At 46.1% G+C, this 68,890-nt stretch overlaps 8 protein-coding genes and 1 pseudogene across 14 annotated transcripts; 3 read left to right on the top strand and 6 right to left on the bottom strand.

The window, feature by feature from the left end:
* Positions 1–8,489: 8,489 nt before the first annotated feature.
* On the bottom strand, positions 8,490–19,570 carry LOC120690253 (tRNA-specific 2-thiouridylase MnmA-like). Of its 2 annotated transcripts, none has more exons than XR_005681668.1 (11): positions 12,513–12,948; positions 12,342–12,416; positions 12,173–12,226; positions 11,992–12,070; positions 11,665–11,792; positions 11,406–11,489; positions 11,235–11,318; positions 10,994–11,145; positions 10,642–10,792; positions 9,269–9,981; positions 8,490–8,716 (listed from the first exon to the last, which is right to left on the bottom strand). XR_005681668.1 is itself a non-coding variant. In XM_039972847.1 (11 exons), exons 2-11 carry the CDS (start codon positions 12,849–12,851, stop codon positions 9,664–9,666), a joined length of 1,464 nt encoding a protein of 487 aa, XP_039828781.1. In that variant the 5' UTR covers positions 12,852–17,761; positions 19,090–19,570; the 3' UTR covers positions 9,266–9,663. The 2 variants fall into 2 exon arrangements, 1 of the variants encoding a protein (XP_039828781.1); XM_039972847.1 differs by lacking the exon at positions 8,490–8,716 and adding an exon at positions 19,090–19,570 and having other exon boundaries at positions 9,266–9,981; positions 12,513–17,761.
* A 771-nt stretch (positions 19,571–20,341) lies between these two features.
* Positions 20,342–20,802, top strand: LOC120689374 (protein ROH1-like; the record flags this gene model as incomplete). Its single annotated transcript, XM_039971663.1, has 2 exons — positions 20,342–20,653; positions 20,701–20,802. Coding segments are annotated over 2 exons (414 nt in total), but the record flags the coding sequence as incomplete, so codon positions are not given.
* A 197-nt stretch (positions 20,803–20,999) lies between these two features.
* LOC120689375 lies at positions 21,000–25,434 on the top strand (annotated as a pseudogene).
* Positions 25,435–25,611: 177 nt separating this feature from the next.
* On the bottom strand, positions 25,612–26,846 carry LOC120691861 (dehydration-responsive element-binding protein 2E-like). The gene has a single exon (XM_039975060.1). The coding sequence runs from the start codon at positions 26,686–26,688 to the stop codon at positions 25,765–25,767; it is 924 nt and encodes a 307-aa protein (XP_039830994.1). The 5' UTR covers positions 26,689–26,846; the 3' UTR covers positions 25,612–25,764.
* An 864-nt stretch (positions 26,847–27,710) lies between these two features.
* Positions 27,711–32,919, bottom strand: LOC120691637. Of its 2 annotated transcripts, XR_005682336.1 has the most exons (15): positions 32,113–32,919; positions 31,937–32,030; positions 31,003–31,189; positions 30,660–30,918; positions 30,330–30,542; positions 30,163–30,249; positions 29,906–30,040; positions 29,717–29,830; positions 29,370–29,617; positions 29,216–29,296; positions 28,906–29,137; positions 28,669–28,767; positions 28,401–28,589; positions 27,996–28,148; positions 27,711–27,828 (listed from the first exon to the last, which is right to left on the bottom strand). XR_005682336.1 is itself a non-coding variant. In XM_039974779.1 (14 exons), the coding sequence occupies exons 1-14, from the start codon at positions 32,428–32,430 to the stop codon at positions 28,053–28,055; spliced, it is 2,352 nt and encodes a 783-aa protein (XP_039830713.1). In that variant the 5' UTR covers positions 32,431–32,919; the 3' UTR covers positions 27,754–28,052. The 2 variants fall into 2 exon arrangements, 1 of the variants encoding a protein (XP_039830713.1); XM_039974779.1 differs by having other exon boundaries at positions 27,754–28,148.
* A 1,163-nt stretch (positions 32,920–34,082) lies between these two features.
* LOC120692627 lies at positions 34,083–37,031 on the bottom strand. The gene is made up of 7 exons (XM_039976009.1): positions 36,650–37,031; positions 36,358–36,413; positions 36,217–36,287; positions 35,685–36,125; positions 35,483–35,602; positions 35,209–35,392; positions 34,083–34,510 (listed from the first exon to the last, which is right to left on the bottom strand). The coding sequence occupies exons 1-7, from the start codon at positions 36,810–36,812 to the stop codon at positions 34,352–34,354; spliced, it is 1,194 nt and encodes a 397-aa protein (XP_039831943.1). The 5' UTR covers positions 36,813–37,031; the 3' UTR covers positions 34,083–34,351.
* Positions 37,032–37,449: 418 nt separating this feature from the next.
* Positions 37,450–42,262, bottom strand: LOC120688251 (polyadenylate-binding protein RBP47B'-like). Of its 2 annotated transcripts, none has more exons than XM_039970489.1 (8): positions 42,023–42,262; positions 40,436–40,919; positions 40,229–40,305; positions 40,026–40,156; positions 39,241–39,337; positions 38,667–38,813; positions 37,994–38,094; positions 37,450–37,906 (listed from the first exon to the last, which is right to left on the bottom strand). In XM_039970489.1, the coding sequence occupies exons 1-8, from the start codon at positions 42,140–42,142 to the stop codon at positions 37,816–37,818; spliced, it is 1,248 nt and encodes a 415-aa protein (XP_039826423.1). In that variant the 5' UTR covers positions 42,143–42,262; the 3' UTR covers positions 37,450–37,815. The 2 variants fall into 2 exon arrangements, with proteins under 2 accessions (XP_039826423.1, XP_039826424.1); XM_039970490.1 differs by lacking the exon at positions 42,023–42,262 and adding an exon at positions 41,020–41,078.
* Positions 42,263–42,795: 533 nt separating this feature from the next.
* Positions 42,796–46,767, bottom strand: LOC120688252 (E3 ubiquitin-protein ligase BIG BROTHER-like). Of its 4 annotated transcripts, none has more exons than XM_039970492.1 (9): positions 46,486–46,766; positions 46,067–46,228; positions 45,652–45,886; positions 44,649–44,686; positions 44,126–44,170; positions 43,832–43,900; positions 43,587–43,714; positions 43,288–43,396; positions 42,796–43,203 (listed from the first exon to the last, which is right to left on the bottom strand). In XM_039970492.1, exons 2-9 carry the CDS (start codon positions 46,205–46,207, stop codon positions 43,150–43,152), a joined length of 819 nt encoding a protein of 272 aa, XP_039826426.1. In that variant the 5' UTR covers positions 46,208–46,228; positions 46,486–46,766; the 3' UTR covers positions 42,796–43,149. The 4 variants fall into 4 exon arrangements, with proteins under 4 accessions (XP_039826426.1, XP_039826425.1, XP_039826427.1 ...); XM_039970491.1 differs by having other exon boundaries at positions 46,392–46,766; XM_039970493.1 differs by lacking the exon at positions 43,832–43,900 and having other exon boundaries at positions 46,392–46,767.
* Positions 46,768–66,269: 19,502 nt separating this feature from the next.
* Positions 66,270–66,650, top strand: LOC120689376. The gene has a single exon (XM_039971664.1). It carries the CDS (start codon positions 66,270–66,272, stop codon positions 66,648–66,650), a length of 381 nt encoding a protein of 126 aa, XP_039827598.1.
* Positions 66,651–68,890: the final 2,240 nt, after the last annotated feature.

Raw genomic sequence — 68,890 nt, forward strand, 5'->3', positions numbered from 1 at the left:
TTTGATAACATAATGTACGTGCTAAAATGCATGTTAAAAAAGTTTAGGAGGTACCATAAAAAACACATGTATGATCAAATAAACCATGCTAGCTTCAGAAGTTAGTCTAATTCCCTAAACCAAAAGCACATTATTGTCACAAATAACCATAGTATTGCCTAACATAGATCATATTGCTGACTACTATAGTACCAACAAGATTCAACAGAAAAACAAAGAAAAAATAAAAAATTGCCTACTGAATGTAACTAAGTTATCTAACTTAGCATCTAATGATATTGTTGCAGCTGTGGCGCAAGCACAACAATCTATGCTGATACAGCTGCCCCTACGCGTGCATCAACAATCCATACTGCGTTACTTTATGCTACAACTGTTGCCACATGATGATTCATTAACTTCTGCAGCTGAGCATGCAAAATCTGCATGTAACCTTCTGTAGAAAATACCTATTCTAACCCATATTATTGCCTATGAAGAACAATATTATTGACCAAATCCTACCAATATTATTGCGTTCTGAAAATACTTCTATTATTTGATGTATTTGTCTACTGGAAAGTACTGAAATGCTTCTTGTATTTGATATATTTGACTTCTTGAAAGTAATGAAATGCTTCTACTAATTGATATAATTCTCTAAAAAAACTACTAAAAATGCTTCTACTATTTAACAAAAATGCCTATTGCAAAAGTACTCAAATGCTTATGATGATGTGAAAAAGAATGAGATAACCATTTCACATTTAGGAACCGAACTGAAGCTCCATTCATAAAAACCAAATTAACAGCAACATGAGTACACCACCCACCCACTCTAGATTAAATCGTGGACAAAGGAAGAGCAACTGAATCGAAAAGCCCAAAATTGCATACTTGATGAAGATAACGTCGGGATGCAGTTGAAACAACCCGCCAAGATCAAAAGTTAAATGGCAAAAAAGGGAAAATATGCTAGCTAAGAGGATGAACACTCAGGCAAAGAGGAAGAGGCGCATGATTTTTCATCAGTCAACAGCGCTACTCTACAATAAATTTCAATAACTTTGCAAAAAAAAATGATACGCTGATAGCATGTGCCAAGTGATAGCAAAAAAATGATAGCCAATTTTTCTTCCATCCAAATGAAAGTATACACCCAACTAATAGCAACAAAAAAGGTACTATCTCAAAAAATGTCTGAGCATGCATGAGGATTAACCGAAAAACATTTCCTAAAATCTAGTGCATCAGCACATCAGGAGGAGGGGAAGGGAAGGCACTCACAAATTTGACAGCGAAAAGCTGAAGTCGTGCCTGCTAGTTGCTGCTGGTTCCGGACAAAAGGAGAGTCCATCAGCTGTCACATGAGCCGTGTGAAATGTTAAAAAAAATTGCTTGAACTGAATATTTAAAATGCTATCTGAATAGTATTTAAATGTCTACTTAAATTTATTAAATGCTTCTAATAATGTGCGTCGTAGGCATCCAACAAAGCGCGTACTGAAAACATGTGAAACACACATATGCATCATAAAAACATTATGCAGAGGGTTGGACTAGTCTTTATACACTTATTTCTACTAGTAGGAAGCCTTCCACTAGCAGCAAAAAACCACTTCCTTGCTGGCTGCAAAGAACAGTGTTCCACCAGAAGCCTCGAGTTCAGCCCAAAAGAACCTGAAAAATAATTCGAATCTTGTGATGAGTCGAAAAGTGAGGAGCCTCGAGTTTTGTCCAAAAGAACATGACAAAAATCCAAATCACATGATGAGATGAAAAGGGAGGATTTCCGCTGATGGGGAAGCAATGAACACATATTCTTTGAGTATGTAATATCTTCAAAGTGAATATATATTAGCACTGAATAAAAAGTAACATATGCATGGTCCAACTTATCTGAGAATAATCACTTGCTTAAATGGTAAGTGGTTTGTTAATGGACAAAAAACAATATAGCAATGCAGGTGAGTAATTCACTGAAGACTATACCTCGCTAATTAGTGTCATTAGATCATGACTCTATAGTTAGATTTTTCTCATAGAGTAGTGTAAGTACTAGATTGTTCCTAGTAATATGGGATTTTGCTTTATCACTGAATATATCAACACTGAAGTTTTAAGTAATGAATATATTAGAAGCGTTGCATAAACTGAATAAGTATTGATTACTACAACATTAGGATAATAAAACTGAAGGAAAAGATATAAATGATGCAAAATCTACTTCCCCTCTTGTTTAAACAAGAGAACCGCACTCCACCCAATCAGAAATTCTCCTATGATTTGTCTATGCAGATGAAACAAATCTACCCCAAAAGCAAGTTCAAATAATCCCTCTCCGTTGCCTCATGAGACTACAACACAAAAAAAGTGATGAGGATAGCTCACATGGGATTCCAGCCAACAATACCCCCAACTGATCTCTGCGCATGTGCTTCTGATGGCTGAGAAAATCATCTGATGGTGAGCGCTAGATGCCCAAATCTCCAAAAGCAAAAGCCACACAAAGAAGACCCAAATCAACACCTCTATTTGAAACAGAGGAGATAGATTTTGGATCTGTGCGGAAATAGATGAGAGGCAGAGAACACACCTCGTTCCTGATCTGCATTTCCATGCCCCTCCCCACGTAGATGCCCCCATGGAATCCCAGCACGCCAATGGAATTGATCTACAAAAGCCGGAACGGATCAGAAATCAAGGCAAAAAAAAACAAGGACGAGGAATTTTGGGCGCGCCGCGACGGAGGAAATCACTCACCTTCTTGAGGACGCCATAGATTACCACCGGATCCAACTGAACATGCATCAGTATGGGGGGGGTGCGAGAGGTTGGGTATGAATCGCCATTCGATGCGAACACAAATAGACGAGAGAGAGACTAACCCTAGAGAGAGAGTGTGTGGGGGTGAAATGAACCAGCGTGCCGAGTGCGATCTGATGTGTAAAATAAAAATCTCCACCACTGTCTCTCCCCTCATTGGAACGTGGGACCATCTGGTCAGCTGAACATGGTGCACGTGGGAGCATTATATCACAGTGAAAGAAAGCGCCCGTACGATTAAACAAATGTACGGCCGGCCGTAATAGAGTCTTTACCCTAATTTTATACTACTAACATGCCTTTCGCTTACACAATCATTCGGCAACTATTCTCTCGGAGGGCAGTAGAAAACCAGTTTCTCCGAGGAAACTGTCGGGCACGCCGCCACGCGGGTCGCCGCTGCGTGCATCGGCACACTGAATTCCGCCGCCCCGGGAAGAGAAGCCTTCCAAGTCCTCTCGCTCCCCTCCAGAAGACGCTGGCGTTCCCGTGCACCGTGCTTATCCTCCCCTCCCCTTTGGCACGCGCACGCTATAAAAGGCCAAATCCAACACGGCCCGGCCACCTCATTCACTCGCGCAGCCAAGCCAAAGCAAGCCGCCGGAAGCCGCGAGACGAGCCCCTCCTCCCTCTACCCCTGCACCGCGTCACGCGTGTCCACCACTAGAAAAAACACGGGCGCATCCCCCGCCACCAGACGCGCTCGCTCGCCGTGCCACTGCCGCCCCCACCACACCAGCCGCTACTACTAGCTACCTCACCTTACCCGCCGACGGGCCCCCCCGTCTCGACAACGCGCCACACCTCCTGTACGCCTTTCGCCGGAGATGCTGCAGCTGCTCATGGCGCTGGCCTTCTCGGCGGCGCCGCTCACGCTCTACGTGCCGCCGGTGCGGAGCCTCAGCCTCTTCGTCGAGGCCATGGAGGCCGTCTGCCGCGACTGCGCGCCCTACTCCCACGGCGCCGTCGCGCGCTTCCGCCTCGGCCTCTCGCGCATCCTCGCCGGGCTCGCGCGCGCCCTCCGCTAGGCCGGCGCGTCCCCCCCCGATCGGTCGTCGTCTCGGATCGGAGTCCCCTCATCCTGCCTAGTGCCTACCCACACACGCCGACACGCGTATGGTACCTGCAAGCAAGACCTTGTGCTCTTCTTCCGCTTCTTCTTCCTCCCCTTCTTTGCCCTTTCTAGTACTAGCTTCTAATGCAATCCACATGGAGTAGCAGTTAGCTTTGCAATCTTTCTTCTGTTTCCTCCGTTTTTCCCCTTTCTTTTTTTTTTCCTTTTGATGAGGGATTGGATTGGGTGTAGCATGTAGAGCTGGGACATTGAGGTTGACAATAATAATCTGTCCAAAGCGGAGATTTTGTGAGCGGTGATGAGAGGGAATGAATATGAATTAATGTGTTCTGCGTGGCTGGTGAGGAATCTGATGCCCTTTATACAGCATTTGTGACTTGAGGATGATGCATCGGTTCAGAATTTTCAGTTTAATTCGTCTTGCCAGTGCTTCAGTTTGAGAACTTTGAGATGGAAACGGAACTCCTTTTGACTTTGATTTTGATCCAAGTGTTCCATTTCTGACCTCAAAAGCTCCTCCACTTTCCGGCTCGGAGACGGCAGGCACGACGAAGGGATTGGGGAAAAACTCGCAGAACAGTTGTTGCGACTGATTGGTCACGGCATTAAGCTCGACGAGGCTCCGGTTTCTCTAATGCGAAGCGATGGCGACCTCTCGCCGACGCGGTGCGGAATACCAGTTTCTGTAGCCATCGTGCTACGCCCAGCATCCATCCTAGCGTAGCCCCTTGCACGTTCCCTCCCAAAGTGTCAGTCAGTCAGTCAGGCGACCATTTCCCAATTCCCACACAGCGCAATGGCAGTGCGCCAGCACAATAGGCCCCAAATGGTCACTGGTCAGTCAGGGAGATTAGTTTTCTGTCGGAGGAAATGGACCGTACGAATGAATATAAAAATAAGGGCTGTGTTTAGTTGTAAAATCTTTCTCAGCAAACTATACTATTCACTTATCACATTAATTCTTTTGCCTCATACATGGAGTACTAAATATAGATAAATAAAAAAACTAACTGTATAGTTTTGATGTATGTTGCGAGACGAATCTTTTGAGCCTAGTTAGCTTATGATAGGACAATATTTACCACAAACGAAAAGTACTACAATGTGCTACAGAATCCGATGTGATTTTTTTACCACTTTTTTGCGGATCTAAACACAGCCAAGCTAGCCGTCAAGCGCCAGCGAAAGTTTGTACTTGCTCTTCTAGAACGCTCGCATCACACAGGGACAGCAGGGTTTACGGGATCCAAATCCATTCGATCGATCCGTTGACTTGCCAGGGTGCGCGGGAGCAGCATCTCCTCGTCCGGGATGGGGGGCAAACATGGTTTTTTTAAAAAATAAAGGCAGGAGCTCTGCCCGTTGAATTAAGACGAAAGAAATTATGTAAAAAAAAACTAGCCAAACAAGATGCCAACTAGGGCAACCCACGAGGATAATCAACACGCGACGCGGCTAAGCACAAACGACACACTGTCATGGGTCATCGTTGCCGAGCATGGAAGTTAAGCTGCCAGCAGCTCCGACTTCCCATGGCAGGCCACCCACCAGCCATCCACCAACTGCCCCGAACTAAACGCCCGCGACTGGCCATCGTTGCCAAGCTCAAGCACCCCGCGAAGAGCAGCTCCGACTTCCAACCACGAGCCCACGCCTCGCCCCCAGCTGTTGCAGCCCCCCGCAGAGCCCCAGCTTTCGATGGATAGAGGTCTCGCCGCGTGTCATCGTTGCCAAGCCACGTCCACGACGCAGTAGCTCTGACTTCACGTTGCATGACCCATCTCCACAAGTTAACCAGGTGCCGAGAAGAAAAGTGCAACCGCCGAAACAAACCTCAAGGCCACAACGGAATCCAAATGGCGACGCCAATGACGCCACCGTCGCAAGGTTTTCACCCTTGGATGAAGAGCTAGAGGGGAATATGATGCCCCCTGTCGGGTACCATAATTAGGGGCACCTTAATCCAAGGACTAAACCACCCTAAAAAACGCAAACACAGTTAAGCAATCGGGCCCACAGTGCTAATCACCTTGTCAGACTCTATAGTCACACCGAACCAGGGCCAACAGTCTTCCTCCGATCCGAAAGAGAAGAAGGACTACTCGACGGCGATCCTGGAGAGAAAGAAGCCACCAATGATGATAACTCTGTCGTTGCTCTGCACCCGGATATCATGGAGCATCTACAGCTCTCCTACAGCACCCGGATCCTCCCCAGACTCCCAAGAGGCCAAATCCACACTTGGCTCGCGGCCCAGCTTCACGGTATGGCCCATCCGAGGCCCCCTCGAACCCGTGGAACGATCTCCGCCTCGCTCGAGGCCTCCCCGCCGAGGCCTCCAGCGGTGCGCTGCATCTCCGCCTCGCTCGAGGGTAGCGGACCTACCCTCGGAGAGCAGGCCAACTCTGCCTCGGCCGAGCCCTCCGCAGGGCCTCGGCTCAGGGGGGAAACTCCGCCTCGCTCGAGGCCACCCCTCGGCAGTTGGAACTAGTAACCCATCTGCTTACCCACCCGTCTGACAGAAGCATTAAATACCGACCACTCCACCGCAGAACACGGGTCAGGTGGCGTCAGGCCACCATGCCGCACAGCATGCTATGACCGGAGTCCCGTCCGCCAACTCCGGTCACTGTACTACCATCCCCAGCACTATTCCGACCCTGTGGGAACCTGCAGTGCTCTGTGCAAACGTGCCTGACGATGCTCCCGCCACCGTGCTGCCTACTCCTTGTACTTCTTCAGCTGCAGAACCCTCGACTAGCATGGGCGCGACCCTCGAATGAGGCGCGGACCTTGACCAGAGTGAGACCCCCGCCTGAAGAACCCTCGGCGCTCCGCCAGCTCAAGCATGGAGGACGGTACCTTCCACAGCAACCACCACGACACTCACAGGGGTCATCAGGACGCCGGCGCGATCCCCGCAAGGCTAAAGGACTTCCCAGGACGGCTGCCACGCCCAGCGCCATACCCCATAGTATACTTCTAACAGTGGCCGACCACTGCACACCCCCGATTCGGGGAAAGACGACGACTCCTGAGATTTTCCGTACATGTACTCCGCCCTTCCTTGTGTCTATAAAAGGAGGAGGCGGGCTCCTTCCCAAGTGATCTCTCATCTCATCTCGCCTTCCACCTGCAGAACACACACTCGCTCACTCTCCCGATATTGTCACTAGCCTCAATCATCTCCTCCTCTAGTAGAGACTCGGGAGTTTCCCTCCCTCTCTCGCCTCGCTTGTACCCCCTACTACAGACACTTCGGTGCAAGATAATACAGTGCACTCGCACACCCATGCTGGACGTACGGCCCCGTGTCCGGAACCAGGATAAACCCTTGCGTTACTATGTTACCTCTTGCATCAACCATCTAGGATTAGGAACACACATCATCGATTACTAGTTGGTGCTAGGCCGCCGGGTCCGGACATCGACACCCCCAACAGGGAAAGTGGCGCCAACCGGCGTCACCATCGCCAAGGCTTTCGCCCAAAGCAGCCCTCTAGCAAGGTCGTCCGCCAAGAAGCAGGCCCCTACCCAGCCAACACCACCATCGCCATTGTCCCGCCACCCTACCAGAGCTTTTCAGAGGGCATCAACGCGCCGGCTGCATGTAGCAACCGCACAGTTGCGTCGGCCGCCACCCCTTCCGATCGGACAGCGTGTAGAGCCGGACCTGACTCCCCTGCATGCGTAACACCGCCGAACCTCGAGGCTGTCAAAAACCAACAGCACCGGCATAGGCACCCACTGTCGTGCACCGGGAGGAGTCCCCACCGCCACCACAGCGCCCGAGCACACCCGGTGGGGGGCTCGACTTGCGCCGGCCAGATCCGCCCCCGCACACGTCGGATCCGGCCACCGAGGACGCGAGATGCACGCCGACGCCGCCACGGCGTCCGGTGCCCCGGATCTGCGCGTCGGGCGCCGGGAGAAGCCCCCACCGTCGCGCCCGAGCTCACCCCGAGGGGGCCCGACGCGCAGCCGCCGGATCCGCCCCCGTCGAAGCCGGATCTGGCTGCCGAGGCCGCGAAATGCGCGCTGACGCCGGGGACGAGCGCGCCTCCGCTGGGAGAAGGTGGCCGCTGTGCGCAGCTCCCACCCGGAGCACGTGACCACCACGATGAGAGGAGACCCCGCCGTCGCCATCCCAGGGAGCCGCACGGGCTTTCGACGAGTCCCTCTGGCGACGGCGAGGAAGTTGGGTGAGGGGAGGTGGCTAGCGGTGGCGAGTGAAGGCGCCGCCGGAGTCGCCCAAGCGGGGGGCGACGCGGGGGCCATCTGAGCTTGGGTATGGGGGTTGCCAGGCCCCAAAAATGGCTTTCCCCGCGCTCTCGCCAGGGAAGCAAATCGGATGCGAGCGGCGTGGCGTGAACCTGACGCTGGTTGCGCCTGCGTTCTAGTACATCTCATCTCAGGACGTCGTCCCGGCCGGGGCCTCAATATTGGCAACTGCCCTGAGAATTGGTGCGCGTTCTGCGAAGGTACATGCCTCAAAAGTCCCAAGCAAGATGGCAGTGTTGAGATGCCTTACAACTTACAAGCTCCTCTGATCAGACATGAAAATTGAGCGCTTCTCTGTATCAGCTGTCACAACTCACAAGCACGCCCGAACCAAAGTAGTTAGTACCAGACAGTCCTAAAAAAACAGAGTACCAGACGTATGGTAGGTACGGTACACCTGGCTGTACTGACAGGTACACGTCGCACCGACGCCAAGTACAGGAACACTGATCGTCCACTTTGATCCACGTATGATTTCTCTAATGGCCAGTACCGTTCAATCACGCGCCGACGTTATCCTCGGAATTTATACAAGTTACAAAGTCGTATCAGTACCAGGGTTTCATTTACCGACCGGACCGGCCAAACCGCCGGGGTCCGGTAACGGTATACCGGTCTGGTTTGGCCGGAAACCTGTCGGTACCGGTCGAATTCAAATTTAAATTCAAAAAACTCAGTTCAACCGGTTCGTACCGGTATACCGGCCGGTTTGACCGGTTTTTTCGGCCGGTTTGAATTCAAATCCAAATTTAAAATCGCATGTGTAACCGGTTTGGAACGGTATACTGGCCGGTTTGACCGGTTTACCAAGTGGGCCTTAATGGGCCGTCTTATTTTTTTCTTTTTTTTTTGGTTTAACTTTAAATGCCTGAAAAGTATGTTAAACGAACGAATTTTTGAAAAAATTTGACACCATTAGATTCGTCGCACCTTGAAGTATTTTTAGTAATTTTTTTTGGAAATTTTTCATTTTTTTGAATTCAAATTTGAATTTTGAATTTGAGCCGGTTTGGTACCAGCCCAAACCGGAATCGGACCGGACCGGTTTGACCAGTAACCGGTCAAACCGGACCGGTTGCCACCGGTTTTGTAAACCCTGATCAGTACAACGCAACGATCTCCCTCCCTGTATTAGTTTACCGCACCACTGCTGGCTACTGAATTCAGATCGGGAAATAACTGTCAACGATCTATATCAGGTCAACCAATCAACCTTTCATCCTTGCATGGACAAGGAGTCAAGGACGCCAGAACGCCGGTTCTATCCGGAAGCAAAGTTTTTCTCTTCTGAAACGCAAGCTCCCCAACAGCATGTCACTGTCATCTTTCCAAGAAAGACCTGGAGTTCCCCGCTTGGAGGCAACACAGCGATAGTTTCTGGAACACCCCGGATTTCCTCTTTCCTGAATTGACACTTTGACAGGGCTCGCGAAACTGCCAGTGTATATAGCTTTGCAGGACCCTTGGTGCAGTAAGGAAAAGGTCACATCAGCTGGGTTCCGTCAGGCTACTTTGATTGCCTCCTGTTCTGGTTTAACTATGTGTTCCAAGTTGATGATTCTTACTGGCTTCCCTAGGCTCGACTTGTCCTCCAATCTAGCGATTTCAAGTGCCCTTGAGCAGATGGGAAAGCTCGTCTCATCCCAGGAATCCAAAATTATGCCTGAACCCAGGCATAAATCTTCACGGTAGAATGCTGCAAACTGACCAGCTGCTAATCCCTGGTCATCTTCAGATAGTCGCACCATCAAAACATCTCCATTTTCTTCGGTATGCTCTTTTGTCACAGTGCAATCATGGAATTCAGGGCTATGCCGCACCTGAGGAGCAAGAATTTTCATGTTAGCAGTTTAGCATAGACACCAGTAAATTCACACAGGAACATACTAGGCACTATGAATATTGACATAAAACAAAGAGAAACTTGATTAAGAGAAGGATGGGGATAGATCAGGCATTAGTTTGAAGCAGTATAGCCACTTTGTTGTTGATTTTCTAAATCAATCTTGAGGTAATCAGTTTCAAACTACTTTAGCCATACTCGAGCATCAGGGATCAGCAAGATCAATTAACTCCATGTATCGCCCCCACACTACAAAATGCAAAGACCCTTTCTATTCTGCGCATTCAGATTTTCAAGTCATCAACTGTTAAAATAAGGGATAAAAAACACATGGCACATGCTGATGACTACATTAGGGAGATTAATCATTTAACCACTTATGTTTGATGCAAAAAGATAATGCGGCCTATTTGATGCGAAAATGTAAAACAAGGATATTAATGCCAGATCACTCAAAATTGATCAGTCAGCTGAAGCTTTTTATCAGCATATAGGAGTCATATTTATGCAAATTCACCATTGTAACTTGTGTGCAGCAGATGGTTATGACATCCAAACAATTCAAGACAGACAAAGGCCAATGAACATGTACCATACATTCATACTGCTCTTAAGCTACCGTATGGAACCATGTTACCTTGCACTTAAGTCGTTCACTGTTTCCAGGTCCAGAATCATCAAACCAGTTTAGTGATCCAACACGAAATGTGCGCCTCCGCTTATCCAGTGAATAGTAATTCCTTGATACGAAAACTACATTGTTTTGAACATCTTTCTCAACTACATACCTGCACAAGATATGAAGGCATTCATTTAAAGAGCTTTAGGATAAACCAAAGCATAAACATTTTACACGATCATGGAAAAATTTTGCGATACTGTAACTACATAGGGAAGAGCAGTAACTTTTACTAGACAAATTGTTGCCTAACAAGCTGATAATATGAAAGCATACTGAGATTGAGTATGCATCAAAAGGCTGTACATACCAAGGTCCTCCAGCAAGCCGCAATCCTTGCCGTTGACCAATTGTATAGAACCAAAACCCCCGGTGGTTCCCTAGGTAATCTCCAGATTCAGCTTCCAATATGATTCCCTCCATCTCGCCTATATGTCTTTCAACAAACTCACTAAACTTGACCTAGAAACAGAAACTTGTTTAGCTCCGTGATGGTATCATATACCAAGAACATTGATTACTAAGGGCAGGTACAATACTACAATGTTTACCTTTCCAAGAAAGCATATCCCTTGTGAGTCCTTTCTACCTTGATTAGGAAGACCCATTTGAGCAGCCAGCCTGCGCACCTCATCCTGCATAATACAAGACAAAAAAAAAAGTAATAAAGAAAATTGTGCCATCTGCCCCATGACAAATAGGTTTTTGAAAATCCACGAAACCTTTTTGATACATCCTAGCGGGAAAAGAAGCCTTCTTAGCTGAGACTGAGATAGATGAGAGAGAAAATAGGTCTGATCTTTGATCTGTAATAAAAGAGTTAGAGAATCAAAAGGTGGTTCATATGACAGTATCAAACAAAATTAACAATCAAACTACATTATTACAAATTCCAGTCCCCCTAATTGTTTAAACAAAGAATTAGCAAACTGGGTCCACAGAAATCAAATGACCTGTTTGAGCGGGCGATGTGTGAAGTACCTTATCCTTTGATAATAGTAGTAGCGACGGTGCATCAGTATTTTCAACAGAAGGATGGACTACATATGCATAATGTCCTGAAGCTATGTAGTCAAATCCCAGATTTTCAATAGCTTCTAAGAAAGCCCCTGCACAAACAAAAATAAGAAAAAGCATCATAGTTTGAAAAATGAACATCAACATGAAGTTTAAAATTCGATAGTAGAGTAACATACAACAACAACAACATAGCCTTTTTTCCCAGGCAAGTTGGGGTAGGCTAGAGATGAAACCCGAAAGAAATAAGATAGTAGAGTAACATAGTGACATAAAAAGTGCTGTCCATACCAAACTTTATTCTTGTATTGCAAAGAACATCAGGATTTGGTGTGCGGCCGCAGCGATACTCATTGATGATGTGAGATACCTAGGTATCAAATTGGTGATATTTTTTCTCAGAGTAAATACCATAGCAAGTGCATTGACAAAGCTCGGGTAAGAAAAGAGATAAAAAAAGAAGCTTACTCACCACATGGTTCCAGTACTCATCGGACAGATGGACCACCTCCAATTGTACATCAATCTACAAAACCAGACAACAGTCCGTCAGTCAGTGTAAGCCAAAATTAGTCGTGTACATATACTGAAGACTAGCTATTCAATGGAACACCATGTTCCATCTGGAATTTGAACGATACCTTGTCACAAACAGCTTGTGCATACTTTAAATCCTCGTCCCACGGGCACTCGGACCAAAAGTTCCTGAAATCTTCCTACAAATTATAGAACCAAGTTCACAAGGCATCCTGCAGCTTAGCATTTCCAGTACTAGCTCGAATGGTAAACAATGATTTTGCTTACGCGCATACCTGGAACCAAATCTTAAGGTAGAACGCGGTGCAGCGGTGGCCGGCGGCGTGGAGGAGGCGGAGCGCGACGCTGCTGTCCACCCCACCGCTCACCAGCACCGCCACCCGCAGCGGCGCCCGGCCCGCCGCCGCGCACAGCGTCAGGTGCTCCTCCACTCGAACCGCCTCTCCCGCCCCCGCGGCGCTGGGCGCGGGGGTGGCGGGAGGCGCGGAGGACGATAGCGCGCAGAACGGCCACTGCGGCAGGCGAGCGCGGATGAGGGGTTTAGGGTTTAGCAGAGGCTGGCGCCGGAGGAGCGGGCAGAGGGCGGGGAGGGTAGAGACGACGACGCGCAGCATGGGTGGCGCTCGCCGCGATCTCTCGGCGGCCGCGGAGCGCTTCGTACGATGGTGGATTGGGTCAGGCTTTGGTTCAGGGAAGGAGAAGACAGAAAGCGTATTAAGCGGTGACTCTCAAAGTTCGTCTTCTAATCTGGAAGATGACTTTACGTTTTTTTTTCACGCTAACACGCATAGAAATTAGGGATGAAAACGGTCGAAAACGATCGACGAAAGACTCCACCATTTTCGTTTTCACATTTTTTTCATCGGAAACGAAAGCGGTACGGTATTTTCTGAAACGAAAACGGCGCCGGTATTCTGGTAATTTCAAAAACGGAAATATACGGTCGAGAACACATCGATAACGGTCGAAACCCATCAAACCAGTATTTAAAAAATGATAAATACATCAAACAATAGAGCATAACATTAATTATATGACTTGACACATCTCATATGCAAATAGTGAAGATTCGATTAAGATATTAATCCAAATATCGAACCAAACCGTGATAACTGACACATAGTAGCATGCACGATAGTATGACACAAAGTTGCATACAGCATACATGACATAGTCATACATGATCATTAACCAAATTCAAATAGAGATTTAAACATAGACTAGCATGCCATTAAGAATAGTGCTAGTGTAGGGCCGCATGCTGCTTATGCCTACAGCTGAACCTCAGGCATGTGTTGGGCTGAGCTTCAAATACGGTAATACATATGGTAAATTACCGAATAAATACAGTAATTTTTGAAAATTGTCAGTAGAGGCTGAAATCATTTCGCTTTCAGTTTTGGATAAAAATATTATTTTTGTTTTCATATTTTCGGTAGTCGTTTTCATTTTCATTTACACCAGAATCTTGGTAAAATTTCGAAAACGTTCCCGGTAATCGAAAATTTTCGTTTTCGTTTTCAACCCTAGAAATTATGATCACTTTGCCAAAAAAAATGTGGTTTAATGGTCGTAGCATATCTCGTATTAAGATAGGAGCCGTAATTATATTTTTGCACTGCTGGTAACTATTTTGCATGATCATGGTCGAATCCTGGTAGGATGATTATTGTAGGATTAGAAAAACTTCTGGTTCTTACTGTTTTTCTAAGAAAACATCTCATTTATTCCTTCCTATATACGCCTCAATCCAAGTTCTAAGGTATATGCAAGGCAAGATGTATTTTAGATATCAAAATGTTAGAAAATTAAAAAGAATTTTGATATTTTTTAAAAAAATCTAGGTTTGTTAAAACTTTTATTCTAGATGTTTCCTATATTTATTAATGAGATTTTGTTTTAAAATACACAAATAAACGTGTGCACCACTACTAAAATGAAATAATTGGAGAAAAATATGTTAGGATCATGTAGAATCTTGTATTATACCGTCCGATTCTAAAATGCTATCGTACCATACTGTCCTCACAAAATTAGGATCCTGTTTTCAGCAACCACAATGAGTGATATCTTTTTCTTTCTTAATAATATAATGGTAATAACTTTATTACGGCTGACCGTCCATTTGGTAATGCACCGCAAGCTAAATTTATCTCCACATCCACGTGCATGGCATGTGCAAGCAATTTTAAAACTTAAAAATGTTATAGCTCTTAAATAATTCATCAAATTTAATTTTCAATTGCACAATTATCTCTTTCGAAAAGACCTTCGAAATAAGACCCTACTTGTATATGTCTGACAACATTTCAAAACACATAAATTTCTTTATGTATAATAGAAAAATAATAAAATAAATTAGTTAACTTGGTTAACCGATCTGCTAAAGTTGACTATTATTGACCATGCAATAAACATTCACCTATCTAACAAAGTTATTACCTTTATCTACTAATGACACCAAACAATGAATCTTCACAACATGAAGCACCAATATCCACTTAATTGAATTCTGCCAAGCAAAGCAATATTGTGTAAACCCATAAGCAATTTTTGCAAACATCAAAAGCAAATTAGAATACACTAAAAAATATATCATCAAAATATAGTGGTATGAGATCTTGTTTTAAAGCTTTTATTGAAACAAACACAACGGTGTAATCGGATTTTGATTTTGATGCTCGATTTTGAAACTATAATCTTTTTTTATTTTTGAATTAAATGTATGCATGGGCGTCATCATTTTTTCTCTCCTCTCTTTTCCTCACATACAGGCATGCATCCAAAATGGAGCGGCCGTGTGATTATTGTAATTTACGGTTAGCTGTAAATTAGCCATGTCCTTTTATGTATATTGAAGAAAATTTAGCGTACCATATTTTGAATCAGATTTTGTAGGATTATTTCAATTGTTGATTGTTTGAATTGTTATTTCTGAGCAATAAAAAGCTCGTTTTCTATAGGGAAAAAAATCTTGCTGCAAGTGTGCTCACTGCAAGTGGCCTTTTTCTAATGCCCCTTGCAGTGCAGCCGGGTACATAAGGGCGTGTTTGGATGCCAGTTTGTCCTGTGACCAGGCTGACGTCGTGCAGCTGCGCCATGTTTGCTTGCCTGCACGGACGGCTGAGTCAGGCTACGCTCATGCGACCATACCACTCGAGCCAGGTTCCCACGATGGATTCGGTCGTTTCCTCCGGGCCTGGCTCCTGCGGTGCAGGAATGAGCTGCTTGGGGAAGCCTGCATAGGAGAAAAGATTGTTGAGCGCTAGTCGTGCAGGCAAGGCAACCAAACGATTTCTATGCATGGCTACGGTAACCAATCAAGAGGCTACTGCACCTGGCAAGCCTGGCCGAAGGGAGCGTGCATCGCTGCAGCTAGCCAGGTTGAGGTGGGAAGTAAACCAAACATGCCCTAAACAAAAGGGAAAGCCCAGCAGCAAGCTACCCGAGAGGCCGAGACCATCCTAAATCCTTCGAAGGCTGGGACCATGATGTCACTCTCCACACACAGCCACCGGGCTGCCACTACTAAAAAAACAGCCATAGGCACCGGTTGAAAGGAGACATAGGTACTGGTTTTTGAACCGGTACCCCGAAACCGCGACCTTTGGCCTCCCTCTTCGTCACCGGGTAAATCAACCGGTGCCTAAAGTATTCTTTGGCACCAGTTGAAAATAACAACCGGTACCAAAGGCGGTCACCCCGTTCCAACGCATCCTCTCCCGTTCCCTCGTATCCTCTTCCGTTCTCTTCCCACCTTCCACCAATCATTCAAGAATCAACCACAAAATATTGGATCGACATATACAAAATCCATATATAGATTTATCATTCAAAGAATCGATCACAGGATAGATACAATCAACACCCATCTCTATTTCAGAAAAGTAAGAAAAAAAAGAAAAAAAATCACCAACGGCTGGGTGGAGCCGCTCGCCGCCGCGGAGACCCTCGCTGGCCGGGAGTTGCTCGCCTGCCACGGATGTGGCAGAACCGCCCAAATTAAACCGGGTTAAGTGCGCTAACTACCATTTTAAGTATTAATCAAGCCACCGCGCACTTAAAATGGTGTAATCTGGCAGCCTGCTGGGTTAAGGATCGAAAACACCGGAAGTCTCACCCGAAGGTGAGCACAGATGATTACGTGCAAACAGAAGTTTCTCAAATTTAAATTACAAAACAGAACTTCACAAAATGAGTTTTAAACAAATTATCAGAATTAAAAGTGCAACGGAATTTAAATAGAAGTTTAGTTTAAAAATCACGATAACTACGAAGTCGGGAGGACGTCACATCGAGCCCACCAATGTGCATCCTGGTTAGCTTCCACCAATAATAAATACCTGAAAACAGGGTGACAACAAACCCTGAGTATACTAATACTCAGCAAGACTTACCCGACACGGGTATACTTAGCCCACTATCTAGACATGCAAAGCTTTTTGGCTCTGGAGTTTGTTTTGCTGAAAGACTACTAATACTGGATCCTTACTTTCAATATTTTAGCTCAATTTAAGTTTATCAAGTACCAACTAAATTTGCCTGACATCTAAGCAAGCATGGTTGATCACATTAAACCTATATTTAAACCATTCAACGTCTTCAACTCATTCTCATTCCATCCTTTACTACGATGTGACAAAGAGATCAAGGCTCTCATAACCGCGAGTCACGGCGAATCGATCCGATTTAACCTTGCAAGGTGGACCTAACTCACACGACGCATGTAAACCCCGTCGGGTCACGCGCGTCAACTGTTTCCATCATTACCACGGCATCTGAACTACGCCTGCTAAAACCCAGGTGATGGGCCCCTCGCGGTGAACTCCCGGAGAACCCGGAGGCGGCATCCTATCCAACACCCGCCAACTCCCACGCCCAGCGTAGCATGACGGAAATTCAAATCACCGCTGTAAAGTGGTACATAGCTCACCGGTTTCGACTACCTCCTACTTCCGGTATGTGGTTAGTACTGTTCAATCCTCGATCAACACTGCCAACAACGGAACGGTCCTCAATCGACACAGGCGGAGATTTCTTTTCATCCATTCTATACCATTAAACCAACTCATTTCCGCCCGGTCTCCATTTCTCTTTACTCAACAACTCATTCAAAGCCATAGCTAAAGAATCAAGATCCTAAACTCGCGAGTGATAGTAATCACTCGACTTCTACCGAAATCCTATTTAGCAGAGCATTGCTAACGATACCTGCACACTAGTATGGACTCACAGGTACCTAGGGAGAGCATGCATACTAGGGTTTCATACAACTCCTAATACTTAAATGCACAAATACTTAAATAAACATTGAATACTCAAATTAGGAGTTATGCTCCGGGGCTTGCCTGGGATTTGACACAAGGTCAGTGTTAGTTAGATGATACTCGTTTGACGAGCACCTGCCTTCGGTCGGGCACATCGGGATCCATCCATCCATCTTCTGGATATGTCAACCAAACATCATCTTCGGGTTCGGCTCCGACTTTATCCTTTAGCTCCACACGTCGTGCATCTAGCGTACCTATATGATATGCAACGATGCAAATGCAAATCAGTATGAATACTTGCATAATATTTTCCATACATGCACAAAAATAACTGGGTGCAAGCTGATGATGATCCAATTTTATTTGTTTCGTGTCTGAAGTATTTACTTCCTAAACTCCTCCTTCATACAAGTTAATGGCATTCATATGTTTCACAAAAACATCTCATTAAAGAAGCAAGCTAGCTAGCTATCAGTTTATGCTAATGGCACCGGTAAGAAGTTTGATTATTTTACTGCACATATGCACACATGCCATGCTAGCACTGTTTTGAACTGAACCAAATATGATGCATACTGAGAAGGATTGAATGCATAAACGCAAGGTGCTAACAGTGAAACAACAGGTGTGGCCGGGTTATGGTGACCTTGCTCAGATTTCCTATTTCACAACACTCTAGCAACCCAGCTGTCGTGAGTACTAATGCTTCTACTGATAGCAGTGGCTTCCTATTCATTTATTATCTGCACGAAAAGACTACCTAGTTATACTCTTTTACTCAAGAACTCTCGTCAGTAATCTGCACATGAGAAAAGGATTGCAAGAGCTGCTGCCGAAGCTACATTCATGGTTATTGGGAGACAGCACAAGAGCCGCGGCGACCACGAGTCAAGGACTGAATGGACTATGCATAAATGATTTATACACAAACAATTTCAAATGGCTCTCATTCTATTTCCTCAGTAGAAAATTAGCTGTACAGGAGGAGCACGAAACAGCCAAAGCTGACTGCTTGCTCTTTGGAGTTTCGTACAATCACATTCCTATTTGACTAGCTTAGGACACTTGAACTAATTGGAGTACAGAAAAAGAACTCTGACCACATTTTAACATGGTTCATTACAATAGGTAATTGTTCTGGATGGATCATGTTTCTAGGAGGCTAACGAGTCTGCTCTTTTAATTTCTTTTGTTCAAGGAACAATGGATTAGCCATGCATCTAACAAGTGAGATATTTACAAGAGAGAAAAAAAAATGTCTGATGAGGCCAACAACATTTCAGAAGCACTCTTATTTGAATGTGAAGCACAAAACTGATGAATTAGATTACTTCCAAGAATGCTAAATCATAGTGACTTCAGTCTGAAACAACAAATCAACAAACACGCACTTATCAGTGAAGTCACAAGTAGGCCAACAGAAAAGAGTTCATAATTTTGGGAGCTATGATTATGTTAATATGGAGGTCACTAGATCTAAAATATACAAGTACTAACATGCGTCCCTAATTAACTAGCTTGTACTGTTCCTCTCTTTCACTAGTCGCAGGAACAGGAACAGAGAGAGAGGAAGGAAATAGACCTGTTGCCTACTGAAGTGCTGGGAAGGAGCACCAGCACATGGAGGAGCCACCGTGTAGGAGCATCTTGTGCTGCAGGGACCGGAGTGCTAGATACACAGGCATAGGTAGTGGTACCCCTGGTGGCCGGGAAGATAGAGTTCACCAGCAAGGTGACTGGCAGGCTGCCATGAGGTGCCCAGCGGCCACGAGATGTGGAACTCCAGCCGCATCGGTGGCCGGAGCTGCCTTCATAGGCGAGCAAGGAGGAGAGGAAGGGGTGGGGAAGGCTTGGGCGCGCGGAATCGGAGAGGGAGGAGGTGTGGCCGACGGATTTGGCCGGCTGACATTGAGCTGCTCGAGCTCGGTCAGTGGGAGCTATAGGAAGAAGAAAAGGGGCCGAGCCAGGGAGACGAGGAAGAGAGCAGGCTGCCGGCTTGGGATAAGGATGAGGACGACGCAAGGACGAGCGAGCAGACGACGGCATGGGCAGGCAGCCGGGTGGCGAGTTGCAAGAGGACCGACGGCGAACGGAGTGAGGGAGAGGGAAAAAGAGAGAGTAGAGAAAAATGATTCAACAAAACTTAGCTCGATTTTGACCGCCCAAAACTTAAAATTTCATATAGAAACTCGAAAAATTCCAAGAATGAAAGTTGTTCAAAATTTGATTTCCTCCAACTATTGTTTTAGGCAAAACTTCATTTGAAGCTCAAATCATGGTTTAAAACTTGAAATTTTGAAACCAAAGCATTAATGAACTATTCAAAGCAAAACTAAAGATTTTCTTCAAATTTTGTGCTGAAACTTGAAAAACCATAAACACGAAAGTTTTTCACCATTCCAAACTCTACAACTTTGTTTTAAGACAAAAGTTTATTTGAGCAAGAATTAAAAAGTTATTTTTAAAGTATGTTTCATTGGATTTGAAAACTAGTCATAATTTCATGTGTTAACAACTAGCAAAAATGCAATTAAATGATTTTATGCATACAAGGTTAGTGTTAATTACGATCTCAAATACACGATTAACCATAACTACAGGTGATTAACACCTGGGTGTTACAACGGAGCTCCTCACCGGCCGCGCGGAGCCGCTCACCCGCCGCGGAGCTCCTCGCCAGCCGCGCCCCGGTCGATTCCTCCTCCTCCCCGGCCGCGCCGCTCGCCTCCATCGGTCGCTCCATCCGCTCCCTCCGCCGCGACCACAACCAGATCCACTCCTTCCACGCCGCCGGAGATTCCGACCTCGACGCCGCCGCCGCCTTCCAGTGACGTGCCGCCGACCTCCTCACCGACCTCCTCGCCGACGGCCCGCCCGACCTCCTCTCCCTCGCCTGGACCACCCGCCTCCTCGACGCCTTCCTTCTCTGCCTCGAGGACTTCCGCGCCCTCCTCTTCGGCCCTGGGGCCGCCGCCGCCGCGCGCCCCCCGCTCGACCGCCTCGTCGCCGACTTCTTCGACCGCGCCGTCAAGGCGCTCGACCTCTGCAACGCCGTCCGTGACGGCCTCGACCTCGTCCGCCAGTGGCGAAACCATCTCGCCATCGCCGCCGCCGTCCTCTTCGCCCCCGTCGCGCTGCTCGGGGAGGCCCAGATCCGCCGCCCCTAGGTCCAGGGGCACCACCGCCGGAGCAGCAGCGGTCCTTGTCGGGGAGCGTCTCCCGGGCCTGGTCCGCGGTGCGCCAGCTGCAGGCCATCGCCGGAGGCCTACCGGTGCCCCGCCCGCACGAGAGATAGGGGTAGAGTAGATGAGAGCTAGAGAAATGAGAGGGGTAGGGAGACGAGAGAGAGGACGGCCAGCACTTACAAATATCTAGACGCGAGAGGCATTGGTACCGGGTGGTTTCTTCCACCGGTGCTAATGTCTGCTCCATAAGCACCGGGTCGTGGCACCACCCGGTTCCATTGATGCATGGCCAATTTGGTACCGGCTCATGGAGTTACCGGTGCCTTTGTCAGTGCATTGGCACCGGTTTATGCCGTGGCACGCCTTGCCAGTGCTCGACGCAGGCCAAGAGTACCGGTTATTGATGCAGCCGGTGCTGATGTCTCACATTAGTACCGGTTCAAGCAACAAGTGGTTTTTTTTTGGCCTGGATCTTTGGCCTGTTTTCTAGTAGTGTGCCGCCGGGAGCGAGAAATCCTTTTCCCCTGCTGCTCCGGCGGTGCACTCGGCGCGTCTGCCTAAGACATGCCCCCGAGCCCCCGCTGCCGTGTCCGCCGCGACCGTGGCTGTTCACGCGGATTTCACTGAGGATAGGGTTTCGGCGCTGAGCCAAGTCTCCGGCGTGCTAGGGTCGCAGTGGGGAGACGAGGGTAAGGGCAAGCTCGTCGACGTGCTCGCCCCTCGCTTCGACATTGTCGCGCGTTGCCAGGTGAGGAGATGCGAATCGTTTTCGTTTCCATGCCTGAGACAGTTGTTCAGTGTTAGTAGTGCGCTCTTTGAAAATTTAGTAGATGTTAAAAAAATGATTAATTGGATATGTACTATTACAATTATTATAGTTCGGAGATATATTATTATTTTTCGTCATATTGTAGATGTACCATTATAATTTCAATTTTTTAAAAAATATGTCATTACTTGCTGTTTTAGTGTGTTTATAAAAAATATTTGGACTAAAATAGCTCCAACCTTCTTCCTCTCATCCCCTCTTCCTCTTCTCCTTCTCTCTCTCCATGATGTTCGGCTCTCCGATGGCCGATCGATTGCTAGCTCTCGCGAAGGGGAGGTCCCCCTCTCGCCGCGCCGGTCACTATCCCCGCCGTACTCCTCCTCGTTGCCGGGTAGCTCCAGGCCGCCGACCAGCTGTAGCGCCGCTCGCGAGCGGCGGCGGGATGGACGCGAAGGAGATGTAACGGGATATGCAGGCGAGGGCGGACGGGATGACGCTCGTGCTGAAAGATGGCAGATGCGCTGCAGCTAGAGACGATGCGCGGAGGTGGTGGTGTTGCTCCGCCCCACGCAGGCCGTGCACTTCCTCGCCGCAGCCGAGCTCCACCTTGCTGTGCATGATTTCGGGTGCCACAAGGATGGGCGCGCCGGCGACGCCGCAGCTGTAGCGACGCGTGGCAGCTGGCCTGGCCGCTCCTCCACGGCCCAAGCGGTGCATGGCTGCCGATCTGGTCAGCATGAGCTGCCCAAGAGATTTGCTTGCAGAGGGACAGGAGTGTGTGGCGCACGGTGGAATCAAGGATCGGTGGAGTGGAGCACACAGATTTTTGTGCCGTGGAGCTCGGCAATTTTGGGGGAGGAGCAAACCAACGTGAGAAGGAGAGGGCATTTTGGTCTAAATATTTTTATAAGCACACTGAAAGGGTAAGTAATGGCATATCTTCAAGAAATTTGAAATTGTAATGGTACGTTTACAATATGACAAATAGTAATAGTATATCTCCGAACTAACTATGATAATTGTAATGGCACATATCTAATTAACCCTAAAAAAATGGTAGTTCGCAGCGCGAATGGATGGAATTCGGGGGTTCTTTTCCTAGATTGGCGTTTGATGGTGGAAGAGTGATATGCGTAGAATTCATCTTCGTCTGGTGTTATTATTGCATCCCTCCCATTGGCATCTAGAATGTGATATGACCACGATTTAGTAAAGTTCGGATACACGCACCTTTTGTCCAATTACAGGTGTCTTAGGATGTTTGATTCTGATAGATAAACACTTTACCTCAACTGAAACATGCACTCGTTTCATTTAACTGAAACATGCACCAGTGAAAATTTTCATTTCTAGCATGCTCGAATGTTTTGTCTTAAATCAGACAGAGAAATTGTGGATGGTATGATCCAACTGTACAGATTATACATATAGTTTTAATCCAAGCAAAAGAGTACACATTTTTACTGGATTGCATAATAATCTTGCCTGTGTGGTTATATCATGGAGAAACTAATAAGCTGCAAGCTTTTATGTTCTGTTGGGTAAAGTACTGTTGTGCTAGTTGCCTTGTATTCCTAAAGCAAATCATTGTGAATTACTTAACTTGCTCAATCTTGACATTTCACTGTGTTTTTGCATATTCTAATAATATATGTACATGTAGTTTTTCAGCAACATGTATGTACTATTACTACTGCTCCTGGGGGGGCATTACATAGCCACTCTCTTATTTATTTTCTTTTCGCTTGATTTCTATGATGATTTTTTCCTGAACTCTCAGGAGTTCCCTGTGTTTGTGCTATTGGATTTTCTGTTATAGATATTTATACATGTCACATGAAGTTCTTGGAACACAGCCCAAGCAATCAGTATCAGCAGCCTTATCTTAGTTTCCACCATACTGTTACAGGGGGGAGCAAATGCTGGACACACCATCTATAACGCTGAAGGCAATAAATTTGCTCTTCATCTTGTCCCATCTGGAATTATCCATGAAGGGACACAGTGTGTTGTTGGCAATGGAGTTGTTATCCATGTCTCAGGGTTCTTTGGAGAAATTGATGGCCTTGAGTCTAATAGAGTCCGCTGTGATGGAAGAATACTGGTCTCTGACCGGGCACATCTGTTGTTTGATCTGCACCAAGTTGTAGATGGACTTCGGGAAGCTGAGCTGGAAGATTCCTTTATAGGGACGACTAAGAGAGGCATTGGACCTTGCTACTCCAGCAAGGTAACTCGAAATGGACTGTGAGTTTGGGATCTAAGGCACATGGACAATTTTGGGGATAAGCTTGATGTCTTATTTAAAGATGCTGCTTCGAGATTTCAAGGCTTCAAGTACAGTAAAAGCATGCTCAAGGAAGAGGTTGAGAGGTACAAGAGGTTTGCAGACCGCTTGGAGCCCTTCATTGCTGATACCGTGCATGTGTTAAATGAATCTATCCAACAGAACAAGAAAATTCTGGTTGAAGGGGGTCAAGCAACTATGCTGGATATTGATTTTGGTACTTATCCATTTGTGACTTCCTCAAGCCCTTCAGCTGGCGGGATATGCACTGGCCTTGGCATCACCCCAAGGATAATTGGTGACCTGATTGGAGTGGTAAGCTAAAACTACTATAATTCTACTGTAACTATACAGTCCTCTTTCATGATGCAGTGCTTATATATTATGTACACTTTACGTGCAGGTCAAGGCTTACACATCAAGTGTTGGCTCTGGTCCTTTCCCAACTGAACTATTTGGAGAGGAAGGTGATCGCCTTAGGAAAGCTGGAATGGAATTTGGCACAACAACGGGTCGCCCAAGGCGATGTGGCTGGCTTGACATTCACTCCGTTCGCTTCGCTTCTTTCGACTTCTTTCAGCTTCTTCCCTCTCACATAAACCAGCCGAAACCAGCTGAAATCAGCACAGCTTGCACTCAAGTACTGCTGCCAAATCAATGGCTTCTCATCCTTCACCAAACTTGATGTTCTGTCTGGGCTGTCAGAAATTAAGGTGGGTGTTTCTTATAACCAAGCTGATGAACAGACGCTACAATCCTTCCCTGGGGATCTTGACACCCTGGAGCAAGTACAGGTAAACCTTTCAAATGCACTTCTGTTCGCCCTGTCAGTTGAATCATAGCATATGTTTGGAGAATTTATGTTATTTTTGGAATACAATATAATAAGCTTGTCTCCAAAGCTTTTGGTAATTTGGTGGTAACAGTAACCAGCTTGGTAGTACTCACTCCGTCCCAAATTATTGGTTGTTTTAGGTTTTCTAGGTGCATAATATTTGCTATGCATCTAGATATATATTATTTCTAGGTGCATAGTAAAATCTATGTATCTAGAAAAGTCAAAACGACTAATAATTTGGGACGGAGGGAGTAACAATTTAGACAGGTAAGAATTAAGAAACACTAAGAATACATATCTTTCATCTCATGTATGCCTTGTCTTGTGTTTTAGGTCAACTATATGAGGTGCTGCCAGGTTGGCAAAGTGACAATTCTTCCATTCGAAGTTACAGTGAACTTCCCCAAGCTGCTCGCCGCTATGTAGAGAGGATAGAAGAGCTTGTTGGTGTTCCAGTGTTGGACCCGGGAGAGATGCTCTCATATACAAGTAAAAGCCACTGCATTTGGTCCTCCGTTGGGCGTAATAAAAATCGAGCCCTATCTAGCCTTGAGCATTTTTCTCTTGCTATTCATCTTCATTGCCGTGGTAGCTGTGATACCGCAAAGTTACTGACTGGTGGAGGGATGATCAGATGCGCACAGTAATAAAGCATGTGCCGAAACATCAGCTAAGCAGAATAAGGATGAGTGTTTTGCACTATGTTCGACTCCACCAATTGTTCGGTGGCCGATCATATATTTTGCACTAATTGTGAATGTCCATGCCTGATGGTGTAATGTGATATGAATCTGGATTGGATACTCGTTGATGCCTGTCTTTCGGTTTCTGGATGAAAACGAGATACCTGATCCATATATACACATATTTGTCTTATTTTTCCTGTCTGCCTATGTTTTTCGTTTAAGTTTGTCAATGCACTAGAGTTACTGAAAAATCATTTTGGAGAACTAATCATAGCCATTCGAAGATGCATAGTTTTTTTTTAAAAAAAATTGTAAGCTTGAGAAAGTAGACCCAGTTCATAACAAATTGATGAAAGTTCATCATGCCAAACTCATCACCCAGAATCAGATTCGTACATGAGCTAGCTAGCTTGAAAGGTAAAAGTAACGAGAGAGGTCCCATGTGCATGCATGCAAATAGAGATAGGCAGGACATTGCATCATGGGCTCAGATTACACGTCCCAGACAGGGATGGGAAGGCAGCTTCCGAACTGGTCGACCTCATGCAGATCGTCCATCTGGAACCCTCCGTTCACGCCGACGGCGCCGCCCGCGATGTCGTTGAGGTCCGCGGCCAGCGCGTTCCAGTCGAACTCGCCGTTGCCGCCGAAGCCAACCTCGCCATCACCGTGAAAGCTGCCTTTGGTGGCTGCGGCGTCCTCGTCGTCCTTGAGCACGCCGATCTGCTGCAAGAACTCCCTGAGGTCGAGCTGGGGCTTGTCCGCGCCGGGGCAGGCGCCCTCGCACGGCTCGGTGTCGTCGTCGGCCGCCGTCGTGGCCGTGGCCACCGCCTGCTCCAGGGCCTGGAAGCAGGACATGGGCGGCGGCAGAGCCGCGTGGGCAGCGACGCCGCCGTTGGTGTCGGTGGAGACCGGGAGAGGAGGGACGAGCTGCTGGTGGGGAGTAATAATTCTGGCGCCGCCCTGGCCCTGCGGGGGCTTGGTGGGCGACGCGCCGTTCTTGAGCTCCTGCAGCCTCTGGTGGATGACGTGCACGTTGTGCTGCGCGTTGAGGTTGAGGAGGCCGTATGCCGGGACGGCGGCGCCCCGGGCGGAGGCCGGGAGCCACCTGAGGCGCTGGTGCGCGGCGGCGGCGGCGGCGGTGACGGAGGCGCGGAGGTGGGGGAGGTTGAGGAAGGCGCCGGGCCCGTAGAGCCTGCGCGCGGCCTCGTCGTAGGCGAGCGCGGCCTCCTCGGCGGTGGCGAAGGAGCCGAGCCAGAGGCGGGTGCGCTTGTTGGGCTCGCGGATCTCGGCCACCCACTTGCCCCACGTCCGCTGGCGCACGCCGCGGTACTCGCACGCCGCGTTCTGCGGGCCGCCCTTCCCCCGCGTCGGGCCCTTCTTCCACGCGCGCTTCCGGCCGCCGTAGCTCTCCATCGGCAAGGCAACGAGCGAGTGAGGCGTGAGCGAACCTTGGTGGAGGGCGGAGGGATTTAATTTGAAGTGGAGGGGAGGAGGGTTTTGAACTTTGAGCGCCGGCCGCCGGGAGGGAGCGGGAGCGTAGTGAAGTGGGTGAGGAGAGTGTGACGAGGGGCGCGGGGGTTTAGTAGAGTGGCGCGCGGGTGTGATCGGCCAGGCTTGGCTCGCCTCGCATCGCATCGCATGCCGTGGGTGGGTTTAAATGTTGTCACGGCCGGGAATGCAGGCATGCTCGGCGCATACAGTGTCGCGCCTTTTCCAGACCTGTGAGCGTGAGCTTTCGTCGGAGGCCGCATGTGACCGTTGGGCATCTCTAGGAATATAGGTACTGTGCGATTCTAAAACAAAAAAAAATCATTTAATTTTGTTGATTTTATTCATGCATGTCTAATTCTGAGGTATCCATGAACATTTTTTATTTAATCATGAATTAATTCAAGTTTCGTTTTTTTTGGGGACTTTGTAGTGTCATGTAATTGCATGCAGATTGTGCTTGGCCTGCCTGGGTTTCAATTCCCTGGACTACTAAACCTTGAGCATGCCGAGCAAGGAAAGGAATAATCGGTCGAGACGAGAATGTACGGTTGGCAAGGCGATCGAGCACGTTGATTCGTCGTCATGGTAATAAGAGCGGCATGAATGCTAGGTATAAAGATCCACCTCACAGCATTCTTGGCCCTCACGAGCGCGCTCTTCACATGCTCCTCGTCCACGTCATGAGCCCTCCGGCCTTGTCAAGTGGAGATCGATCCATCTCTCCTTGTTGTTTGACCGGCTTGCTCTACCATGCAGACTAGGGCAGATGCGGATAAGCATGTCCATTTTGGCCACATTTGCTCCTTGTAAAGCAAATATTTTGGCCACATTTTTTCTTTGAAATACACTCACCTCCAAAAAAAAACACGCACGCAACTCTGCCCCTATTAGCACCTTTTATAATATGATGTGTATGCAACATGGCCATCGCCACCCCAGAAAGCTATGCAATTACATTCCCAATTATGTTAATTTCCTCAGCAAACAAATGCAAAACTGAACGACAAAATCCGGTTCATTCTCAGTGAGAGCCAACGTGGCTTGTCATTGCAAGCACGAGACCTGGAGAAGAAATGTAGTCTATCAATGTTTTAACAGGCAGAGACTGTGCGCTATCGCAATTCCCTTCAGGAGATGATCTAACTTGGGCTATCAGTAAAAAGAACAACATCTAAAATACAAAGGAGAGATGTACAGAATGTACGAGAATAAAATCTATAGATCCCTACCTAATATGTATGTCAATCCTGTTCTTTACAGTTGCAATGCTGCCTCACTAAACACTGTCAGGAAGCTCTTGAGCAGATGTTTGGCAACCCAGTTTCCTTTGTTTGCAGGAGACCTTGCCGCCAAGGGTCATTGTACAGTTTATAATGCAATACCTGTCAAAAGTAGTCTTTCTCAGCAAATATCGACACAGCAGAACAATAGTTCTAGGGTGCAATGGGATACTTGAGAAGCATGGACATGTGGTCAGGCAAAATTCTGGTAATACTGAAGTTTTATGATTCACCAGTGTTTCTACTGAAAATGCAAATATGTTTTCAGTTCTATATCACATAGCAGATGGCAAGCATGATAAAATCCACACCAAAGGTTGAAGAGCATGTTTACTTTGAATATTTTGAAGTTACCTGTATAAAGGTCGCAAAGACATCATCATCGTCAGGTAGTTTTGATACCTCAACAGACCAGGGTGCCTCTTCAGAGAACAGCCTTTTCTGTCTCTGTGCCTCTAGCAATATAGAGTCTCGATAGAAAAACCTCTGCCACATCTGGCGCACATTTCCAAGCATAAACTCTACTTGTGTTTCGTTTATTCCCTGGTAATATGGAAACAGTAAGCATTCCACAAGCGGTATGTCCAAAAGAAAAAAAAGAAGAAATATAGTAAAAACATACTCGAAGTGTACTTATGAGGTTTGGAATGTCATTTTCTTGTACACGGACTGCAAAACTGTTGTAGTTGAGCACATTTTCATATGGCAGAAAAATTCCATCCTACAATGCAAGCCAAGAGAGTAGATAGGTCTGTGTAAGAGATCACATGATGAGATGTTCCGTCATGTCACAAAGTCTATCCATAGATTCATTATACGGTCCCTTGATATGTGACACAAGGAAAGTGATGGTGTATACCTGAATTATGACAGGAATACATCCTTGAAGCATGCTGTCTTCCATACGCCCACTCCAGCCATCCCCTGGCAGGACACCACAGAAAACAGAGCTTGCTAGTTCCTCGTAATATTTCTCAGTTCGTAAATAGGTAACCGTCACATCGGCTGCATGCTGCCTTCCAAGGTTTCCCTGCTTGTTTGGTGTGGAACCAAATTCAGCTGCTAGCTTCTGACGAATGCCCATGCTATACCTGCATTATGATATCAAAGCAGACTGATGAACAAATTCTGTCACAAATTCAGACGCACAAACATAGATAGAAACGTACGTGTCTTCTGGGCGACCACCTTCATATGCTGGACCTAGATTACCGTTGAAATAAAAGAGTGTTGTACGGTTAATCCTTGGCCTGCAAGAGTTGTATTATAAGGTTCCAAGGAACATAAATAGTTCATAGGATATTTTGCTAAATTTCCAGATACCTTGCCCATAGTTTTAACCATATAGCCCCTGGGTCAGGTCCCTTCCATGCCGGAAGCACTAGATCCTTTCTTGGATCAAAGCATGGATGGTTGCCTCTTCTATCTAAAGGAATAGGATCCCAGTTATCTGCCCAATAAGCAGTCGTTGAATTCCTATGTTTTGTATTAGTGTTTCCCCAGTGGACAAGCATCATGCTGTTCCAGATTTCTCTTGGAGCAAAGCAGGCACCTTCATCCCATGAAAAGAACTGCCTTCATGTAAGTTGAAATGCAATCAATTAGAACAACTATTGAATAAGAACTAAAGAATCATTATACAGTTAATTTCATCCAAACATGAAACCCACCCAGATATGGTCTCTTCCCGAAGTACGGTTCCAGTAAGGATACTGCTGAGCTATGTGATCATACGCCATTCTATAGTACTCCAGAGCATGGTAGCTCCTGAGGCGCAGGTCCCTCTAAAGTTAAAACTCAAATTAACAGAGGAGAACACCATGACCACTGAAATACAGCATTTGCATCACGATTCTCACCGGCATTAGCAGATGTGGAGCATCATCAGATCTAGTTATTAGACATGAATCAAGCACTGGCACATAGAAATAATCAGCTTCCTCCCCATTAAGAGTGCGGTGAGGGCTAGCAAGAATGCTCTCATAGAGTGCCATCTGCATGGAAAATGAAACGAAACGTAGGTCAGATCTGCTTGTGCTGGTAAACTCATTACTGTGAACATGGAACATAAAACATTAAGTATATCTGCTAGCAGTCAAGGTTAACAAACCCAAACCTGGGCACCATACAATTGCTGAGTCCACAAAGTTCTGTTCCTATCATCGTAAATCCTATTCACACACTGGAACTTGAAATGTCGTCCCTGCGGGAAAGTATATCTCAATTCTGCAACAAAGCTTTAAGAACATACACATACAAAAAAGAAACTTATGACATACTTACTTCAAGAAGATGACTGTCAAACTCAGCTGGCAAATCATATACATATATAAGTGGCCTTTTTTTCTGAACGATGGCCTTAACATTGATGGGGGTACTGCTTAAAATTTTCATGTCTGGTAAATTCACTCGTGGCTGGAGCCACGAGGGCCAGTCATATGCAAGTGAATATGCTGATGGGATACTGCAATCAATCCCAAAATATCCACTGTCACACTGAAAAATACTCAATGAGATTATAGCTGACAAAAGTAAATACGAAACAGTGCACCAAGTTAAATTTAACAAAAGCAATTTCATTTTTTTAGCTAAATAGTTTTCTCTGAGACATACCTGACAGAAACCACCACGGCAATGTCCATGTCCAGAGCACTGGTTGATGCAGCTGCATTCAACATGTGTCTCACAGAACCGCCCCCAGAGACCATCATATTTGCAATCACATTCTTCTTTATATTTCACTTTGGACGAATATGCATCCTCAGGTACCACATTACACCATCCTGACTTACTTCTGTTTGTTGTGAATACATTTTCCAGGTCGGGTGTTTTCCAATCGGTAAGCTTTGGGTCATCAGGTCTTGCAGGCAAACTAGAAAGATGGGCTAGAGAAGCTTAATAATACTAAAGCGTCTCAAAAACACATAATCAAAATAAGTATAAACGATAGTCTTACATTGTTTTAAAACCACAAGCTTCTGCCACAGGCCGATCTGGGTATTTTGTTTCTGGACCACAAAAGCACATTGCCCTGGTTGTGTCGCAGTGAGCTGCACACATGGAAACTATCCATCGTCCTGCAGGCCATTCTGGGGAACTCGGGAGGTTACATTCCAATTTCAAAACCTCCTCACATCCTTTCCCTGCATCATTGAAGCCACATTGTGACTTGAGTCTCGATTTGGAATACAGCACCAAATCAAAATGCTATGGGAATCTTTAGGAGCAAGAGGAAATATTAATATTAGCAAGGAAATGATTCATATATGTCTCCATCTTCCTACAGTGAGTAGCACCCATGTTCTTCCAGTTTTACATAAAAGAGTGTAAATCCATAAATATGGAAAGAGGAATCCGTTCACTAGCAGAAATATGTAAGTAGATAAACTAGGGTATAGTCAGATAACTGAACAATAATCGGTAGCTGTTTATTGCATATTTCAGTTCCCATTTCGTCTTGGTCAGATACTTGCAGAGATCAAATCAAAATTTTGCTTGGCAGGTCATTGGAGTATTGCATATGAGGCTTCACTACTGCCTTTGTTGAAGTCATGAATCTATGCACATGCAAACTGAATGGTCTATATTCCTTCAGACATGCAATGTTCTTGCTCTCGCAGAAGTGCAGAGTAATTTGAACCGAGTATGCTACAGATCAAGATACAGGCTTTGGTCCTGAGCATACTCCCAGATAATACGCAATTGGCATTTCATGTTTTCTAACTCTATGAATGTTCTATTTACCACTTTTTTCTCACTCAATTCCTATCTTAAGTTCTTGAAAGGCAGTCCTTACGAGTACTAAGAACCATTAAACTTTAAGCGCTACAAATTACTGATGGAAATGCATTCTGATTAATAGAAAGTGAAAACTGAAAATTAAGACCAACCAGAATATCCATGAAAGCATCTGCACTCTCCCAGATCATAGTTGCACACACCACGGCCACTGCAGTCTTTCTCACAGCGCTTTGCACCTATACCCTGTCGTGAAAGAGAAACCCAAATTTAACTCAAAAGATGCTAAATCGAAGCCCAATGAACAGGGATAACGATAAGTGCACACCTCAGTGATATTGACAGACGAAGAGTTAGCATGGCACCCAGCAAGCCACCTCCCAATTTCAGCCTTCCATGGTGCGCCACGGAACACCACAGCGCCATGGGAATCAGAAGGGAAATGCTCCCTGAGACGCGAGTCCACCACCTCAACGCCCAGGGACGCATTCCTTGGGTCGCTTACACTGCTGCGAGCACGGAAATAATCCAAGGAGGAAGGAAGGATAGGCACCATGAACACATGGACAGCTGTCACAAGCACCACCAGGGCGCTGGCAGCGCCCACAAATGCCACAGGGCATTTCGTCGAACGGATTGCGAGCATGGTCAAATTACCATCCGAGCATCACATTCGGCAAATGCATTGGAAAAATTATGCGTGCTGGATCACAGCCCGCATAGTTTGATCCAAATTAGTGGAGGCGACATCAAGGAACGGACCAAACAGATGCTACTGGCTCAAAAAACTGTTACCAAGAGGGGACACACAGGACGATGCGATTTAAACACAAGGATTCGAGGAATGGCAACGGGATGCGGGGAAACAGGAACGAGGAGGCACCTTGCGCCTATTGGGATGGAGAGCTAGAAGACCTGGACAGAATTGACTCTCCCTTGGAGAATTTAGGAGGCGCGAGCCGTCAAAGGAGAGAGAGAGAGAGGAAAACCTTGAATAGCTGAATTAAATCACGAAGGAGCACGATCGGAGTGGAAGCGATGTTCGGGTCCGACAGGAACCCGATAAATTGAAGGGATTCCGAGCGTTGCCATCTCCAGGGTGGCAGGGTGTGCGCCGCACCAAAGAGCGAATACTCCAGCATTTCCAATTTTTGCACCTTTTTTTCTCGAAACAAAAAAGCTGAAAGGACGATACTACCCCTCTCGATAGTGGTGGTGGGGGCCTTTGGTAGTTTTTTTTGTCCGTGGGATCGGAACTTGGAAGGACAAAGCAGAGGACATCCAGTGCGATTGACAGAATGGGCCCGCTCGTCGAGGGGCAATTTGGTCTTGTGCAGTAACGATTTTAGAAGAAGTGCGAGTCGTAGGAATTCCGCTACATATGGAACTTTTTATATTGTATTTCAAAAATTCCGCAAGTTGTGGTATTCTCTTGTGAAATTTCGTACTATAAATGAAAATGCGTGTTAAAATGGAAAATTTGTGTATAAGCCACTGCAAGACTTCGATTTTAATTTACTTCGTGAGGTATATATCCATTCGAATCTCACATAAACTATTGCTCTCGGTCTGGATTTTGTTAGTGTACAAATTGTTAGGAAGCAAATAGATTAATGATCAATTCTTTAATTACTTTATTTATTAGATTAATGACATCATTTGGATGTCACTAAGCACATGAAAGGGTCACTCCCGAAGGGGCATGTCCCTTCAAGAGTAGATCAAGGAACGTGTTGCACTTAAAAGTGAGTGCCCAAGCATCAATCTTAGTTTCCTAATCGCACCAACTGTTGATGAAAAAACAACTTCTAAGTCTTCTTGAGTGGAAGATCAAAGAACAGCTCAATGCAACCAAATTCAAGTGCTTTCGATGTGCGTCAACTTCTGGTTAGTAATATTAAGTAACTAAACACTATAGAGTCTAGATATAAAGTTGCAAGTTCTGGAAGATTTCCGAACAAACCTATGAATCATTGCTATAAGTTATGACTAGACAGTATCCTTATGCCAAATTTGTGAAATTACAAGTGAGGAAATACAAACATTATCACCAATTCAGAGTACAAAACCAGTACGAACAGGGGTAGTAAACCTTCATTAATTAAGAAATTAGACATTCGAGTTATATTAACTCAAGGAAAGGACGCATTGGGCTTCAAGTATTTTTGATCTGTTTGTAGTCTTCAACTGCCAAGTAGCAGAGGGGCAACAGCATTCAAACAAATCATAGAATTGCATCACAACTATCTTGTCAGGAACAAAAAGAAATACCATGTTTCAAATTTACATCAGTATCACTTCAAGAGGCAAAAAAAAATGCAGTTTCATTGTCAAAACAACCAAGCAGAAGAAGAATGCCGATATTTTGCTATATCTCGAATTATACATATGGAAAAGACTCTCTCAACCTGTATGACTATACATATGTTTTTTGTTTATTTCCCGGACAGGATGTCAGGTGACCTCAAATGAATCAATCAAAAAGGAACTCATATTTGGGAATGAATGAAGTAATGGATTCTAACTACACCAAGTGTTGCTTGCTAAGATTTCGTACAATTATGCTGCTACTCCACAAGGAAAGTGCAGGGCTTCAAAAACCAAAACATGCTACTGGAGCTGCCTTCTGCATCACAAGTTCTAGTATTGTTCATATCCTTAACCCCAAAGGGTTGCCTCACATCATCTTTTTTGTTCTCCGGATCCTTACTAGGCGTCCCCTTATCCTAAAGAAAAGCATATTACAATTATTAGATGACTGCACAATCAAATACAGATGAATAGCTTCATTGGTAATGCCTTCTGTACTGTACAAAAAGCCGAGTTCAGCTATGAGATGCACAGAAATGTATGATATGCTCACACACAATGAGTCTTACAGTGAATACCAGGTTATAAACAAGCATCATTATTAGAAACCAATACTGCACAGGTACAGGCATACTACAAAACCCATATAACAATATTAGAATCCATGCCTTTACCATACCATTAATACATCAGGTAACTCTTGTGCTAAACAATGTTAGACGCTACTTCTTTACCAAACCATTTCGGCTGCATAATCAGACATGCTGAGTTGGTACACAATATCAGAAGCCTAAGAAAACCCATAGCCTTTATTAATCTATGAGCTCTAGAAGCTTAAATTGTGAAGTATGGTGAATTGCTGATGCCAATTCCTCACTGTAAGATCCATCAAATGATCAGGGGAAAAACTAGTAATAGGCGGTCATTTATTTTAGGGCAGAAGTCATAGGCAGCCATTTATTGTGAACATTAGATGCTCTTGATAATTCGAAGATCGTAGCCAATCATAGGTTAGTCCCAAGCAATGAAGATGTTGAAATTTCACCAAGTAAAGACCATGATCTAAAAGCCACAGACACTGAATAAGCAAATACTATAGCTATGCTGGATTCACCTTTGGTGGTTTCTTGAGTGGTGAGCCTGCCGCTGCCATCCCTCCAGCTTTAACATTCTTAATACGGTTTGGTGATGGGGATGGAAACCGCTGTGGAGTTGGTGGTGTTGCCTTCACCTCCTTCAGCACAGAGGGTGACCTTTGCTTTCCGGCTTCCACCTTCAACCCCACCTTCTTTCCCTTCCTGCAGAAACCAACATTCAGCAACTCAACCAACAATCACTAAAATCGTCTACACACAAAGCTTGCATTGTGGTGATTGTTTGCAAATTACATTGGGCTTGGACTCTTTTGCACTGTTTCTTGTCTTGCCACTTTCTTTGCCGTCTCTGAGGAAACGGGATCACTGGCGCCAGCATCACAAGCCACCTTCTCCACCGCATCCCTCCCATTCCTGCACAGATGAAACTGTCAAGGACCTGAAGTGCCAATCTGATAACTGAATTTCTGCATTGCTTCGGCGAGGGAAGACTTGCATTGAGTTCGAATTGTTTTCCTCCTGGATGTCTGTGACAGGCCGGCTCCCACCGCCACCAACCATCCGCTTGAGCTCATCGTAGAACTCCGAAATCTGGCCAAGTATATCCTTTCCAGAAAAGAGGTTCCTCGCTGAGAGAGTGCTCTTGAGCTGCTTGGGCGGGGCGTGCTTGTTGAGCAGCGCCTCCTTTTCAGCATTGCCCGGTCGCTTCTCCGCACTAGACTTGATGGCCTCCTTGGCATTCTTGTTCCACCGAGGGGCACCGAACGGCGGCCTACTTGGTGCCTGTCGCGGGGGCGGCGTCGCCAGCGCAGGATCCTGGTTCTCGCCGTCCTCCTGGAACCTCTTCTTGGGCGCTGCCTTCGGTTTCGGCGGCGTGAAGGTGGCAACGGGGCCGCCTGCGCCGCCGCCCCGCCACTTGAGATTGTTATTGCCGTCCCTGAGCAACGGGATGCAAAAGGTCAGAACAAAGATTGATCGAAGGGGGTGCGCGAAGACCACCTGAATTGGTGAGGAAAGTTCTTGGCAACCTGAGATTGGTGGCGTTGACGTCCCTCTCGCCGAACGGCAGCATGGCCGACACTGATCGCAGCAGCTTGACCTGTTGAGAGGAAGAAGCATGAGACGGGGATTTAGCTAATCGAGGGAAGAAAAAGGCTTGCAAGACCGACCTTGGGGCTGGGGCTCAGCTTGAGGAAATCCTCCGCCGTCTTCGGGTGCCGACAATCTGCATCGCAGCAAATCAAGAAATCAGCACCGGTTTTTCAGAAGCAAAGTCCCGATTTTGCAAGAAAAGGGACCAGAAAGAAATCAGCTGTGCGGATCAAGAACCGGGCCTGTGCGGATCAAGAAATCAACGCTGACTGCTTTGGTTTCCCCGCAATCAAGCGCGACCAACCAACAGGCCAACAGGGGCGCGGCGCGGGGAGTGCCAAGAAGAGATGGAAGGGGAGGGTGGCGTACCGGGGCGGCAGAACCAGGCCTCGTCGTCGACGTCGTCGCGGCCGGCGTTGGGGTCGGTGAGGTCGGCCCAGTGCGGGGCCTCGATGCCCTCGTAGGTCTCGTCGGGCACGTACCGCGACACCACCCGGCTCCAGTCGATGTCCTTGGGCTCCATGAACTCCATCGCCCCTCTCCCCCTCCTCCCTCTGCCGTCTCCTGCCCGCGCTGCGCAGGCGCGGGGGAGGAGCCCCGGACGAGGCGGGAGCGGGAGCAGGAGCAGGGAATCGAGAGGGAGAGGGATAGGGAGAAGGGGAGAGAGACGCTGTGGGTTCCGGTAACTTGGTCGCGGCGGCTCCTCCTTTGTCGCGCTCGTGAGTTGTGCGGGGGCGGGGGCGGGGCGAGCCGTTGCGCGTGTTAATGACCAGAACTCGAGAAGGGAAGGGAAGACGAGCCGTTGGCTCCCGGCCAATTTTCCGACCGTTGGAGATCACCGATACAATAATGGCGGGGGACGGTGGACGGTGGTGACTCCCAGCAGCGGGCGGGGCCCACGTGGATCCTCCCGGCACGCACATGAGCATGTCAGCATGGTCAAAGCGTAGAACGTTCCACGGCACAACCATCGAGGAAATAGTTTGGGGTAGCAGGCGAGGCGATCACCAGGCGTCACGCCGTCACCTGATGAGATGAGATGTGTGACCCAGATCTACAGAGGCAGAGATGCAGGATTGGAGTACTGATCGTTTCAATAATTAGATGAGAACCAACCATGAGGTGAACTATATTTGGTTCTACCTATGTGGGAGAAACCACCCACTAGATATCAAGTGAAGATAATAATATTGCTATGCCATTGTGCAATCGAGTGAACTGCAGTCCAGGATCAAACAGCAGGGGGCAAAACGGGGCTACACAGATAACCTTCACCGCGCTCACAACACTGTCTGTCCTGACTCCTGATAGTGTTAATCAGGAGCCTAGAAAACACAAAAGGGCCATGCCTATCATACATGGGCTGTGCTCAGCATACATGAAGCTGTCAACCAGCCTACTGTAATTTCGCGTCTGATGATCGATCGCTATCATAGTAATGTTGACTGGGAAGTGGGTGAAATCATCTGCAAGGTAACCCAGCTGTGTCCACATTCATTGCAGTCTTCGGAGGAAGGCAATGTTGGGGTGCTGGCTCATGTCGGCTGGGGCAGCGGGTTCGTCTTCAACCACAAGGACCGCCCTAGCATGGCTCGACCATGAACAGCCATGTATGAAGCGTTCAGCCTGAGATTGCAAGGGGGCAAGAGGATATGGGTTAGAAAACACCTCGGAAGAAACAGCGGCGTGCGAGACAAATGTGACTGATCTTACTTGTCAACATCAGGTATGTTCATCGGGTCATATGGCTCCTCTTTTTGTTCCATGCCTGGATGGCTAACAGCAATAGACGCGGGGTCACCAGTTCCGTCAACCTGCAGGAATGTGAAATTTGTTAAATGTACGAGAGCAAGCTTTGGCCAGACACGAATCACAGATCATCTGTGCAGTACAAAACATGAAAGATCATGGGAAGTATGCCCCCAAAGATCATTTCCTTACAACGGGAGCATGTGCAGTGCTCATACAAACCTACAAGATTAGCAGGAACAGAACAAGACATCTAAGGCAGTAAATGCACATTCTACCGCCCAAAAGTCTTTCCTTCAGCGATTCAATATGGTGGACTATATAATTCACAATGTTACAATTTTCTAGTTTCGGAAATCCTATACATGTTTAACTTGAGGGTGCATCATATAATGACATTGCTCATAAGAAATAAACAAGCATCAAGTCTCCTCATTCACAACTTTTTTTAAGGAATCAGCACAGGAGGCCCCTACTGGACTTTTTTTTGTAAGGCTAAAAAAGATATGTATAGGCATGGGCTCTAAGCCTAAACAAGGAAAAAAAGGTATGCTTATGAAATACTGATGAATGCACAAAAGCACAGCACAGAAACTCAGAAAATTACCATGAATGTAATTTGGATCAAAGTCCTTACCTGTTGGGGATACTGGCTATATCCAGCATAAGCACCATATGCATATGAAGGGTCCTGAGCATATCCATATGCATCATACCCATAGCCATAGTAAGTGCTTGCCCATTGATTTGGATCTGCTTGCTGACTCCACACAGCTGATGGGTCCTGCATATGGTTTCGTGGAATTATAAATAAGAAAACATTAGATTCCACTTGAAGAGATTCCAGTAGCGGGAAAAACACAGAAAATACCACAACCAGGAAAAGAATGACAGTTCAGGGAGATTTATAAGAAAAATGAATGAGAGCTGCTTAAAAATTAATACTACATCAAACAAGCAATCCCCTATCAGGCTGTCACCCAAGACAGAGTACAGACAATCCCCTATCATGTGGATCTGATCAATCTTCACTCTTAAGTGTTAGCACTGGGTGAGATCTTCTTTAGCATGCTTATCGGTGCAAACTCCCACATTAGCACAACTGCCTCTACTTAATTTCACCAGGTCCATAGGTCCTCAATTCTAAGTAGGTTGAAGAGTTTTATCGAATGCCATATGTTTATTCAGTAAAAACTTTAGTACAAATATACCTGTTTACTTGCAGGACTTCGGCCCCATGAAAGCCTAACTGCTTGTTGGCCAATCATTGTGCCATGAAGACGTTGTACTGCCTCTTCAGCTGATGCCCTATAATGGTGATAATTGGTAATGGTAAATGCCCCCATCTTTTTGTACATAAAGAAGATTTAGATTTTACTACCTCTGTCCTGAAATATAAGGCATCTTGAGTTTGTCCTAACTCCTAAGTCAAATTATTCTAAGTTGACCAAGTTCATAGAGAAGAGTATTAACATGACCACATCAAAGAAGTAAACTACGAAAATATATTTCGTAATGAATCAAATAAATGCTCATTAGATATAGCAAATATTATGCTCATTAGATATAGCAAATATTATTGTTCTATTCTATAAACTCGGTCGAATATAGAATAGTTTGACCAACTAAGAATCCCTTGTATTTCAGAACAGATGTAGTGGTCAAGAATGCCATCACTATGAAATTCATCTGCTTTGAAGATGGAGAATATGTGCGAATAAACAATAGACATATCCATATGATATCAATTGTAAATTGAGTCCCTCTCTGCTGCGTTGTCAATGGAGTGGTACTACTGCGCTGAAATGTTTAGTTTTGCTTGTAAGGCATGTGTCCCTAATGATGTTGACAGGCATACTTACTATAGGTTGTTAAGACATTTGGATTTTGGACGAGCCCTGATCTGGAAATAAACTTAACCAGACACCATGAGGTTGGTAACTAGAACCTCCCATGTATTGGACAGTGTAAACAGAAATTTTCCTATAGCACTTACCTAGCTGCATATTGTACAAATCCACACCCTTTACCGACTGGAATTTTTACATATATAAGCTCCCCAAACTGAATACATATCTGCTTCAGCTCATCTTCTGTCACATTCGGGTCCAAGTTACCGATAAATATCTGTAAATGTATCCCAAGGTAAATGGCATGGTCAACAGAGAAACTGACTAGAAATATGGTAGGGGTTCGTACCGTTGTGTTTGTAGGATCGCTATCAGGTAGAACTGTCTGGAGCTGAGGCACTGCATAGGCTGTTGCTGGATATATCGCTGCATATTTAACATAACTTACATAAGAAAACCAGTTGCAACTTGTAATAAGTTCATGAAAGAAATATAAAGCAAATGAAGAATCTCCTACAAACAAAAACATAGTAAATTACAGATCATCTAATATTACCTTTAGCAGCTGAATACTGAAGCTGAGAGCCAGCAGATTTCTTAGGTATCGCAGCACTTATCCGCATAGGTCTTGTAGAGCAGTACACACCATTCATTTCTGTCATTGCACGGTTCTTTTCATTTTCATCAGCGAACTTTACAAATCCATATCCTTTAGATCTCCCAGTATTTGGATCTGTGACAACCTTAGCTCCTCTGACAGATGGATAGTTCACCCGGAATGTCTCCTGTAGTAAGTAATCTGTGACATCAGGTGCCAGGTCCCCTACGAAAATCGAATGATCAGGTCCTGCATCAGGACGCCTCTCACCAGAGCTGAAAGAGGCCCAGTTCAATCTGAACGTGTGTTCAGTTCCAGGCATTTGTGTGCCATTGTAAGTCTGCAGAACTTTCTCAGCAGCTTCATGAGAAATGAATTCTATGAATCCATAACCCTCTGGAAGGCTTGTTAGTTTGTTGCGTATTATTTTGACAGATTGTACCTATGCTTCCAAGAAATACAGGTCAGGTCTTAGTACAATGAGTCCAGTGCTCAACAGTAAAAAGAAAACTATACAACACAAAGTCACAAACTATGCTTACATTCAATTGAAATCAATATGATGCTTCTGATGTTCAGATGAAGTTGCAACTTTCTATGGTAAAAGAAAACATGTATTATCAGCTCAGTGCCAAAATAAAGCAATGAGGCAACCCAATCACAGACCAGACATGCAACTTCTGAATGGGTGCTGCATTAACGCAAACAGCTGTCAAGGAATATTCTTTTACACAACTTAGAAAAAATGGAATTTTGATTATTCAGAACAAAAAACAGATTTTATTTTATTGTTGAGAAACAATGAGCTACAAAAATTCACAGTATCATCCTACCAATGTTGCGCAAACAAGCCCAAAACAGTTTAATGCTTTCCTACAAGATCCAAAAAACAGCTCATTGATATAGATAAAATAGGTCTCAAGCATTACATTCGCCAAGACGCAGACAAAACAATCTACAATAGCTACTGTAACAACATATTCAAAAGGCCTATGTGGATAACTTCACTTGCTCAGTTAATTTATCTGTCAAACAATAGCACGCATGGTTAAAGCCTTCACACCCAGATACAGTTGCCTGGACAATGTTCGTGAAAACCAGTATTGCTAGTTACACAAGAAGCTCATCAATTGGCGCAAGAGTAAGCATGTGACCACTTGAATGCACAATTTTTTGGGTCAATTTCAGAACGAAAAGGTTGCCTTCACAACCCTAGGACCATGAAACCCTTACCACTCAGAATAAGGCGCGCAGACACGGTTGTCAATCAACGTAGCTACCTAACTAAGCCCAAGGAACTACATGAAGCCATGAAGCCACTATAAGTTGACTCTGAAGCATCCAAGAGCTACATGTACCAAATAACCTGAATTCACCCAACCCGCAGCAATGCAGCCGCTCAACCAGACATTGAGAATAACAAGGCAACCCAACTCAAAATCACCGAATTTAGACCGCGTACCAAACAAATCCTAGATACAAACAGTTGCCTAATCTGGGCGCACGCACGGCCTAAGGGGCAGTATGTTGAAGGGCGACGCCTACCTCCCCGGTGTGGGCGAAGCAGCCGTAGAGGTAGTTCTCGTCGGTCCAGTACTGGAGGTCGCCGATCCACAGCGTGCGGACCTCCTCCAGGCTCGTCGGCTGGTGATACGGCGCCGCCATCGAGCGGCGCGGGGCTGTTCGGGGGGGGGGGGGGGGGGGGGGGGGGGGGGTCGGAGGCGCGGCGGGGACGAGGGCGACCGGCTGGGGCTAGTGCGGCCGCTAAGGGTTCTCTCTCTCGGCGTGGTGCCTGCCTCGCCTCGTGCTCGTCTTCTTTTTTTCCTTCGCCTCGTGTTTTTGGGCCTTTATCTGGCCCATATTTGGGTGGGCTGGTGGTGAATTCACACAATGTCCTAGGTGGGCTACGGTGGGCTGGTCCAGTTAATAGAATCAGCCCATGGTCAACATGCTCCATCCCGACGCCTCCAGCCGCCCCCTCCAGTGTGTGCGGTGCTCGTCGCCTCGCCGGAGCCAGCGCCTTCCCGGTGAAAAACAAGGAGCTCCGGTTCTTGAGCAACTATCATTGCAGGTCAATTGACTTTTTGAGTGTTCTCATGCAAGTACTCACACCAGAAACGGAGGAGGCTATTATCTCCAAAGAGGGAAAAAAGGAAGCAACTCTGACACAGGGCCAGGGGGTACAAAAATGAAAATTCATATACATGACGCCGGCTAAAGCCAGGATAGCCATCGATACACGAATCCTGAGAAAAACGGCAATGCAACCATGACATAAACCTCGAAGTTAACTCAAACGGAATGCAAACCAACAAGCAGAAGCAGCGGGTAACAAATCATTTTTTTTCTCTGTCCGCAAAATCTTAATCATATTGCAAGTAACACAAACTAGAACATGCTCATTGCAATGAACAAAAACATATCGTAGTGATCGAGCATGCTTTTGTCTAGCAGGTGGTCTTAGTTCGTAGTCGGAACTCTACAGCAGCCTACAGCAAACCTCTCGGTAGCAACTACATCTGATTATAACCTATATTTGGTAATATGATGCTAATACACAATTCTAAGGAGGGGACAACATGCTGGCTTCAAGCAGAAATCATGTGTCCATAGGGGGCAGTGGGCTCAACTTTGGAGCGTGACACCTTCATGGAGGCCACATAACCGATAACTCATTGCCTCTTGGGTTCCTCACCAGGAACTTCGGCGAAGCAAACAGGGCATACCTGCGAAATGTATTTTGCTCAGGCAAAAGAAGCACGGGTAGAAACGAAAACCAGACATTATGGTGCCAATTTTTAGCTGCTGACCTTGTTTATGCTAAGCCATCTTGTCACACAGCTGGCATGGTATACATGCTTGCAGGGAAGCGTCATCTGCAAATTTCCTCTCCTGTACTCCATTTGGCAAATCACACACCTGTCATCCAAAGGAAAACCCTGCAAGTTAACTTCATATCCATTCAAGAAGCAGTACGAAGTTGCTGCAAACAATTTCATATCCTGATCGACTGTGGTAAGCAGAGACCATCACATTGCATCAAATATATATTAATGTGCCACAAATTTTTAAACATGAAGATAGCAGAAATGAAAGATTACGATCTGACCTTTCACGGCGTGTTCTCTTCCTTGAAAAGAAACCACACTTGTACTTTGTGACAGAAAGCAATGAAATGTGTTCTTGGGAGAGACCACGGCTCTGGGTTCCAACTGCCTCCCCCAAGTCCAACAATTCCTGTCACCAAAACCTTGTTAGTAATGGACTTTTCAAAATAATCAAACATGAGAAGAAATATACTAGAAATGAAACAGTGCAAGAACTTTGCCAAATAATCATTAGCGGGAAATATACCATTGAAATCACATTGTTATATGAACAGTTCCATTGATTGAACCAAATAGAAGCAGCGCACGAAGGCAACTTTGACAAGGAGTTTTTCAGATAAAAAAACAAAAAATACATATATGATTATTAGAGTTACAAAGGAGAAAGACGCATATAATGAATGGACAAAGGAAATTATTTATTTGCACAAACAACTCCTCAAGGACAATAAGTACGGCAATATATATATGAAGTATTGCTTTACCTAAGATAATCAGCATGAGAACATGGACAAAAGATTGGTGCAGGGAAGTCACTAACCTCATATGTCATATTGTCAGGATCAATGTTATCTTGCCAAACAACCTACAGATATAATAATGATTTTTCAGTGAATCAACTGGAAACCACTGCCATCCGCAGAAGACAACATAAATGTCATCTCATATATGGAAAAGAAACTACAGCATGCATGTTTCAGTGCTTATGTATAAACAATAAACATCAAACGATATGTGGAGTTGAATGCATAACTGTAATATACAAAGTGGAACATAGAATTGATAGAAGCAACAAATATTAGGCGTGTTATAGGGTCACATATGTCAAGCTATTAGCTATTGGAGACAACTTTGTGGCATCTATACCCGAAATATATAAAAGGCTCTTTTAGGCAACACTGGACAATGGACCTAATTGACTTTGAATCAGAGACAGACAGAAATGTGGTGAAACAACAAAAAGGAAAAGATGAATTCGTCCAGTAAGGGAAAACAATGCCACATGCACTTGCATGAAAAAGACATTTTGGTAAAAGATAAGTATACTTAAAATATTCATTTACCTGAGGACTACCCGGACTTTGATGTGCCTGTTGGATGCCTGTAAAAAGAACATCAGAGTGGCAGGTCAATATGGAGTGATTTTGAGTTAATCGTTAAAAAGATGTGCAAAAGTGAATGATTTGAAGAAGTTGCAAAGTAACTGTCTTATTTGAAGGGGGAAAAATAAAACCTTCAGACTTATTAGTGAACGTTAATGTAATAATAAAATTCAGCAACAGGTGCTGTTATGTATGCTTGAAACTTTCAGAAAGCTTTGGGGGTGGGAGGGGGGTGGGGGGGTCTACAACTATGGTTGTAACAGTTGAGGCCTCTACTCTCCTATCAGTATAACATCCAAGGTTGACTATTTTACAACAAAAAATCTATAATGAAATAAGGAATGTGACGACTGCATATGTACAAAAAATCTACATTAGCAGTCATGAACAACTCTAACTGCACATGTATTTCAAGCTGCAACGGAAATGTGACGACTACAATATATTCATCTCAACAGTACAGAGTCAGGTCTACAACTATGGTTGTAACAGTTGAGGCCTCTACTCTCCTATCAGTATAACATCCAAGGTTGACTATTTTACAACAAAAAATCTATAATGAAATAAGGAATGTGACGACTGCATATGTACAAAAAATCTACATTAGCAGTCATGAACAACTCTAACTGCACATGTATTTCAAGCTGCAACGGAAATGTGACGACTACAATATATTCATCTCAACAGTACAGAGTCACTGATTTTAGGCTGACAGAAGCAGATTAATAAGAGTACAATTTAATTCCCAGGTGAGAGATGCGTAGTGTTATCCTACATTCTGCATCCACCATCTGATATGAGATGCCCAAAATAACTTTTCACTATGTAGACCCAGTGTACATTAATTGCAAGGAAGTGATTGTGACAAACTGAATGTACCATTGTATATCATTAGCAACTTAAAGAGAAATTAGCGAAGTTACCAAAATGGTGTGACTTTCAGGACTTATGTTTTCGAACTTACATTCCTCAGTGGTAGAATTTGCAGTTGTACGAGAAGCTTCACCACCCTGCAGTACAACATTGCCAGAGTCCACATTGTTTACAGGTGTAGTGTTATCCCATATTCTGCGCCCACCATCTGCTCTATGCATGTAATCATCTATGTCGTAGGCATGGGCGTAACTGTAATAGTTCCCTGGAGCAGAATATCCATACTTGTACGAGTTTGCATGCATCATTGCCCAGTATGGATTACCCTGCAAAAAGCAGCAAACAATAGTGAACTAGAAGTTAAAAAAATATAATGACAAGGAAAACAAAGGAATCAGTAGCGAAGGCAGTGAATTACAGCCCCAAAGGTCTCAATGAGATGGAATCGATTGGCTGTTGTATAGCATAGCATGATTTGAGAAAAGTGGCAGTTATGTTTTGCATACCTGATCCTGAAAGCCATCCGCAAGAGCAAAGTCAGCATGAGCATAGGTGAGACCTTCAAAGAAATCCATGAAGCTCTCGGTAACAGTGTACGGAAATCCAGTGTTTATGTAGTGGAGTTCCATTTGTCGACTGCTGTTCATCCCTTATGATGCAACATGAACCTAACAGAAATCAACCAAACAAAGGCGAGTTAAACTTTGTCTCATAAAAATAGAAATCAGAAACAATCGTATGTGTATCAAATGTTGGGATTGCTCAATATGCATCTGATTTTGATGAAATCAAAGCAGGAATGGGTCGTTAGCTGGGGATCAAAATAAAAACCTAAATGCACGGCCCGTACAACTTGCGCGCTGATCTTTAAACTGAACAAGATGGGGCACCAAATATGTTAAGCAATACTGCAGATCTTGCTTACTGAATGGGAGAGGAGGATGTGGGAGCCGGAGAGGGAGAGGGGGAGGGGGAGACACGCGGCGAGGAGGGCCTCTGGGTGGCGGCACAGGAGTGGCGTGGAATGCGCTCGGGAGATGAGGCGGAGAGATGGACGCACGGCACGCGCCAGGAGCGCGATGCAGTGGCCCGCGACTTTGGCTGCCGGTCCGCGCCGACGAGGCGGAGGAGGGTGACGGCGGGCGAGGTGAATTTGGGGGGGCGGGCGTGATGGCAGGAGCAGGAAGACGAGGCCAAGAACTAGTTCAGAGCAAGTTCAGAGCTTTGGCTGGCTGATATCATAGGATACCAGGAGTGGGGCAGGCAGGCAGATGGTGCCACGGTGGGGACAGGTTTAGGAGAAAACAGAAAAGTTTATGGCCACAGTTCCCACACCATAAATCCTGTAAACATAAAAAAACGTCACATCGAAAAATTTCGACACATGCATAGAATACTAAATGAAATCTATTTATAAAACTTTTTGCATGGATGGGCTGTAAATCGCGAGACGAATCTAATGAGCCTACTTAATCTATGATTTGCAACAGTGATACTACAGTAACCATTTAATTATGAATTAATCATGGATTAATTAGTATCATTAGATTCATCTCGCGATTTACAACCCATCTGTGCAAAAAGATTTGTAAATAGACTTTATTTAGTACTTCAAATTAGTAAGATTCTTTCGCAAAAAAATTGCATTTCAACTAAACAGGGCCTATATATCTTTTCTTGTGTGTTTGCTTTGCTGCTAACTTCCTCCGTCCCAAAATAAATATAATTTTAGAATTTAAAATTTGTCCAAAAAAATATTAATTTTGACCAACCTACCACAAAAGACAAGCCAATTCCGAAAAATTATCACAAAAGATAACTAACACCTTATTCACTCACCACAAAAGACAAGGTATTTCGGTATTTTTACATCTAGCATTGGTTTGCGTGCTTAGCCATAAAATTATATTTATTTTGGTACAGAGAGAGTACGGCGTATATCATCAAAATATAAAAACTCAGGATACATTTGCCGCATATTCTCTCGGATGTATTGTCAACGTTTGTCTAGTTTCACAAATCCGATTTTTTTTTCAAGAACCATTAACCGTTGGGATGTCCTAGGCACACAATAAAAACAGTCTAATGAATTGGATTACGGGGGCAACCTTTAATTGGGCCGATTCAATAATTTACTGCTTGCAAGTACGAGAAGGAATGAGGGAAAACCACTGCACTTCACATAAAAGAGCACGGCTATTACTGTCACCACCAAGAGTGTGTTTAGTTCACTTTGAATTTTGTATTTTTTGCATTTTTGGAAGGAAATTTTCAATATTTGAAGTATTAAATGTAGACTAATCACAAAACTAATTACAGATCTCGTCTGTAAACTACGAGACGAATCTAATGAGTCTAATTAATCCATCATTAGAGCTTATTTACTGTAGTATTACTGTAGCAATTTAGTGTCTACTCACATTCTAATTAGGCTCACTAGATTCGTCTCGCGATTTACAGTCCATTTGTGTAATGCGATTTATTTTTTAGCTACATCGTCTCGCGATTTCCAGTCTATTTGTGTAATACGAGTTATTTTTTAGCTACATTTAATACATCATGCAAGCGATTTATAAAAATTTTATATTTTGCATATTAAAATCTAAACAAAGCCCAAATCATGGATTTATTGCCCATGATAGCACCATGAAAACAACGGCGATGCGGTAAAAAAAAAGGTCATGCTTGGCAAGTACACTGGCCGTGATTCCCAAAGGTACTACGGAGATTTCGTAAGCAAGTGCGCAGCTGCCAGCAAAGAGATGGCGTGTGCCTGTGGGCGTGGGACAGGGTGGTGGTTTGCCAGCGGCAGCCGATCCAGCAGCGCACGAACCACTTCTGCCGTGGCCGTGCTGCGTTTCAGGCAAGCTGATTTTTTTTCCAATTCACAATTATAGTTAACTTTTTCTAAATATAAATTTGTAGGCTGCATGTCCTAAAGCTAATAGATGATTTCCACAAAACCATGCACGCTCTGATGAAACAACGGGGGCACGTTGTTGACAGGGGCGGATCTAGCGTGGGGGCTGGGGGTGCGCCAGCCCCCCTACGTGCTTGCACATCAAGGAAAAGTAGGGGAGGAATGAGGGGAAGAAGAAGAGAAGAAAGAAGGAGAGAGGGGCTGGAGGAGGAAGAAGGATGTCAGCCCCCCCTGTCTATGAATTCTGGATCCGCCACTGGTTGTTGATGTGAAAGGCAAGGTAGCCGCAGGCGTTTTTCAGCTGCAATTGCCAGCATGCGTTGTTGTGTGGCTTGCTTGCAAGCAACAGCATGTGTAGATTCTTGGAGCTTCGTGTACCCCCATCTTAGCTTGCAAGTCACAAACGGAGCGTGCTCCGCTTGCTCGTCTTGCGTTACAATTTACAAGTGGTGTGCCCATTAGCATGGGGCATAGTGCCAGTGTGAGTTGGCACGTTGGTCTCCGACGTGGCCGCACTTGGACCAATCGGGGATGATCCGCCGCGCCACTCTTGCTCCCGCCCGACCGTGACGTCCCATCGCACGGGGACCCGCCACGTGCCGTGCTCCGGTTTGAGGATCTCTCCTGAAAGCAACAGGGATTGTGTTTTTTTATCAGATTTTTTATTAATAATTCCTTGTTTAATCGACAAGCATTAGATTCGGATAAAAGCGAAAGGCAGCCGAGCGCCGGGTTCTTTTTTTTGATAACTCAGGTACTTGTATTAGTTAAGGAAAAGGTACATGAGAACAGTACAAGCACTGTCTAGAAGGATACATAGGGACAGCTGTCTCCACCACTTTGCACAAAAGACCCTACCCAAAAACAAAATTACATCGAGATCCCTAGGATCTTTTGCACATGCCCTCCTTCTTCGCCGACGCCATCCTCCGCCGTGGGCTTGGCCATCGCCAGAGCAAGACGAACGGCACACCATGGCCAGAAGAACCTCCATCGCTCGGAAGCTTTGAAACGAGCCGCAGTATAAAAGAACAGAGAAAGCATGTCGGCCGGGGACACACCCCGAGAACCTCTAGCCGTGGACCCGCTCTCGTCGCCGGCAAGCAGCAGGAAAAAAGAGACGGTCCACCCTCCCTTGCAGCATCAACCTCACAGCCGGCCCTCTGCACCCCGCCGCCGACCTCCAAGCCATACCTGGTTGAAAGACCGCGGCCGGAACTCCTACAAAGGAGATGTGGAGATCCGGGACAGCTGCCGCTCGCGCGCAGCCACCCAAACCCACGAGCTCCTTCCCCACAAACCCTTCGCCGGCGCCGGAGTCTTCGCCGCCGAGACGGGGACGGGGTTGGGGGAACTTATTCCATGGCGCCGTCGCCACCGCCGCCCGGACACAAAAGACTACATAAAGTAGTACCTAACCTACACCACCAGGCAGAGAAACGCCGATCCCCCTCGCATCCGAGGCCCGGAGGGCCGCCGGAGGCGGAGGGGAACGGCAAACTCGCCGGTGGAAGGACAAATCGCCCTCCTTTCACCTGTCTCAACTGTAGCAACCGAGGAGTCGAGAAGATGCTGCTCTTGCTTTTGGGAGCGTCCCGAGCGCCGGGTTCTACTGCAACAACAACGGGGAGCTTCGATTCCTCCACAGGGGCATTCTGATCCCGTCTCTCTGTCGGTGGGTCCACCGTAATCCGGACCCACACGCCGGTGACTCCGTGCTGATCTCTCCAGTGGGAGAAGTACGCTTGGGGGGCACGCAAGGGTGAGGCGGCCCAGGGCCCACCAGCACCCCACCGCAGGGGTCCAGCTCGCAGGCGTGACGCTTGGAATTCCTCTCCCCCCACGGCAAGGCCCGGCCCCACCCGGCGGGGGACGAACACGCGGGCCGGAACCGGGAGGCGGCCATGACATGCGGGCCCGGGAACGGAGCAGCGGGCAGGCTCGGTGGGCCCCGCGATCTAGCACTGTTTCTCCGTCGCCGCTGCTGCTTTTCCTACTTTCGCGCTGAAAAGCGTGCACGGGATGGGGGAGAAGATCACGAGCGAGGCCGGCGCCACCCTTGCCACGTACACCCGGTCTATAGGCGTTGCTGCCTGAGGCTCGCTAGGGTCCTGGCAGGATTTGGGGCTTGGATCTCGCCATGTTTGCTGGCTCAAAGCGTCAGATCCAGAACTGTCGGCGTCGGTATGCTGGGTTAAGGAGGCGCGGTCGGACGGGGTCCAGATCGACGCGACGCCGGGCCGGAGCTAGAGAGTAGAGCGGGATCAAGGGGCTGGGCGTCGGCGTGGAGGGATTTGATCAGACGGGGTCGTGTCGTCTTTCTCGGCGCACTGCGCTGCCTTCTGGAACGTACTTGTTCGTCCGGCGCCGTGGATGCTTTTTTTTTCTCGCCAGATGGTCACTTGCTGCGCTGAGCTCAGGGACGAGACGACGAGTCTGCAGGGCGGTCGCCGGTCGGAAACGAAAAAGGTAGGCCCGACGCTGGATCAAAGCCTCCCCCAACGGCGAAGCAAACGGCCAACTTGTTTCGTCAAGAGATGCTAGCTACTCGAGTAGCGTGGCTTTGTGCTCAAGCGAGCGAGCGACTGGGGTGCCCCGTCTTGTCTGCTATCCTTGGACGGTGCAAGTGCAGCGGCATGCGTGTGCCAGAGATCACCCACTCGACATTGGCCATCTCGGCTTGTGTAGTAGGAGTACATGGTCGTGCTAGCCACACTTGGGGCGTTTGCTCCAATAGTCCAATTCGTTGAGCTGCCAACAGGGACCAGCTCCAGGGGCACACCCGGCATCTCATCGACACGTACACTGTAGTCTGTGCTCATCATCGTGCTCCTTTTTTGATATGGGCACGCTGTGTAGGGCTGCTGTTGGGACTTCATTACTTCAAGCACGCTCGCGCTATGCTGGCTTCACGGGGAACAAGTTATGTGTGCGGTGCGGGGCATGGGGTGGAAGTGGAATGGCTGCAAGGTGAGAAGACGTGCACACAAAACGTAACCAACCAAATGGGAACTACAGCGAACAATAACAAAGAATTAGGAGTATTAATGTTGAAGGTAAATATTAGGAGTCAATATGTGACAAGCAGTTAAATCATCACACAAGGCGAAACAATTTTATTTTGTTGCAGAATAAATTTTTTTTATTACTGGAACAATTCTTGTGTTGTGGAATAATTTTTTAATTGTTCCAACAACAAATTCAACGGGATCATATATTTGGACCGGTTTGTGTGATATAGGCCTAAAACACAAAATCCCAAGAAAAAAGAGCTCTCTGCGATAGCTCTCTCGCCGTCACGCGTGTGACCCCGACAGCGCCCATGTTGAAGGCCACATAAAAGCATTGAGTGTGGGCCAGAAGATTACTGGGCCAGGATGAACAAAGCAGACTAGGCCCAACAAGAACATAACTCTCCTCATTACTTGCTCGTGCTTATATATTGCTTGCTTTGTTTCCCTGATCAGAGATGAACGCAATCCTAGACGACGACGAGCTACCAGTAGCAGCTGCCTTGCCTCGGTGGCTCGGTGGGTTATAGCATCGGCAAGTACTCAAGGCAAGCAAGCGAGCGGAACGGGTGGTACATTGCCGCTGCCGCCTTGCAGCCCGGCAGCCGCAGCGCAACCGCCACCATCCATTTCCGCCTTGTAGCGCAGCGGCGCTGAGCTCCAGTGCTGCAGTAGCTCACTGCGGTCGTACTTCCAATGCCACGCGCGCAACCGGCATCGCCGTAGGCAACCAAGTGCCCACACGGGCGCCGGTGCAGCTCGGGATGGACGCGTACGTGCTCGTGTCCACGGCCAACTCCCTCGACGGCGAGGTCGATTGGCCATTGCCCGGCGAGGTCGATTGGCCATTGCCCTGTCTGGTGTGTTGGAATTATAGACTTGGCCCATTTATTTTCATCAATATAATTAAAAAAATTCAAAACTAACTATTAAATGCTAGGGAATTAATTGCTTAATTTCGTATCGGGAATTAATACCACTTGTGAAGCCGATAAGAGGAGGTTGGGGAACCACACGAGCGCTCGCTTGCCGAGCCGAGGCCGTGGCCGCCGCGCCCGTGCGACGGTGATGAGCTGAGATGAGAACGTTTTTGTTGCCGTTGAATACTGACAGTTACATTTTTTTTTGCTGCTGTTGAAAGCATCCTACTCCCTGATGATGTTAGGTTGCTGCATGTTAGGTTGCTGCACTGGGGCAGCGTGTTTGGAATGGTGCCCCACGGTGACTTAGAGGGCCATTCTTCTGATCGCCCTCTGTGACATGGTGAACATAGTGCATTACCAACTTCACATCTTCTTGTCTAAGCATTGGACATGAGGGACTAAGAAACTGCTCAGTTCATGCCTTGGATGTTATGCAGTTCTACCTAATAAGGTTTTCATAGTCCATTATGGGGTGCTATGCTGGGTTGATCTTGTGCAACGCATGGCGATGTGCGACATACTTCAAAAACCCTTTGTCTGCACTACATCCCATTGCCTGAGCTCTTATTACCCTGAGCTCTTATTACCTGAGAACAAGCAAAAAGTGAAGCAATTTCTCTACTGACCTAGTGCCAGTCGTTTTGGGACCTCACCTCCTTCGGTGATGTGTTCAATTTTATTGAGATGGAACATCACGTGATTACAAGAGTTATTAGAGATGTTGTTACTGAACAACAGTTTGACCCCTGCCATAAGGATATACTCTTTGATTTAAAGCTGAGAAAGGAAAAAGATGTGGACATCAAGCTCAAAACACTGCAATCAATGAATGGTTGGAGTGCCCCGACATGGATTAGGGATTTAACATGTAATTGTTGGCACCAGGGTTGCACTTTTGATGTTGACGATATTTTGGTTGACAACTTAGTGTATTCGACGTTGCTGCCTAGCCAAAGGATCACATCTAATGGGAGATTGGCATTCAAGAACCTATTTTGCTCTCCATCTAAGTCTACCAAAATAAAATAACTTCACCACTATTGAACCCCTATATATGATTATGACATTGTTTTAGGGTTTCTTGATTTTTATAGGAATGAAAGTCTCAGCATTGCAGCAAGCTAGATCACAGATCACATGCCAGGTCACAGAGGCGTGGAGCTTTTCAAGCGAGCCAAATATAAAGTTGTGTGTATTTTTTATCATAACTCTCTCTCTCTCTTTGTATTTCAAAGTAGTTCACCTAGTTCACTCACTTGTGTCCTTAGATATGTGTAAGTGAGGTTGGTTCCTACGAATATAAGAACAAACATCCAAAGAAGGTTTCTTAATTTGTCGCGAGAACTTTCTTCTGTGATGTACAATCATTATTTAGTTTAAATCTATTAAAATTTTTTAAAGCTATTCACTAAGTAGTTTTAGGTGATATAGGAGCTCTTCTGTGTGAATGAATTTGTTACTCAGATTATCAACTGAGAATGTCAACTATTAGGAAATCAATGTCCCTAACCTTGACACCGACTTCCAAGAAGCGGTACCAAAGTAGTATGATACCACATTTTCTCCGTACCTTATACCCACACTACACTGTGAGACCTTGATCTAGACACCAATATGGATATCAACTCAATACAAGAGAACTCAACTATTTATTCATTATCACCTAGTACAACACAAGACTCTTTCACTCTTTATATGGCTACCCTATCATGACACAACTATATTACATAGCTACCATGCCACCTCCTATTTAATTACTATTATGCGATGGTATGCCAAGAGGGGAGGGGAGCACCTCTATTAATAGATGCTCATGGGTTTCGTGGTGTTGACATGTGGCAACTTATGCACTCTTCTTTATAAAATATCCAACTCTAGAAATTTTCTCATCCTTATCCAACTATGTAAAATATCTAAAGCATAGCAACTCCTCTATCTTGCTATTTCTAAATTCTTTTAGAGTCTTCTCAAATATGCATTGTTATTTTTAACATCAACCATGCCGGAAGTGGAGCTCAGAGTGCTGTGCAGAATGTTCTTAGCTCACAGGTCCATCCTGATCAAAACAATGTGGTATGTGCTGAATCCAGTATGTCCTTTTCCCTACACGTCATACAAAAAGATGATTAGAATGTGTGGCCATTTCCAGCCTCCGCAGGTTAGCTTCACCAGATTTGAGGGGCCTGGCTACTGTCGGTACTTATCATGGCCCTCTTTCTTATGTGTCCGTTTTCATCACCTGACATCAACATTCATCAGAATGTGCCACACCAGTAGCAGGCCGCCGCAGTGCTCCAGCAAGTGGGCTGGACCATGGAGTCCTGTGTATGCATCGTTTGCCATATTTGAACTGCAATTATCAATCTCTGTGGCAGCACCCACCACTGTTTGGGCAGCAGACGCCACCTAGCTGGGCATTTGGACCTTATGAGGATCATGAAATGATGTGTATGCTGTTTTGTTCACATTTGAGCTGCGGCCGTAGAAAATATACAATCTCTACTAAAATTAAAATTTACTTCTGCAAAGATATATATATTCTTACTAGTAGCTGTGTAATGTGCTATAATCTCCTTGAGTTGTATGATTAGAAAGTATCTTGGGGCCTGAAAGGAAAGCAACGAGAGTTGCTCACTCGCTGTAGAATTGAGTCGATGAACGACGTTGGATAGCAATCCACTGAATCCCGCGTGGGCTGTCGCCTCTCGGCTCTCGGGATAAAACCAATGTGAGGGCGGGCGGCGCGTGGTTGGCGCACGCGGATTTGTAGCTGCTGGATGCAGGGGGAACAGAAGAGTTTTTAACTTATTATGTTGCGAACTCGCATTTTTTTTTTGCTATTTTGAGTATACAATGAAGCATGGATTATAGAAGATAATCCACCTCAGCTTAATGCGGAAGAGCTGAATGAATTCCAAAGTGAATTGGCCACTTTAAGTATACAATGCAGTGATGGTAATTTGAATTTGTCGAGTACTCTTGTAAAATCAAGACCATTTCACCATATATGTTTGCCAACGGTAGCACCTAACTTAATGTGTTTTTTTTTTCAGATTTATTGCTAAATTTGGATGAGGCTGAGGCTGATGCCATGGAAGAAGGTGAAGTTATGGCCCCTGAACATGAAAATACAATTGATGGTCTTGATATGATGATGGGTGAAGATCCTGAAACAAGTGCTCATAATGATCTTCCAGAAACTGAATATGATTGGTGCCCATTTTACTAGTTATCGAGCCTATGTTATCGAGTATTGAGTTGTGAACTTTTACATTTTCTTGTGAGCTTGTGTGCTGTCATGTACTCCTATAAGTTGTGTCTCCAGTTGTGAATTTACTATTTGAATTTGTGCTTCCTATGTTGAACTTTGAATGCAATTAGTTTGGTTATATAGTTGTGTTATCTATGAGCTTTTTTTATGATAAACTATGCATTATGTGTGTATATATATATATATATATATATATATATATATATATATATATATATATATATATATATATATATATATGACCGGTTCATAGTATATGTGGCCGGTTCATTTTAATGGTCCAAAACTTATGAACCGGCGGTTCAACCGGTTCATAACGGTTGAACCAATGAACCATTGAACCGATGCTCTCACCGGTTCGATGACCGGTCCGGTCCTAATAACTTGGATTTTGACCCTTTTAAAAAACTATTTTCAATAGTAAACCTCTCAAAAAACTATTTCCAAATCTGACCCACGTATGATACGTCAATTAAGTTGGCGTTGAGTGTTACTTCAAACACGCCAAGGCAACTGGCGTGGTTGTCCAGTCGTTGAATGTCTACCTGGCATGTTGACCGGCAGCAGATCTGACGTGGCACACTGCTCCTGCGCCAATTGCCCTGGCCGGATCGCCTCCCCCGTAACGGATCTATGTCCCGTTTGGCTGTGGGCCCGGATTCCATAATGTCCGAGCCGGGGCCGTTGGAGCGGAGCTTGCGAAACCCTAACTCTTGGGTTTGGGGTCTTGGGTTCCCCATTTAACCCCAACCCATCCCTCTTGTGCCCGTGCCCCCGGAGAGGCGGCGGCGGCTACCCAAGCGCGGAGTGGAAGGAAGGGCCGTGGGGCGTCTTCTCAGCGGTCACAGCTTCTTCTTTGGGGGTGTGTGCGGTGGGCTGAAGCACGCACCAATTCATTTGGCGTGGAACTATCAACTGTCGTGCCAATTGATTTGGTGCATTGCTCTGTTACAGCACACCACATGAAGCACGCGCCAATTAATTTGGCGTGGAACTATCAACTGTCGCGCCAATTGATTTGGCGCGGATCAAAAGCACTTCGCAGAGCAGCAAGCCACAATGAGTTGTTGCTCTGTCATAGCACACCACATGAACAGATCTGCAAACAGCTCTATGCACTTAACATAATACATGAAAATTACCACAAAATGGACATACATATTTAGGACAGGTAACCATAGTTTCAAATTTCACAAGTGTCAAGGATGCTCCCAGCGAACATGCAAGGATACATGTGTCTCATGTAGTATTCACTTAGGACTTTCAGAGCACATATTAAGGACAGTTTAGGTATACATAAATTTGCAAAAGCATGAGCTAATCCTGAGACTCTACGGTTCAGCGCTTGCGTCGTCTTATCGCTCTACTGCCTGGAGTGTACTTGTTGGGTCGCTTCTGAGGCCTCACTGGCCGCCCAATTCCTGCACTTGCATCTAAAGGAGCATACGAAATTGATGTCAGAATAGGTTTCAGTATTTACAAGACCAATTATTAATTTGACACGCCATTTTATCAGCACACCTATAAATAGTAAATCACAGCTAGCACTTGCAGGTATAACGAAGTTACTATCTAAAAAATGTATGTAGATATATTAACTAATACTATACTGACAATAAACATCAGATTCCTGACCTTAATAGTAGCCACAAGACCCAACCTGCAGAAGACATCAGAATGGTTAAAATCTACCCCACTGTGCTCTCTCCACCGTGTTTCACGCGAAAAAGGGGACGCGTGTCGCGTCCCCACGAGCTATGTCCTTTTTGCAAAACAACCCTCATGTTTTCTGTAAATTTCAACAAAATCCAGCTCGTCCGATCCCTACAGTTACGACGTTCATATATTTTCCATTCAAGCCCTCAAGTTGATGTTTATTTGAACACAAAGAAGGAAAAATTCGATGAGCTACCGTATTTACAAACACACCCCCACTAGGAAATTTTACAGAATGCCCCTCCCGCAGCCCCCGAACCCTAACCCCATCTCCCTCCTCCCCGTCTCCCCACGCCGCCCTCTCCCTCCCTCTCCTGCTCCCCGACGCCGCCCTCTCCCTCCCTGTCTGCTCTCTCCCTCCCCCACTGCCGCCTCCCCTCCCCTTCTCCCTCTCCGACTGCCTTCGCCGGTGCTCCTGCTCGAAACCATAGCCGTCCGCGCGCTCCCGTGGGATCCGGATCAGATCTGGATCCGGCGCGGTGCAGGGCTTGGAGGGAGGAGGGCGGCGCGCACAGAGGCAGACTGCGACGTAGGCGGACGCGGGCTGGAGGTGGCTAGCTAGCTGGCGCGGAGGTTGCTGGAAGTACCCATGCGCATGTATGCAGGTGGAGGGGGCCGTCCCGGAGCCGGCAGGCGTGGAGGTGGCCGGTAGCCTGTGGCACCCGCGGAGGCAGGCGGGAAGCGGCGGCGGTCTTCGAGCTCGTCACGGTCAGACTCTCCCTCTCTTCCGCCTCCTCGATCCCCATCACCATCCCCGCAGTTGCAGAGCCCCGCGCCGAGGTCAAAGATCTTGGCAAGGTCTGTGACGTCCCGGCGGTCCGCGAGCCGCGCGGCCCCTCGCTGCAGTCACCGCCGCGCTCCGCGTCCGCCTCTGCAGCCCCGACGACCATGAGCCCCTCTGCGCGGTGCTCGCGCTCAAGCGCCGCCTGTGCATCGAAGCTGGCGTCAGCCGCGTCGAGGAGCCGCTCGACCCCACCCTCGCTCTCGCCTGCGCCGACGACCCCGCACGACTCGGCGGGGTCAACTCAACTCCATTGTGAGCTTCAACCAGGTCAGCCCGCTCAGGTGACGCCCCAGCTTTGACCTCCTATGATTTGAGCTCTCCCTGTCAACTCTCTTACAATCTATGCTGATTTCATTCGGTTTAGATTGGATCTTGACTGCTCCATTCTTCACGAAGCCGATGATTGTTGCGGACGGATCTCATTAATTGGTATATATATATATATATATATATATATATATATATATATATATATATATATATATATATATATATATATATATATAGGCAGGCAGATGTTGGGAAATCCTGGTCTGTTTTAGTTGTTTGTTGTGGAATCCTCTCTTTTCTTTATCACTCACATGGCTGCTTACGATTTCTATCTCATTGCTGTCATGACATGGATAAATGTAGTCCTCTTCAATGCCCTTGTTATATCTGTAGCAATATTTTGTTACATTGAAGGTATGATTTACTGTTGCAGGTATACCTATATATGAACAAAGAAAACAAATATTTTGCATTATATCTTGCAAAATATATTTGAGATGCTTGCCTGACTTTTAATTTGTTCATTGTTGCCTCATATGTTCATGTGTTCTGGTATCTATTTTGTCATTTAACCTAGGACAGTCTCCATTTGGAATGTAACTTCATATTTTCCTTTTGTTGCAGTGCAGACTTGTAGAAAGCTATTGAGGTGAAAACTATGCTTTGGCAGCTGGTCAGCGTGACGAAACCGCCAAACATGAGGTGCATTAGTTCTGTCATTATTATGTTTTCAAACCAAAATGATTATAATGTTCAATACCTTAACCTGAATTTAAATGTCATAATAAGAAATAATATTACCATCTCCTTTATGGTTCATCAAATTCTGTTGAGCTGCGGTTTTGGTGATCTCTTTCATATTTAGTTCCTTGTCATCATTGCAGGGATGGATCATCAAGGAAGCTTTTGGGAAGCTGAAACTAGAGCACGTTGTGATTGGGAACGGACAGTAGTTTGAACAAGAAAGAGTAAACGCTTAATGTTCTAGAGGTAACACTGCTGGTGTTTTTAGTTTTCTTCAGATTTGCGGCACCAAACTGGACAGCATCAAAGTGTATATAAATGGGAAATCATTGTCACTGGTGATATGCCTTTTCCATCTTAACGCAGGAAGGGGAGCTGCTGGCGCTGCTTTGGGATGAGCAGGCTGAGAAAGACAGGATGTTCTTGACCGACATCAGCGACGATCTGTTGAAGCTGATGGATCTACTAGAAGATCCTCTTGTAAATATGCAGGGCATATCTTCTCAATTACCCTGCCAGGATGAGAAAATTCTTATTATCAGCATCTATAGTTTGAGCAAGGTAATCAACCCACTAAGTTTCCTACGTTTCTCATGTCTGCAACCAGTTTAAAGCTGGACTACGAGCCTCAATTCGGCATCTGCATATTCATGGATAGAACTGGGAGTCAAGTAGTATTTAGATGCATGTGTACAGCTCATTGTCTTACGTTGACCCGTGTTATGAGTTGGGTGAGGCGTACAACTACCTTATCTTTCCCATATCGCATATTGCTAATCTTTGTATTTGCAGCTTGTGAATCAATTGTCACAGGAAACCCTCATATGGGAAATGAGTCAACATTTCTTCCTGCACTTCTGGATGCTTTTAAAAACCAGAGCTCGTATGGTGCACGCCTCGAGTTTCAATGCCACTGCAGCGTGGTCCGGCCAATGCTGGTGCTTGGGCAGGCACAACAGCCCAGCTCGGACGCAGCATGGACCGCTGCGGTCTGGAGCAGTAGGTAGGCAAGGCAACGGGGGCACATCTTTCCCATTCCCTTAGACCCGGCTGGTGGCAAGAGGGCGGCACGGCAACATGCTCCCGGTCAAGTTCGAGCTCCAGCCAACACGCCTCATATGGGACACCTATGATAGGAATGGGAGTGTATCCACATTGTTCAAATGTTAGCATACTAATGATGTATTTATTACCATACGCTGTGATTTTGTGTTGAATTTATTATATATCATGCACACCATTTGTCACATTTCATTACCATTTACTTATGTCGAATTTCACATTTTATTACCTTTGATTTACTTATATTTGATTGTTTAAATGGTAGGGCGCACATCACACGCCTAATGTTCTAGTATCATTCATGGCAGCATATTGTAGAAATCCAGATGTTATACAAAGGTAAAGCTCCACAAAACTTTAGCAGTAAATCAAATAACTGATGCACATAACTTTGAGCAATGCACATTTATTCATCCAAATCAGAATCATAAGATTTGCTCCGAGTTTATGAATGTGCAACTGGCCAACTCGTTACTATCAAGCAAGGAATCACTTAGTGTCGTACCCCGGGACCGGGGTACCCCCTCCTACTGCGTCTGGGCAAGGACTCGCGTAGTTATCCTAAACTATGCGCTGAAGAGCAGAGCAGCCGGACCCCTGCGTTCCGGAGTCTACCTCGCCGGGCCAGCGGCCCCGGACCTGCTCTCTGCTCGGGGGAGGGTCCGGTGACGCCACGTGTCCCGGAGAAGGCAGCGCTTGGCGCAGATAGCTGGGGGTCCCCGGACCCCCATGCCATCCGGACCCCCCGGCGCACGGGGAACCAGCATTTCATCCAGGAGGGGTCCGGAGCCGCCACGTGTCCGCGGGCGCGGGCACGAGTCTTCCGCCGGAAGACTCGCCCACCCTCCGCATTTAATGCGGGAGGCTGAGGCGTGCTTTGTCGCTGCAGAGCACGGGGCAGCCTTTGCCAGACTCCACTATTGGTCGCGTATTACCAAGGTGCACAGTGCAGTCGCAGGCGCTGCACGCGCGGTGCACGTTAGTCTGCCGCATTGAATGGATGTGACGGCACGACCCTTTACATCATGCCGCGCCTACGCCGCAAGCTACGCGGCATGAACAGCATGCGTGGCACAACCTACCCGGCTAGCTGCAAGCGCCGCACCAACATGACAGGGCAAGACCATGCTGGTTAGAGGGTCTGCGCCGGTCAGTACATCCATGCAGATGAGGCAGCGAAATCCCGGAATAAGATCTTCCCCAGGTGTAGCACCATAATAGCGCTAGGCGTTATGTTATTTAAATACATCCATGTTGTGCCCACTTTTCGGGGTCCCAACGGCTATGTACGTGCCTCCCTTTGACTATGAAAGGGGAGCACACGCTAGTCTCAGGACAAGTGGACTTAGACTCTCTCCCTCACACTCTCAGCTCACCAGCTAGAACCACTCTCGAGCAATCTCTTGTGAGCACTGGCAATACAACACACAGTGGATGTAGGGTATTACGCTCCGGCGGCCCGAACCACTCTAAACCTTATGTGTTCATCGTGTTCTTGTATCTAGATCGGACTAATCCTAGCTACCCCCCAAATTCATTCTCCCCCAGAGCTTAGGCGGGTGCATTCTGCCACCCGGCTGGGTTTACCACCCGACACTTAGGCGGTTACGCAAGAGCGTTGACAACCATAAGATTCAAATACCAAGCAGTAACCCAAATTCTGATCTTTAAAGAAGTTACCTAACTTATACAAGATCAACATGAGTTATTAAGACGAGACCTACAGAAATAGTTGTCTAACAACAAATATACAGAAAGGATATGCCAAAAACATAACTTGCATGCATAAAATGGTAACCAAATTTTACCAACATGATATAGCATTGCTAAAGTAGGCAAAACTATTTTACTAACTTTTATTGATGACAGAAAATATTTGTTTTAGCCTTAGCAAGACAAACTGAACAAAAACAGAATTACAACCATGCACATACCTTCTACACATGAAAATTTTATAGTGAACTACACATGCAAGGATTAAGATACTGTAGAAATTTCACATGCTCGGGTTTTATATTTTATTGATTATGAAAAATACAAATCTTTATTGCACTTAATCGTGTGAGAGCAAGTTAAATGTAAAACTTCATATTTTCTATAAACACATGACCATATTACACTTTCCTAGATCAACATAACATCATACAAGAGCAGTGGAATCACATTTTATATTTTAGCATCTATATTTTATTTATAAAGCATTTAAAACCATTTATAAAGCACTCTCCAAGTTAAATCAATAACTCAGTCATACATGCATCAATGATCTTGAAATTTTTTCCACAGCACACACATCACAATAAGAGCCTACCATAAAAATTTCACGGCAATTGGAGCAGTACAACTACAGATATGAATTTATCCCTGACAAGCATAGATAAATATCTATAGCAATATTTTTCAACTAACATATACAAGAATATATATCTACTGCATAGACCTACTTACAAGGATTCCAAAACATCTTCATTTGCTATTTTACGATTTTTATACAATTTACTATGCATTTTCAAAGCTTTCAGCAATTGGGTCCCTAGAAAACTATTCACCTGAGTCTATGATAATGCAGAAAGCCCCTGGACTTGACTCTATTGTTGCACAAGGTCCCTGGTCGCGATATGGAACAGAGGAGCACATGGAAATGGCGATAACAACGATGGGAGTGTTTCCCGGCGGCTCGGTTGGAGCTGGGGTGGCCGGAGGAGGGCCCGCGGCGGAAGCAGTAGCTCGGATGGCGATGGCGATTTTGTTCCGGCGAGGGGTTGGCTAGTGGAAGTCGGTGGTGAAGGGGTCGGGGAGGATGAGGGTGACGCGCCGGAGCTCACCGCGGTCTCGAATCGGCGGGGAAATGGCTGGAGGGAGGGGATCGACGCACGGGCGAAGCTTCGAGCGGCAATAATAGCGGCCGACCGGAGCGGGGGCCTTCAACTCCGCCGCTTTGCTCGCCGCCGCCTATCCCGCCGTCAACGCCACCGCCGCCGCGGCACTAGACGATGGCCACATTCACAGGCCAGCCTATGACACACCGGAGGCGCGGCCCCTGCCTTCCACCCCGGCGCTTGGGTCGCCGCCGCCGCCGCCTCTCTCCAGGGCGTATAATATGTGGGTCAGATTTGAAAATAGTTTTCAGAACAATTTACTATTGAAAATAGTTTAAAAAAAGGTCAAAATAACAAAAAAAAAAAACCGAACTCGCGGTCCGATCCGGATTGGACTTTTTTTTCGAACATCTGGATTGGACTTCTCTTGTCGTATCAGACTTTTGGGCCGTATCAGGGTATGAACTGGTGGGCTTTGCCGTTTTCTCCGTGGCGGACCGAGGCTAATCGTTTTTGCATTTTTCTACTCGGGCCTGGCCAATTTCATAAAATAGCACGAACGGAACGGATCATCATCATCATGGAATGGAACTCTCTTACAAAGAAAGGAAATGCAATTTTGTTGCCACTATTTTACGCCAAAATGTGTCTTTATATAATGCCAAGCAAAGTAACGCACTGACCTGAGAAACTAAGATTACCGTCGCACACAAAGTCACAAACCTTCCTTCCCGCCATTTCACTCCATGCAGAATCGCATCTGTGCTATATAAAAAGCCATCTCGCTAGGCCAACAAATCACCTCTGGCATAAACACACACAAACACCAACCGCTCTCAGGAGCGAGTAAATTTTTGTAGCTTTGCTAGTAGTTTTACTAGCTAGCTATTCACACCACACCGTAGCTTATTACTTCTATCTATCACCACCCAAAAAAAAAACAAGAGAAAAAAAAATGAGGTCACTCGCCGCCGTCCTCTTCGTCGTCCTCGCCGTTGTAGCCGCCGGCGCGGCGTCCGCGAGGTCCGTGCATCCACCGGGCGCCGACAAGCCGACGGGAACCCACCCGCCCCAGATCGCGCGCTTCGCCGTGCTGGTGTACAGCATGAACCGGGGCGCCAAGCTCAAGTACGTCGGCGTGTCCGACAGCGACGTGCGCCCCCACCAGGGCGGCGTGAGGTACAGGATGGTGGTCACGGCGGCGGGCGCCGGCGGCGCCACCGCGCAGTACCAGGTGCTGGTTTGGGGGATCCCCGGAACTTACCAATGGATGCTTTTGGAGTTCAAGAAAATCAAAATCAACTGATCTCAATCACCGAGCTATACACATGCCTGCGTCGCGAATAATGCTTGCAAGTACATATAAAGCCTATATGTATGCTAGAGAAAGAAATAATAATGTGTCTACGTGTATGCCAAAAGAGGCCAACTAATTAATAAGAAAAAATATTTACGGTTATTGATAATGTCTATATATACTTTGTTCATTTACCTGTACAAGAGTTACCACATTTGTCTACGAGTGGCCAACAATTTGTAGTTTTAACCTTTTTTTAGGGACCCATGACCATTTTTATAGCATAATTTTTCTGTTTCCATGGCAGTGATAACAAACAATCTCATTTCACATAATACCTAGATACTTCAATTCGTAATATTACATGTTGTTGGTGGCTTGATTACAATTTTTTTTTGAAGAAATGCAAAATGAAATTTGTTATCGACGTTTAGTCCTGTACTGTACATACATTATTATATTATGGTGTCAATTCTGAATTTAGGTCCTCAAGTGGCACAATTTAGAATGTTATCATAAACTTATTTAGAGAAATTTTACAATGATTGAAAAAATAGGCAGAGCCAACGACTCGGATGGCTTCGTTGAACAAGTTTAATATAAAAACTGCCGATTCATTTGACTCTACTGTGTGCTACATATTTGTGAACTTGCATTATTGCTGGTCACTAGTCGTGTGGTACTGTTAATAAGTCTTACTAGCTATGAGAGACTACCACAATGCCACTACTAGCTAGGCGTGTGGTTAGTTGCCTTACATGAGTCTAGAGAAGATTCATGATCACTACTACGCGTTCATCTTGGGAGATCTCAGATCGATCTCCAAGATAGCTATAGCTTGCTTAACCGCAATGCACACAAAAGAAAAAACAAAAGGGAATAAGTAGCACGTGGAGTACGTAGTACATTTATGAATATCCCAAGACGCAAAGGGAAGATGCAAAGATCACACATGATCTTCATGGAAGTTCTAAAGCTCGTATTTTTTGGGGGCGCCTCGCATTCTTTACTCCTCATTTGGTCACTTGTAAGCAAAAGAAAACTATATATATCTTTTTGGTTGAGAAAAGCACAAGAAAAGTGTATTTTCCGAGATAAAGACAAGACACTGTTGAGTTGACTCAGCTTGGAATCCCAACTTGTATTAGCAACTTGCATGCCTGGACGCCTACATGGCTGTAAACTTGCAACATGGTCAGCATCGAAGAATGAAGCTAATAAGTTCCAGGATTTCTAGGTCAAATTGCTGTCTCTTCCTTCGTCCAGTACAATTTTAGAAACGGTAAGCAAGATCAGAGGCCCTTTCCAGGTGGGTGTCCATTGGCATACTAAAGAATTGAGATTGCCACTAAAGAAATGAGTTGCAAGTAGAAGAGTTCACAACCATCTATGCACGCATGCAGACACTAAATTGACTCCGAGACTCTGACTCGCCACGAAGGGTGGACTCTGCAGGGTTCTCAACCCGACACCACCACGAGACCACGTAAAAAGAATGAGCCAAATGAACAAACAGATGCCACCTCTCCTGCAAGCAACTCGCGATCTCGAGGCTTCGTCAAATGAACAAACAGGTGCTCTCTCATGATGAATCATGCATGCATGCATGGGAGCGAGCACTGCATGGGTGTTCGTCACCCGGCCTGGACCTTGCAGATAGCTGTCTTTCTCTGTAGCAGGCGGCGAGCGTCGGCACTCGCTTCAGATGGACGCGTCGCCTTACACTTTCCCCCCAGCTATAAAGGTCACCTGCTCCTCGCCATGCATGACAAGCTAACAAGGTTGATGACCAAGCAGTTGCAGCTCACTGGCACGACAAAGCACACTAGCAACAGGCAACCCGAGCTATAGGCTCTCCACACCAGGTAGCTAGATAGCTAAGCGCCTAAGCCATGAGGAGGTCGGTGCTCCCGCTGCTCGTGGCCGCCCTGGTCGCCGTCGCCGCTTTCTCGGCGGCGGGGGTGGCCGCCGCCTGGACGGCGATCGGCAACCCGAGGAGCCTGGTGATCAGGCAGATCGGTAACTTCGCCGTGATCGTCTACAGCCACGCAGAGCCCCGCAAGACCCGGCCCCTGGCGCTGGTCGACGTCGTGCGCGGCGAGACCCAGCCGGTGGGCTCAGGCGTCACCGACTACCGGCTCGTGCTGAACGTGAGGAACACCGCCACCGGGAGCACGGGGCTCTACCAGTGCGTCGTGCGGGGCAAGCCCGGCTCGCGCGCCACCACATGGGAGCTCCACAGCTTCGTGCAATACAAGCAGGCGGCGGTCTAGCACCCACGTACTTATCGACGACGACGGCAAAACCTTTCAAGCATTATCTATCATCGATCGTTTAGACACAACAGGGCACTGCCTGCTACCACCAGTGATGTACACGTGTGTGTGTGTGCGCTTTTCTTGCCTTATTAGGAATAAGATGTCTCTCTCCCTAAGTACACCAGCAGAGAGAGACAGACGACTGTGTTTTCTTACGATCGATATGATCTGTGAAATGGAGGAGTTTAATTTTTGTATCTCCGTATCATGCATGCATGTTGATGGTAATGTACAAGTGTCTGTTTATGGTCGATGCGTGGGATTGATTGATCTTGTTTGTGCAAAACGGCCTTGGAGGATTTGATTGTGGGATTGATTGATCTTGTTTGTGCAAAACGGCCTTGGAGGATTTGATTGGAGGTTGTTTGACTAATCTGTTTCGTCTACACGGTTAGCTTGTGATGTTTTAATTCAGAAGTTCAGCTCCCGGCTCATCAATGTGGTATTGTCTCACTATTATCTGCAATGCGTGCATTGAGAGCGTATGGTTTTCAAGAAAAAATGTTCCGGATGTGTACAACTAGCTGCATGCTAACTGCTAAGCATTCTATTTTTTTTTTCGTTGAGGTACTATAAGTTTTGTGTGTGCAAAGCAGCAAAGCCACATCAGCACACTGTAAGTAATTTACCGCAAGCTAGCTGTATTTTTGTCTAATAGCTACTACTTTGCTAATAAAGTAATAAACTAACTTGCTTGCATCATAATATATGAGTGTTAACTCCACATGATTCTATCGTGCTGTGCATTTAGAGGGTTGCTAACAAAATGTTGGATCACTGATATATAATTATATATGCTTTTGCCATTTGGTGGGTGGGGGGCCTACGATCGAATTCGAATGATATGATCAGGTTTAGGTGGATGGTCTCAATAACTTAACTTTGGGTTCCAGAAATTTTGTGTATCTCCAAATTAAATAAGTAAATATATTGTTGAATGATGCGTAGACTCCAGCAATGCAGGTACGACTCGCTCTGACCAGGGGCGGATACAGGAGGGGGGCTAGGGGGCTCAAGCCCCCCCTAAGCTCCCCTAATTACACGTAAAACACTGTAGCAAGACCTCCAAATCACTATTAAATCTTCACACAAATCAGCATCTCTATTGTTTCAGCCCCCCTTGCCTCCAATCCTGCATCCGCCACTGGCTCTGACGCTCTCTACTCGCTCTGACGCTCTCTACTCTTTACGTCCTTCTGTAGTATTGTTGGGTCAGAGCCCTTCGTGAAGCTAGCAAGAGATCTGATCGAAGCTTTTCAATGGCGATCTCGAGGTGCCATGCCAACTTGCACCCTGGAGTGTGCTTCAATAACACCCAACGCGCGCGATGAAATTAAGGAAGACGGGTATCTGCTTGCTGTGCTAGTGATCAAAGTTGGATCGGAGCAGTGCAAAAGTTCATCTCGTCGCACTGCCTCATGCAAGTTGGCGTTTACGTGTTCGGATACTGATTTGCATGTCGTTAGACGAGCGTAAGCATGATCGCTCTCCATGTTTAGATCCAAGTGCGAATGGGTAAAAATACTAAACTTTAATACTAGTCCATCCAAACATAGAGTGCTAATGGTGTAGGCTAAACTATTACCAAGACGTAAAAAATTAAGTAAAAGTATAGCTGCTAATACTCCCTCCGTTCCAAATTATAAGTCATTCCAAGAATCTTGGAGAGTCAAACTATTTTAAAATTTGACCAAAATTATAGAGAGAAATAAAAAGATTTATGACATCAAATAAGTATACTATAAAAATATAACTAACAAAAAATCTAATGATACTTAATTGGTATCGTAAATGTTATTATATTATTGTATAAATTTGATTAAACTTAAAATTTTTGACTCTCCAAAATTCTTGGAATGACTTATAATTTGGAACGAAGGGAGTAGATGCTAAAATTCAGCACCCAACTTTCGTTATTCGAAACAGACCCTCACCCTCGACTGTATTCGTGTATCTAGGGATCGCGCGATGCAGCGGATTTCCGGGTGGACAAGCGTGGCACGCACGCCGGCCGGCTGCGCGGCGGACCATGATCCAACGACGACGCCGGTGGGACCGTCGATCATCCGAGATCCCCCTGCATGTGTGTACACGGCACACGAGAGCTAACCAAATGCGATTCACGTTCGTTCCATACACCAAGAACATTCCCGTCCCGGGCGCGCGGGGCCAGTACATGCTGGCACCGTACGTAC

This window comes from Panicum virgatum, chromosome 9N (genome assembly GCF_016808335.1).
Source record: "Panicum virgatum strain AP13 chromosome 9N, P.virgatum_v5, whole genome shotgun sequence".
NCBI lineage: Eukaryota > Viridiplantae > Streptophyta > Magnoliopsida > Poales > Poaceae > Panicum > Panicum virgatum.

Bases quoted from the DNA above. Each gene is read 5' to 3' on its own strand.
- LOC120689376 (XM_039971664.1), top strand. From the start codon at position 66,270: ATGAGGAGGTCGGTGCTCCCGCTGCTCGTGGCCGCCCTGGTCGCCGTC.
- LOC120690253 (XM_039972847.1), bottom strand. From the start codon at position 12,851: ATGCTGCGCGTCGTCGTCTCTACCCTCCCCGCCCTCTGCCCGCTCCTC. The intron at 12,227-12,341 runs GTATCGTTCAAA...CTGGTTTTGTAG, and splicing joins CACAAGCTGTTTGTGACAAG to ATTGATGTACAATTGGAGGT. The intron at 9,982-10,641 runs GTAACATGGTTC...CTTGCTCCTCAG, and splicing joins GTGAACGACTTAAGTGCAAG to GTGCGGCATAGCCCTGAATT.
- LOC120691861 (XM_039975060.1), bottom strand. From the start codon at position 26,688: ATGGAGAGCTACGGCGGCCGGAAGCGCGCGTGGAAGAAGGGCCCGACG.
- LOC120691637 (XM_039974779.1), bottom strand. From the start codon at position 32,430: ATGCTCGCAATCCGTTCGACGAAATGCCCTGTGGCATTTGTGGGCGCT. The intron at 29,831-29,905 runs GTGAGAATCGTG...TTTTAACTTTAG, and splicing joins CTCCACATCTGCTAATGCCG to AGGGACCTGCGCCTCAGGAG. The intron at 29,138-29,215 runs GTACGTTTCTAT...ATCATAATGCAG, and splicing joins GGTGGTCGCCCAGAAGACAC to GTATAGCATGGGCATTCGTC.
- LOC120688252 (XM_039970492.1), bottom strand. From the start codon at position 46,207: ATGAACAGCAGTCGACAAATGGAACTCCACTACATAAACACTGGATTT. The intron at 44,171-44,648 runs GTAAATGAATAT...TTATATCTGTAG, and splicing joins AAAGTCCGGGTAGTCCTCAG to GTTGTTTGGCAAGATAACAT. The intron at 43,204-43,287 runs GTCAGCAGCTAA...TACATTTCGCAG, and splicing joins GATGGCTTAGCATAAACAAG to GTATGCCCTGTTTGCTTCGC.
- LOC120692627 (XM_039976009.1), bottom strand. From the start codon at position 36,812: ATGGAGTTCATGGAGCCCAAGGACATCGACTGGAGCCGGGTGGTGTCG. The intron at 36,288-36,357 runs GTCGGTCTTGCA...TCCTCTCAACAG, and splicing joins AGCTGAGCCCCAGCCCCAAG to GTCAAGCTGCTGCGATCAGT. The intron at 35,603-35,684 runs GCAAGTCTTCCC...TCATCTGTGCAG, and splicing joins GAAAACAATTCGAACTCAAT to GAATGGGAGGGATGCGGTGG.
- LOC120688251 (XM_039970489.1), bottom strand. From the start codon at position 42,142: ATGGCGGCGCCGTATCACCAGCCGACGAGCCTGGAGGAGGTCCGCACG. The intron at 40,920-42,022 runs GTAGGCGTCGCC...TTGGAAGCATAG, and splicing joins GCTTCGCCCACACCGGGGAG to GTACAATCTGTCAAAATAAT. The intron at 38,095-38,666 runs GTAAGGACTTTG...ACATTCCTGCAG, and splicing joins ATAGCCAGTATCCCCAACAG to GTTGACGGAACTGGTGACCC.